This window comes from Podarcis muralis, chromosome 9 (assembly GCF_964188315.1).
Source record: "Podarcis muralis chromosome 9, rPodMur119.hap1.1, whole genome shotgun sequence".
Lineage (NCBI taxonomy): Eukaryota > Metazoa > Chordata > Lepidosauria > Squamata > Lacertidae > Podarcis > Podarcis muralis.
Genome location: NC_135663.1, coordinates 8,242,910 through 8,314,998, shown reverse-complemented (window position 1 = coordinate 8,314,998; position 72,089 = coordinate 8,242,910). Strand labels below are relative to the sequence as shown.

General features: G+C 43.8%; 1 long non-coding RNA gene and 1 other non-coding gene across 2 annotated transcripts; one reads left to right on the top strand and one right to left on the bottom strand.

Moving 5' to 3' along the window:
* Positions 1-19,474: 19,474 nt before the first annotated feature.
* On the bottom strand, positions 19,475-21,955 carry LOC114603883 (uncharacterized). The gene is made up of 3 exons (XR_003708181.2): positions 21,856-21,955; positions 21,724-21,761; positions 19,475-19,802 (listed from the first exon to the last, which is right to left on the bottom strand). It is a non-coding gene; the product is annotated as an uncharacterized LOC114603883 (long non-coding RNA).
* A 30,849-nt stretch (positions 21,956-52,804) lies between these two features.
* TRNAA-UGC (transfer RNA alanine (anticodon UGC)) lies at positions 52,805-52,876 on the top strand. The gene has a single exon. It is a non-coding gene; the product is annotated as a tRNA-Ala (tRNA).
* The last annotated feature ends 19,213 nt before the right edge of the window (positions 52,877-72,089 follow it).

The following is a 72,089-nucleotide window of genomic DNA, read 5'->3' as shown; positions in this document are numbered from 1 at the left end:
TCTCAATCTTCATCTTGTTCTGCAAAGTGCAAACTGAATTCAAACACCTCTCCAAGCCTAGCTGAGCTTCCTTCCTTTTTGGGGGGTGGGGTGGGGTAATACTATTTTATGTCTTTAATTTTAAAAAATAATTCTTAACATATTAAGCATTTTGGCCACGGCATTTTGATGTGTGTTTATATATTTTTAAAGGAAATTTCAGGACTGGACATCAATAAAACCAATACATTGGATATTAACTTTTTTTAAAAAGAACAATATAACCAAATGACATAATCTTGTGTTTCATTTATAGTGTTCCCTCCAGCATTCGTCTTAGGCACCCCCAAGGCATTTGAGAAATGTCTACAGTTGTACTGAGAACCATTTATATTTATATTTTTGTCATCATGCAAATTATGGTGGAGCTTCAGGGTGTCACAAAATTCCTATGTTAATGGGGACAATCAAAGTTAAGTACTTAAAAACCTCTTTGTCCCTTTGTGGCTGAGAGTTCAGAGGGGAAAGTGGGATGAAAATTGGCCCATGCAACTTGTGACCCATCAAATTGAATGCAGTCCATCAGCCCTGTATGGTGGCTTAGTGAAAAACAAAGCTGGGAGTTGAGAAGGTCCAAACCTCCCACAAACAATTATATGCCAGGAAGAAAAGGCAATACTAATAACTGTAATAAAACGGGAGCATTCACACTGAATTGGCACAGGGCAATTGGAAAGATGAATGTGAAGGATAATAACCTGTAATACAATGGCCAAATTATCAGAGGCAAAGGTGAAACATTAAAATTACAACTGCCAGCTGCATATGTGGCACATGGTTACAAATATTAAAATCTACACATCAAGTGCAGTGGAGAGTTGCTCAAAAGGCCATCAGTGCCGATGAGTTAGAACTGATTTTGCGTGGGTGGGGGGCTTGTGGAATACTGCCCTGCCAACCTCAACTGCTCTGCCTTCTGGCTTTCATTCAGTACCGGGGGTGGACATGATAGAAGTGTATAAAATGATTCAACGTATGTAGGGGTATGTGGGGTGCCTCTCCCCTGTGCCCCCTATTCATGTCTACATTCCCTATTCAGGCAAAACACCCAATGAAATTGATGGGGACCACACTCAGGTCAAACAAAAGGGATTCTGAAATTCTCTGCCAAGCAACGTGGTGATGGAGACTGGCTGAGATTACTTTAAAAAGGGATTGGGCATTTATTCATTGTGTGCCTCTGAATACCAATTGACAACTTTTGCACCTTTTTGGTGAACCTGGGCTTATCCAAACCCACTTTTTGCTCTATTCTTACCACGCTCTGTGTGCCCCCTGCCCCAGAGCTTTCCCTGTGAAAAGCTGCTCTTTAGCACTCAATTGGAACAAATGTCAATTCAGGCTTCCCATGGATTGCCATTTGCTCTGATTGAGCATTAAAGAGGAGGTTTTCATGGGGAAAGCTTGTGGGGGCAAGGAGATAAAAGATAAAAGGATGTGCTCAGACATGGAGCTTTAAAGCACAGACCATGCCTGGAAAGAGTAGAGGAAAGGTAACTCTGAATGAACCCTCTTACCATGGTTAAGAAAAAGAATGCCAGAGTAGATGGATCTTTGGTCTGACCTGATCAATGGCTGCTATCCATGATGCCTATGCCCTGCCTCTCCAGCCAGAGGAAGCAATGCTTATGAATGCCAGTTGATGAAAGCTACAGGAGAACTCATGTTCAGCTTGCTGGTTTCTTGTGAGCATCTGTATCAGGAGTGCATGCAAGAGCCAGGCCTTGTGATCAGTAGGGCTTTGCAGGACTGGGGCTTTCCTAAGTTTGTTCTGGAGAGGCAAGATGTGGCCATACAGGTGAGGCCACTTGGTAACTCACTGCACCTGGTGGCAAGATCTGGGAAAGGATATAAGGTCAGCATTTCCCTTTGGCTCTTTGCCACAGCAACACGTTTTCTGCCTTGCTGCATTTGGCTTCTTGCTTCTCGACCCTTGGACTTCTTGACTCCTTGCTTCTCGACCCTCGGACCCTTGACTTCATGACTCCCTGCTTCCTGACCCTCAGATCCCTGGCTTCTGGACTCTCATTCCTGCTCCCACCCTGCCATCTAGCCCCCGGTCCCAACGTCCTCAGCTGGGACTTTAATCATCCGTAGACCGGACTGTGACAATCTGGTTGGCCACTATGAGAACAGGATGCTGGATTAGATGGGCCATTGGCCTGGTTGGTCTTACGTTATAAAATTGGAGTGTCATTTTATGGAAAGGCAGCATACAAGGCTGTCAATGAAATTATGCATGCATGTATTTATTTTGCGCCTCACTCCCCCAAAGCAATTTTGCAATATAAACGTCAACAATAAAAACATATGTACAAAACAATTGCAAGCCTAATACAGATACAGACTGGGATTTTTATTTTTATTTTTTAAAACCTCCTCTTAAAAGACATCCTGAAAAAGGGAAGCCTTCAATAGGTACCAAAAAGAGAAAAGAGATGGCACCTGTCTGATGCAACAGTGCAGATAGGCACTGCCATGCTAATGACCCAATTTCTACATCACAAAGATCATACATCTTGATGGGAATGCATCTGCAAGACCCTCTCTCTTGAACACCGTGATCAGTTGGGTATACAAGAGGTGAGATAATCTTTTAAGCATACTAGTCCCAAAATATATAAGGGTCTGTACTCCATGAACTTAGCCAAAGAGCTTGGCTCAATAGGCAGTTCTTCTGGCCTCATCTTGAAATGGCATCTCCAGGAGGCCATCTCCTGCAGAATGCAGTGAATTTTGTTGTTGTTTAGTCGTTTAGTCGTGTCCAACTCTTCGTGACCCCATGGACCAGAGCACGCCAGGCACCTCTGTCCTCCACTACCTCTCGCAGTTTGGTCAAACTCATGCTGGTAACCTCGAAAACACTATCCAACCATCTCGTCCTCTGTCGCCCCCTTCTCCTTGTGCCCTCCATCTTTCCCAGCATCAGTGTCTTCTCCAGGGAGTCTTCTCTTCTCATGAGGTGGCCAAAGTACTGGAGCCTCAGCTTCACAATCTGTCCTTCCAGTGAGCACTCAGGGCTGATTTCCTTAAGAATGGATGCGTTTGATCTTCTTGGAGTCCATGGGACTCTCAAGAGTCTTCCCCAGCACCATAATTCAAAAGCATCAATTCTTCGGCGATCAGCCTTCTTTATGGTCCAGCTCTCACTTCCATACATCACTACTGGGAAAACCATGGCTTTAACTATACGGACCTTGCAGTGAATACTTGCAGTGAATACTTGGGTATATAAGGGGCAAGATGGTATTTTAGGTATCCTAGTCACATTTTGGCCACCTTATGAGAAGAGAAGACTCCCTGGAAAAGACCCTGATGTTGGGAAAGATTGAGGGCACAAGGAGAAGGGGACGACGGAGGATGAGATGGTTGGACAGTGTTCTCGAAGCTACCATCATGAGTTTGACCAAACTGTGGGAGGCAGTGAAAGACAGGAGTGCCTGGCATGCTCTGGTCCATGGAGTCACGAAGAGTCGGACACGACTAAATGATTAACAACAAAAGTCACATTTTGGCCAGGAGCCTGGTATACCACGTGTGTGTGTGTGTGTGTGTGTGTGTGTGTGTGTGTGTGTGGTTGGTTGGGTCTGCCCCTGACCTGCCAGGTTCTGTGCGTAATGAAACCTCAACCAGGATTTGAAAGTATATTTAAAAGCAGAAGCTGGGAAACCTGATTGTGATGGAGGGCACATTTGAAAAAGCTGAGAGGAATAAACACATAAAAAGCAAATCCTATTCTTCATTGGCTGCATTTGCTTTATAGCCGATTCCCCAAAGATGGGCTAACACTTTAAACGTGATTGCTAGTTTTATTTCTCCATTTTATGTGGATTTAGGATCACAAGCTACGACTTAATTCTTCCGAGGCGATAGTCCTTAATTTCAGACGAGCCTTTGAGGAAGATATTCAACCTTCCAGCTTTCTAATCTTTTCTAAAGTTTAGCTTTAATTCCTTCTGCTAAAGACAAGCCAGTTCTGTTCTGATTTCTGAGTCAAGTTAATCCAGTGAGGAAGGAATAAATATCTCCAAACACACATTTTGCAGCCTAAGGAAAGTTGGTGAAAAATGAGCACAGGGTGGGGGGTTGGGGGGAGGAAAACCATCTAGCTCATTGTTCAAAGCTGTATTATTTACAAAGACAAAGGAAGAAAGCAGGTGTGTTTACTCTCTGAAAGGCTCTGCAATTCAGTGAACAAAATATGGTGGGTTTGAACACGAGAGCATAGTCAGAATATTATTATTATTATTATTATTATTATTATTATTATTATTATTATTATTATTATTATTACAACTGTGACTTCAAAGAAGAATGGGAACTTTTTACAAATTATCTAAAAAGACAACAAAAAGAACTGGACTCCTTGGCAGGTTTTGAATAAACATACACAAATTTATTGAGGGTTAATATAGGAGATAGATAATAAAAGGATGTATACAATTTTACAGTATGCAGAGAACAACATGAGTTGAGAAATCAGAGAGAGGAGCTGAGGGAAATCTTGGGGGAGGGAGGGGGTTCTTTGGGGAGGGGGAAAGGGGGGAAATAATGAAGATGACTTGTTTTGATAATTTGTTATGTTGAAATTGTTAATTGAAAATTTATAAAATAATAATTGTTATGTACTGAAGTTCTCACCCTGGGCCAGCAGGGGGATATTGTAGATAGTTTTCACTCAGGTCCACATATGCAAATATGGAATTGAAAGTGACGTTCAGTGATTGGATAGTTACAGAAAGTTGCTACTGTTGCTTTGTAGTGGAGCTATATATAAGCAGGTCGGCTGAACCCTTCAGTTCTGTTCTGTTCTGTTCTGGCCTGTGAATAAACAAGAGCTGTTTGAAGAATCGCTGTGTCGTCTGATATGTTCACCCACAATTAGCAATAATAATAACTATTATAATTTTGATTTCTTACCTACCCTTCACCACGATGTACTCCTAAAGGGAGGGATGGAAAGCAAGAATCATATGGGCCCAATGGGAGAGGGTCTGGAAGTTTTTCCCCAACTCAGCCTTCTTCTCTCTTGCAGTACCCTTCCTCTCCTATCTATTTATCACCCACCCCTTCACCCCAGGGTGGGCTACAACATTAAAACACAATATTAAAAACAATTTGAAACAACTGGCAATCACACAGTTGGGAGAGCATGAGACTCTTAATCTCAAGGTTGTGTGTTCGAGTCCCACATTGGGCAAAAGTTTTCTGCATTTCAGGGGGTTAGACCACATGGTCCCTTCCAACTCTAAACTCTATGATTCTATGAAAAGCAAATATATGCGCCTCACGTGTTGAAAGCCAGGGTAAAGAGGTGTATCTTCAGCATTCACAGGAAGCTATATAAGGAAGGTGTGAGGTGCATCTCTGTGAGGATGGAGTGTGGGCTGTGCAGACTGGGCTGTGCTAATCGCCATTTTAAGTGGGATTCATTAAGTGGGTCTGAGTGGGATTTGGTCAGGGTTCAGTCTGACTCATTTTCTCCTTGTATAAGAACAAGCACGAAGGAGGTTCCCAGCCCACTCACAGGTGCTTATAATATCAGTGGAAACAGTTGGTAACCGCCTTCAATTTTAACCTGAAGATTGCCACTTGTGCAGTTTTAATTTTAATTTGTTTGAATTAATTCTGGGATGTATCTTAATTTATTGATCGCTTGTTTTTATGCATTGTCTTATTTGTATGATGTTACCCGCTCTGAGCCCAGCTTTGGCCAGGGAGGGAGGGATAGAAATAATAATAATAATAATAATAATAATAATAATAATAATAATAATAACAACAACAACAATAATTTCTTTTGGAAGGGAATCCTCGACATGCCCTCTTTCTCCACCTGTTTCACACTGCTGGGAATTCTAACTGGTGCAAAAAGAGGTGCTCAGTGGGGTGTGTATATGCTTAAGGTGTTAGGAACACAATGCCTATGAGCACCTGCTCAGCTTATGGGGCTGTGATCAGTACCAGAACCAAAGTCACAAGTTCTTCCATACAAAAATCCACTCCCCAAACATTCTTTTTCAGCAACCTAACTGGAATGGGGGGAGAGAGGGAGCATGTTAGTAGTTGTTCTTGTTAAACTGTTGAGCATCAGACAGAAACCCACTCACCCTTAGGCTTTGGCAGCCTTAGGCTTTGCCAGGGTGTGTATAGCTGGCTGTTTTTTCTCATTCCACTGGGTGTGTAGTGCAGACAGGTAAATGGATTAAGCAAGGGCAGTGTGTCCCATGTCATTGCTTGAGGCAAAACAGTAAGTGCTGCTTTGCCCTGCTGCTGCTACCACTGCCGCCACCATTGCCGCCACCTGCGCCACTCCTCCACCCACCCTGCCACCTCTGCCACCGACAGAGAAGTGGTTCTGGCATCTTGTGTGCTCGCAAGATCTCACACGATTTGGGATGTGTGGGGTTTTTTTGCCAAAATTGGCACTGATACAGCTGCCACTTCTGCACCAGCAGCACAGATGTGGGGAAGGCAGGGCACCCATGGGGCTGCCTCCTTGGCAGTTTCTGCCACCTGAAGCTGCCACCTTGGTTTGCCTAATGGCAGAGCCAGCCCTGGGTTTAAGATGAATGGCAATGGCCAGGGTGAAGGGAAGCTCGACCACATTCCACTGCTGACCAGTTTGGGAGACCCCTCAGTTTGGGTTTTGGGAGGCGTGGTGTGTTCTCCCTGCTGAATGCTGCTTCTCATTTTCCGAGTCTCAATTTGCATTCTCTAGATTTCCACAGCAGTCTGATAATTTTCAACCAAGAGGTCCTTGTGAAAATTCATCAGCATTTTAGTGCAAATGTCCTTGTGAAAATTCATCAGCATTTTAGTGCAAATTTCTCCTAACATATATACATTTTTGAATACAATGTTGTCTAATATACATATTTTTCCAATTAATTTTTGCATGTTATTTTCAACAATTTGGCAGACTATGCCAGTTAAGTTCATTTTTGAACACATTACCTGGCTGCAGAATTGCATTTCAAAATTTGGCGTAGTGGGAATTAGAAATGTTTTTTTCAGGAAAGGTGAGTTTGTTGGGTTTGCCTTTAAATGCAAACTGAATTGGATTTCTTCCAATTCGCACACACTTATGGCTATGGAGCTTTGCTGGGGTGGTTTTGCTCTGGATCATAAAGGTAAAGGTAAAGGTACCCCTGCCCATACGGGCCAGTCTTGACAGACTCTGGGGTTGTGCGCCCATCTCATTCAAGAGGCCGGGGGCCAGCGCTGTCCAGAGACACTTCCGGGTCACGTGGCCAGCGTGACAAAGCTGCATCTGGCGAGCCAGCGCAGCACACGGAACGCCGTTTACCTTCCCACTGGTTGTTGTTGTTGTTGTTGTTTAGTCGTTTAGTCGTGTCCGACTCTTCGTGACCCCATGGACCAGAGCACGCCAGGCACCTCTGTCCTCCACTACCTCCCGCAGTTTGGTCAAACTCATGCTGGTAACCTCAAAAACGCTATCCAACCATCTCGTCCTCTGTCGCCCCCTTCTCCTTGTGCCCTCCATTTCCCACTGGTAAGCGGTCCCTATTTATCTACTTGCACCCGGGGGTGCTTTCAAACTGCTAGGTTGGCAGGCGCTGGGACCGAGCAGCGGGAGCGCACCCCGCCGGGGGATTCGAACCGCCGACCTTTCGATCGGCAAGCCCTAGGCGCTGAGGCTTTTACCCACAGCGCCACCCGCGTCCGCTGCTCTGGATCATAGGTAGGATGTATTTCCTTCACAGCCTACACAGCTTCCACCTGGCTGCGTTAGAAGAATTTGGTGTGTAGTTTGCTGCAGTTCCTCAACTTGCATTTAATACAAAAATCACTATAAACCTTAAGTCATATATCTTGAGTCTGGTATGGGGAAAATTTCATGGGCATTGCAGAAGGTTGTACGATTCTACAGTTCAGCTGCAAACCCTACTCCCTTATCAGCAAATATTCTTAAGGAAGGGCTCGCTGTGCTTTCTCTGCCCTGCCTTTAGATGGTTGGTTTCACTGTACTGACCCTCAATTCTTTTGAGCATGATCATTTCCCCCCTCTTGTATGGTTTTTTACTGCAATATCTCAGGGCTACTGGGTTTAAAATGAAAAGGGGAGTAGAAACCCAACCCCTGAGAAATGGCCAAATATGTCTGGAAATGGAGTGAAAAAGACTGAAAAATCAATGCCCATTTTGAAATGAGCTCTCACAGCATAGCCTTCCTAATCATGCAGTTTGTCTCTGACAAAACAGAAGAGGAGAGAGTTTTTTTGCTCGCGAATTCTTAACCCACAGGCCAGTCTGACTCGGTAAATAATGTATGAGCAGGGCCAGTTCCTGAGTTGTTATGCCATTATTCTATTGAATTGTTGTGTTGCTTATGTGCTCAATAAATAATGAAATTGTTCATTGAGTGTCACCATTCAATGTGTGCTTTTTTTAAAAAAAAATGCAGCCATCAATAGCCCTCTCCGCCACAAATTTGTCAAATTCTCTTCTTTTAAAGCCATCCAAGTTGGTAGCCATCACTTCCTTACACGGAAACAAGTTCCATAGTTTAACAATGCACTTCATGAAGAAGTATTTCCTGGTAAGAGGTATTTACAAGCATCCCAAACCAGATCAAGAGCTTCAAAAGTCTCATGTTGCTCTGTCATTCTTTCTTTCTGTGGTTTTCTGAACTTATACCCATACATATTTTCCCTATATTTCTGTGTCTGTCTAGTCCAAGGCTTCCCATGAGAACTTACTATCAGTGGGTTAACCAAAAAGGTGGCAACAATATTTCTGTTTGAAATCACCCATCACTTTATCCCAATGTGGATTACTTTTGTGTTTCTCTCATTTCAGCAGATTAAATTTGGCCTCCCTTTTTCCTAATACATGGAGAACTGAATGTCACACGGGGCTGTTCTAGGCTAAATAATGTTCCAGAGATTAATAAGACATCTGTTCCATGATTTTAGTTTCTATTTCTCTCTCTCTCTCTCATACATGTTTTGTTTCGTTTCCCATGAAAACTACTTGAATTTACCCATCGGTTTTAAAAAAATAAAAATAAAAGCTGTGCAAAAGTCATTCTAAACTTGTAAGATTATTTGGGCAGTTCTGGGGAGCAAAGCCAAGATTAGGTTGGAGATATGAAATTAGACAAAGCATGTGATGTTGGGTGTAATCTGGAGATCATCATGCATAGGGTCAAGCACATATTGTGATAAAATAATTCTCAGTAGCTGAAAAGTATTAGTTTGCAATGTATGTCAGTCCTGAGCCACAGTCAGTGGTCAGTCCTGAGCCTGGAAACTAGAGCCAGGAGTTATGTCAGGGGAAAGAGAGGCAATGGACAAAGCTAGTAACCAGAAATGGAATAGGGTTGGAGGCAAAGGCACAACCCTGGAAGCTGGATCAAGTCGGAAGTCAGTACCCTAACAGAGATTTAACGTCACAAAATATGCAGTAAAGCAAAGCATGGAAATATAAGCTGCTAGACTTTTAAAATATGTCCCTGTGAGTTCCAAAACTTCCCACAGCATAGAAAAAGACCACACATTTGGTAAGTTAAAAATAGTTTACTTACAAACTTTCCAAAGGTCAGAGTCATGTGCTTTTTGATACAGTATTCAGAAAAAGTTTCCTGAACACGCAGTAAAACTTGGTTTAGTTACAGTGGTGAAAGTTCCTAAATTCTGGTATAGGAAGACAAGAATGGCTTGTAAGAGCCTTGTGTTTTGAGCTGCAGCAACTAACTCAAAACTTCTTCATATGCTGAGCTTCTCCAGTGGACAGGAGGGAAGCAAAGTTTTGATTATCTAGTCCACTCCAAGGTGAGCTAAACCTGACAGGACAGTTTACTCTATGGTTTTAACCCCTTCGTGCATTAATTGGACTTAAGCATGTTGGTTATATGAGGCAGAACATCTCAGGTTCAATCCCTGGCATATCCAGGCAGGGCTAGGGGTGTCCCCTGCCCCACACCCTGGAGACCCACTGCCAGTAAGTGTAGATAATACTGAACTAGATGGACCACTATAAGCCTGCTTCCAATGTTCCTATATTCCATGTTCATAAATGTGTATTTTTGTTTTTAGAAGGGCTTCTCCAGGCAGCTGCAGTGTATATATTATTTATACAAGACAATGAATAAGGATAAATAGCTTTGCAGAAATATGATTCATAGTGCTAAGTTATTCTGTCTGCTACAGCATTCTGAAATTTGAAATTATTGTGTTGTATAACAAGGAAAGAATATTGATCATTTGACATTAGCAGCCCCTTTTCAACCTAGTGTTTGTCCATTAAAAGAAAGCAATGCTACTCCATAATCAGAAAAACATGCAAACTTTTATTTGCTCTGAATTTTGCTTTGGGCAAAAACAAACCAAAACCAAAACCGCGACCACTGTTCTTAGTTATAAAACATGAATATGAATATTGTAAAATGTTCATGTGCAAAAACCTCATTGGAAAATGCTGCTAGCCTTTTTTTTTTTTAATTAAAAAAAAATCCTAAATAATAGTAAGGCACAATTTTTATATTTCCCTTTAGAATGTTCAAAGCATTTCATGTACATGAAATATATGCAAGAACAACGAAAGGAATTCCCTAAGCACTTAACTCAAAATTTCAGATGTTGAAAAGGAACAATTGAATGTTCCAATTAAGATTGATGCATCAAGTTTCAAAGCTTGTTGGAATGTTCATCCTCAATTCCTATTTCATCAAAAATCCCCCAGCCTCTATTGCAGCATCTATGTGTGTGTTAGTTTGCTACTGCACCGTCATACTACATTTAACAAGATAATGTGCAAGATTTTCACACTCTAACTATGGGAACTTTAATTAGTGAGGAATGCTGCAATTAGTGACCCTACACATTCCAAGCATTTCTTGCACAACATTAGCCCAACACTTAAGTTCCTTGAGCAACTGTGATTTAAATGTAGAGTGAATTCAACATCATATTTTTCCAGATTAATATTGCAACCCCACTTGATATTTCTGTCTTCTTAACAAGGACACACTAAAAAAAAATCATGGGAGGGCTGCCATCCCTGGGTGAATCTACCTGTACCACTTAAGGTTGTCATAGGATTCAGCTGCATCTTCAACCTTCCTCAACCTCTCTGGTTGACCCTCAACTCTGAAACATAAATAACTTATTGAGGTCTGTGGGGATGGACATATTCACAAAAGATCTGTGCTGAATCAGACCAGATCACTAGTTCAGCATTTCACAGTGGCCAAGCAAATGCCTAACAAAGGCCAAAAAAAAAAGAATGAGTGAATTATCCCACTCATGATCAATTGGTGATCAGACATAACCACCTCTGGTGCTGATGTAGCCATCATGACAGGTAGCTATTGAGACCCTTATCTTCTTTGAATTTGTCTAATCCACCTTTAAAGGTATCACAAATTGATGGCCATCACTACAACCCCTTGGTAGCAAATTCAATAGTTTAACTATGGGTTGTGAGAAGCACTTTATTTTATTTGACCTGAACACAGCTACCGTATTTTTCGCTCTATAACACGCACCTGACCATAACATCGTTTTAGAGGAGGTTCTAGTATAATGAGAAAGTATAATGAGATAGTATAATGAGAAAGAGGGTAAAACTTATCTCTATTCATTTCTGGATTGATGGGACGTTTTGCTTCTGCACATGACTTTGGCAAACCACTCTAAGCTGAAACATCACCTCACCCATCCTAGAATGTTCAGTTCACATTGAGTTCATGAAACATCATATCCTGACCTGTTCCTAATGCATGGTTGACCACATCTATGGAATACAATAGTTATGCTTTGTTAAGTTTTGCTATATCAATCATTAGTAATAGTTTAAGCTTTGCTATATCAATCATTAGTTATAGTTTAATAAAGAGGTTTTCATGCCTGTCCAATTCTGTGTTCCCTGTGTTCCCTTTCCCAGCCTTTTTTCTATTGATGATTAATGTCCATATGCAACCCTTGCATTGTATTTGTGTTAACCAATCAGCAACAAGCACATACGTGGCAATGCTGTAATATTCAATAAAAGGGACTCCCCGAGACATGCTCGGTAGATGCCTCCCTTATGACACTTGCCATTCGTCTGTCGTTTATTTCAACCCAACACTGGATAGATGGTTTGTGTGCACGTAACAAGAACACAGCTACCGTATTTTTCGCTCTATAACACGCACCTGACCATAACACGCACATCGTTTTTAGAGGAGGAAAACAGGGGGGGGGGGATTCTGAATGAAACAGTGGATGTATCATTTTTGTGCCTCATGCTGTGGCCACAGACATGTGATCTGATGGTGAGTTTGGGGTGACCCAATGCAAAGATCCTGAGGATCCATGTGGATCCATGCTTTGTAACCACGTTTTTGCACCATTGCAGCCCCAGGCAACAGTGGGTGCGTGTTTTTTTGATGCAGGCTGTAGCCATGGACATGTAATGTGATCTGATGGTGAATTTGGGGTGACCCAATGCAAAGATCCTGAGGATCCATGTGGATCCGTGCTTTGTAACCATGTTTTAAGTGGGGAGGGAAGGAAAAACACAGAAGGGACAAGGAGCACAAGAGGGGTGTGCAGAAAAGCAGCTGGCTAAGAATGCAGGAGAGGGGTTTAACGGGAGGGAGGAAAGGAAGGCAAAAGTTTCCCCCCACACACACCCAAGCCAGCCCCCCCCCTCTCATCTGCATGTTTTCCGGCTGCCTGCGAGTCCCTAAAATGCTTCCCTGGATGCAGCAGCACCGGAGCACGGAGCGGAATTAGAAGGAAGGACGTGATCCTTTCCTTTCCCCTCTGCTTGCCTGGAGGGGAGGGGATTTGCCTGCTCTTTGTTCCGTTTGAGCAAACAGGAACTGAAACAGAAGAGGGTGGGCAGTAAGACCCTGAGGCAGAATGCAGGAAAGCAACAGCTTCCTCTCTCACGGAGCTCCCTCCTCCCTGATGCGCGTGATTGGATTTTTGCCCCTGCGCTCGGGCCAGTCGGCTCCAGGGACCACACATTCGCTCAATAACACACACCAACATTTCCCCTTACTTTTTAGGAGAAAAAATCTCCGTGTTATAGAGAGAAAAGTATGGTAGATCAGAACAAGATATCATAGGGATACAACAAGAGGAGGGCTGGATCACACCATGGTCCTATCTACCCGAGTAGACCATTCCAGATACAAGATGCCAGATGGCATTGAGAAGTCAGCTGTGATGACCAGATCCTGCCCCAATTGTTTGCCCTCCAGAAGCTGTTATTCAGAAATACAGTACCTCTAAGAAAGGAAGTTTGCATTGTAAGTATTGGGTTGTGCATTGTAATATGCATGCACTTGGCTGAATGGCAGGCTCCATTGTAGAGATTTTGTCCACCATTGTAGGGATGTGAGAGAAATTTGTTTAGTCTCCATTTTAATACAGACTTCCAAATTTACACTTCTGTAACCAATATGCAAAATGAAATTCAGCTCTTCTAAATGTGCACTTTTCCGAATTTTGCAATGCAGTTTACCATCCAAGAATGTAGACACAAATGTGTTTATTAGTGAAAAGTGCATTCGAAAATGCATACACTGGTGAAAAAGCAGGCAATAATACATTCAACTGGGGGAAACTGCATATACTATTGTGTACAAAAATGTATCTCTTAGAACAGTTCCCCCATGGTCCACTTCAAAATTGCCAAGGGTCTTAGCAGACTACTTAATGATTTTTCTGCCTATTGTAGTAGATGCTAGATGTGGCATGATTTTCAGTGGTATTTTTACAGATATCCTGCAGACTACTTGAAAGAGACTCACAGACCACTGGTAGTCCATGTACCACAGTTTTGGGAGAAATGCAAAAATATGTAATAATAATAATAATAATAATAATAATAATAATAATAATAATAATAATAATAATTTTTATCCCGCCCTCCCCAGCCGAGGCCGGGCTCAGGGCGGCTAATCAAATTGATGGCAACCGCTAAGCAAAATTCTGTGCAGATTGCCAGAGGAGGGAGTCAGGCTGCGCCCTGACCAAAGGCCTGGTGGAACAGCTCTGTCTTGCAGGCCCTGCGGAAAGATGTCAGGTCCCGCAGGGCCCTAGTCTCTTGTGACAGAGTGTTCCACCAGATTGGAGCCACAGCCAAGAAAGCCCTGGCTCTAGTTGAGGCCAGGTACAAATCTTTGTGCACTCCTTTTTTTAAAAGGTAAACATTAGCAAAAATAGGGAGAACCAAATTCAGGATTGGACAATTGAGAAATACGAAAACTGAAATTGACAGTTGCATCCATCTCTATGCCAGAGAGAGTAAATTTGTGGCCCTCCATATGTTGCTGGACTACAGCTCCCATCATCCCTGTGCAAGATGGGGAGCAAATGCAGATGGAGGGCCACAGGTTCCCCATCCTTCCTCATTGCAAAACCTCTCTCATGCCTGCAGCTACGTCCACTGATGGACAGATTGTGACCTCTGAGCCCAATTTAAAAGAAACAATGTCTATATACCACCCATGTTTTGATGGTCAAAGACAGATTACCCCCCCCCCCCGGTGGAAATAGACAACTGGATACAAATAGATGATAGATGATAGATGATAGATAGATGATAGATAGATGATAGATAGCTAGATAGCTAGATAGCTAGATAGCTAGATAGCTAGATAGCTAGATAGATGATAGATAGATAGATGATAGATAGATAGATAGATATTCTCCAGCTTCAGTTTGAATTTGCACACCCACAGTTATTTACAGCTATTATTAGTTCAGTGCTGAGAAGGTCTTCCAATTTAATTTCCGTCTTTTGTTGGTGCTTTTAGCTTTGCCAAAAATACAAATCAAGAAAGCATGTGTGGATTCCAGGCCGCAAAACAAACTTACTAATAACTCTATTGCATAAAATCCCACACACATCCTATTAACACTGGGTAGCATCTTACCATGTTTATGTGAACAATTTACAAGGTCAGGTGTGCTTTCTATATAAATGCATTAAAACGTGTTGTTATATCCGCCTGACATGCTGTTTGCATACTCATTCCGTACAATTATAGAAGCATATTGAATGGAACTTCTATTTTGATATGTCTAATAGGTAGGGAAGAAATTTTGCAGCCAGGCGACCCTGTATTGTCAAGGAAAGCAAAGTGAGACGTTTGTCTGGTTTCCCCACACCCCAGAAGAATTTAATGGACTTCCATTCAATCATAAACAAGGACAGAGAATATATGATCATCCAGTGAAGATTAAAAAACAGATTAGGGGAGGAGTGCAGATGAAGAGAAGAGACTTTTGCTCACTGCTAGAGCTTCTGCTTTGCATGCATTTAGTGACACCAGTCCCATGCTATGAAGAAGTCTTCCAGCAGAGATTCATGGAATCATAGAACTGTAGAGTTGGAAGGGATCCCAATGGATCATCTAGTCCAATCCCTTGCAATGCAGGAATCTCAACATGTGGCTCCCCATCCAGTTTGAAACCATACCAGACTCTGCTTAGCTTTGCAAATATGTTAGCAGTTTTATTGCTGCACCACTATGTCTGAGGTGCAATCCCCCAACATCTCCATGTAAAGCTGGGGGAGATTCCTGCATGGAAACCTGGAGAACTATGGGCAATCGTTGTAGATACTACAGTGGTACCTCGGGTTAAGAACTTAATTCGTTCTGGATGTCCACTCTTAACCTGAAACTCTTCTTAACCTGAGGTACCGCTTTAGCTAATGGGGCCTCCCACTGCCGCTGCATGATTTCTGTTCTCATTCTGAAGCAAAGTTCTTAACCCGAGGTACTGCATTTTTATGTTTTAATGTTGTATTTTAATCTTGTTTTTAAGTTGTATTCATTCAACTTGTTTCTATTGGTTGTTAGTCGCCCTGAGCCTGGCCTTGGCTGGGGAGGGCAGGGTATAAATTTATTTATTTATTTATCTATCTATCTATCTATCTATCTATTTATATATTATTATTATTATTATTATTATTATTATTATTATTATTATTATTATTATTATTTCTGGGTTAGCAGAGTCTGTAACCTGAAGCGTCTGTAACCTGAGGTACCACTGTATTGAGTTAGATGGTCTGACTCAGTTTAAGGCAGTTTTCTGTGTTTAGGGAAGGGTTATAGCTCAGTGGTAGCATATCTGCTTTGCATGCAGAACATCCCAGATTGAAACTCCAGCACCTCTGGGTAAGGCTGAAAGGCTGAGAATCTCTCCTTTCTTGAAGTACTGGAGAGCTACCTAGGGCTACCTAGGGCGGGTTTCCTCAACAACTTTTGGGGTGTTCGGATTTTTACTTTTTGAAATATGGCAACCCTAGAGTTACCACCAGTGAGTGTAGACAATGCTGAGCGAGATGGAACAATTGTCCGACTCAGTATCAGGTAGCCTCCTATGTCCAGAACTCCTCTGATGCACACACTGTCAGGAGTTCATCCTACACTCAAGTAGGACCCTGGCAGAGACACATGCCTGACTGGCATGTTCTCTCCCTCCTGGTCTTTCGTTCGGGAGCCTCAAAAGCTTTATTCAGCCCGTACATTCCAGCGACCGATGCCAACCAACACGGGCACACTTAGGGATCCGCAGAGTTTGCAAAACCTGCGCGACAGACCTCAGCAACTCAGCATTTTGGCTAATCTACTTTTATATAAATATAAACACACACGGAGCACTGCAACATGGCTCCCTCTCTCTCTAGCATCAGACAGCAAAGAGAAAAAGAACAAAGGACAATGGTCCCACTTCACGGAACACAGTAACACAAACATCCTGTCTCTGTCACTTCCCACTCTGTGGAGTCGAAACATGTACCATCATGTGATAGACAAAAATCCCATGACTACAATCATGGAGCAGGAATTCTAACACACACAGCTCCATCCCACGCAGACTGGCCTGTTCAATTCCATGCAGAAGGAGCTCTGTGCACACATAAAGCTGCTCTTTCCATGGAAGTGAACCTACAGAGCTGCCATTGAAATTTCAAAGCACAACATGTATATACAGTAGGCGGCTCCTTCTCAGATGGAGCATTAGGAGAAGTTCATAGTGCTGGGCCAAATTCTGTACAAATGCTTCCTGGGCTTGGGGAAGGAGTTGCGATGCTCTGACGGAGTCCGAGATCCTTCCTGCCTCTTTCCCCCCCAAAAGGTGGCAGTACTGTGTACTGCTGCATATTGCCAGAAAAAAGCACTGTCTGTGCACATCTACTCAGAAGTAAGTCCCACTGCATTCAATGGGATTTACTCATAAACAATCAAACATGGGAATGCACCCATCATGAATACACTAGTTATGCATTGTTACATAGTTGCACATAATTATGCATATTTACATAATTGCACATAATTAAGGTATTGGATTTGTAATCACAAGGTGTTCACCCCATCCTAGGCGTCTTGTAGAAAAGGATTTAGGCAAGTCCTTGGAGAATTGTTATGTTGGGGAAATAGCTATAACTCTGACCCATAACAGCTAAATGGAGCCCCCATAACGAGTGGTAGTGTACTTCTAAATACTAGATGCTGGACACATGTCTTGTCATGAGCCTCTGAGAGGCATTTGGCTGATCCCTGTTGAAATCTGGGTGCTAGGCAAGCTGCACCATTGGTGCAATCTACTGGATGTTTTTACAGCAGCAATCGCGGCAAAAAGCAAAAGCAAAAAAACTATCCAGGAATTTACGTGGGTCCTTGCTTATATTTATATGTTCCACATGGAGAATTATTGAATCTCGGTCTAGGAGAGCTATTTGTTCCTACTGAACAAATAACATGTAGAGGCACTGAAGCATGGGCTGATGGAAAATATTTTCTGAATGAATTTATAAATCAAATGTATCTACTTGGAAGCTTAAAGATAAAAGAAACTCGTGTCTTGAAATATGACTTCTGGGCCTCGGAGACAGAGGAAAGAGAGGGGGGAGAACCCACTCACCATCCTTTGGTGATTGCAGATGATATGAAAAGACAGATCCACTCTCTATATTGTTCATTAGAGCTTTGTGGAGCTGTACTTCTTAACTATCCTGTAGGGAGAGGCTTGCAATCCTTTCAATGAAATGCTCTCGTGCCTTTTGTACACACATTGATTTGGAAAGGAGGGGTTTGCACATAACACGCCGGCATGAAATTCAGGACACCCCTACCATGACTGTTTTAAATCTATGTTCGTGAAATGCCTTCTGCGTTCACTGCTGAGATGTGTATGGGGATAAGATTTTATACTGCAGGCAAAGACAGCTCCACCTTCCTCCCCACTGCCGTGCAAGGAGGGGGTGCTTTTTGGTGCATAAAATTATACATGGTTTGGAGACAATGGAATAGGCTCCCCCCCCCTCTTCCTCCCTCTCTCAAAATACTAAAACTCAGGGCCAGAATTGAATGTTGAGAGATTCAGGACAAGCAAAAGGATATGCTTCTTCACCAATGCAGTCCAGCATTTCATCTTTCTCTTATCTGTTTCCCTCCCTGCCCCACCGTTGCTAAACCCCCCTCTTTTTTTGCATAAAACCATTGGCCACTTCTATGCCTTATTGGAGCAATTATTTTTCCTTGACCTTCACCTCTGTCTCTCATCCCTTTGATTTGTCCATATATCTGAAGGCGAACTTTGAAACCCTCCAGCAGAGGTCACAAAGCAAACAATGGTTTTGGAAATTGGCAGGCTGCCCTCTGAATCGGAGACCGGGTCAACATTGGCTTTTTCCTCTTCACTTCTTAATCCCTTTACATAATTAACAGACACGCCACTCAATTACACTCAATTTTCACATCCCATTTAAAGGTCACTAGGTTCTACAGTCATCCTTAATATGGAACACTTTTTTTAAAAAAGGGAAAGTGTAGCTCTGCCCTAGTGCCTGCATTTCAAGCGGGGTGCATGCGTGCACGCGCACACACACACACACACACACTCTCTCTTAGAATCAAGTTAACTCTTTAGAGAAGGCAGGTGTACCTGTGCTGGATTTATGTATAAGCTAAACAAGCTATAGCTTAGGGCCCCACTCTCTTGCCCCCGCTCCCCAAAAAAATTAAAGGGAAAAAAACCTGGATGATAAAAAAACAAATAAAATAAAACCTACATACAGCAACAGTGTTTTGTGTTGTGTAGGCTCCTATGATGTAAGTAATGGGCCCTGCCTTCTAGTCTGCTCCCTAAAATATCACTGGTTTGCTCATTTCTATATACAGTGGTACCTTGGTTCTCATACTTAATCCATTCCGGAAGTCTGTTCCAAAACCAAAGCGTTCCAAAACCAAAGTGGGCTTTCCCATAGAAAGTAATGCAAAATGGATTAATCCGTTCCACACTTTTAAAAACAACCCCTAAAACAGCAATTTAATATGAATTTTACTACCTAACGAGACCATTGATCCATAAAATGAAAGCAATAATCAATGTACTGTACTATAAAATAAATAAAACAGTACTGTAGATGATAAAAATTAAAATTAAAAATTTTTCTTACCTGCACTGATGATAGTCATTGTTTGGATGGGAGGCTTTTAGGTCCATAAATTACCATATAGCATATAATCAACATAAAAAACAGCGGCAATTTGTTGTTGACAAAGGACAGCTGGACATATAAAGGGCCCCATTACCTTTAGTAGCTTAGGGCCTCATCAAACATAAATCCAGCCCTGCAGATATGTATCTTTGATAGGAATGTCAGAAAACTCCAACAAAAAGAGAAACAGGGGCAGCAATTGCTGGTGTTCACTTATCCATTCCCTGTCCAGAATGGAAGTCAATCCAGCAAATGTGAATGGTATTTGCTGTGGTTGTTTTCCATCTGTGAAAGATATAAAATTGATTACATTTTCCCCCCATTTGCATCGTGTTTCAAAGGAATGCAATAGAATAACATAATGAGATTGTAATTGATGAAGTGTTTGAATTTTTATGCTGTTAACTGCCCTCTGATTTTTTGATGAAGGGCGGCATACAAATTTAACAAAATAATAATAATAATAATAATAATAATAATAATAATAATAATAATATACATACTTAATTATCTCAAATAACCTAACCTTTTGTGGAAGATGAACTGCAGCAGAATGGAAGCAGTGTCGTTTGAGGTGAATGCAGAACCACAACTCTCTCTTTTTTTAAAAAAAATAATAATTTTTATTAACAGACCAATCAAATCAAATCAAATCACATAAATTCCAAATTACAAAGCCGAATTTTAATTTTTTTGTTGGGGGTACCCATATTTCAAGTTCCGAAAGGGATCCAATCTTCTTGTTGCTGCTGCTTGTCCACAAATCTGTCCAAATAGTGTTCACCCTTCTATCCAATCCTTTCTTGTTATTTTCCACATCTCTTCTTGTTATTTTCATATATTTTTCCTTTCTCTTTGTGACCTCTGATAGTCTCCACAAGCGGGTTAAAACAAATTGTTATCCTGTGTGGGTTTTTGCTCATTAATCTTCACAGATCCGTCACTCCCTTTCTCAGTCCTTTGAGGTTCTGCCAGTCCATAACTTCCTCCTCCCGATCATCACCATAAATCTTTCGACAGAACCTGCCAAGATGGCAACTCCCTTTTTATTACTGTGTCATTCCAAGAGCCCTTGTTCTTTTCTCGATCTCCATAAACCAAACTTTTGGTTAGTAATTCATTTCCACACAGTTTTTAATCATCCTGCTTAGGTCAGTTATGCAACGGTTCTTTCTTGGGGAGGGGTTATTGCTTATTCACGTAGAAGAAAAGAAAAAAGTCCCCCCCCCATCCAGTCCTGCTCCGACATACCGAACCTCTGATGTATCTTTGATGTATCTTCTTCAGATATATTCCTGTTAAATCCAACCCGTCACTCTACTTTCACAGACGTCACTTCAATTAGCAGTCTTCACTCCCGTTCTTCACTTGAAATATGTGCATTTGCTTCTCTCTCTAATTGCTTATTTCGAATTGCTGCAACTAGTGCGCGATCAGAGACAGCATCCGGAAGAGCCAGGACCCACACAAGGGCTTTGTGCCTAGTGCCCTCACCCCCTTCTTTCGAATCCGGGGGTGATTTATGGCCACAGCAGGCAAGGCAGTGTTCCCCATATCCTTGAGGAACAAGGGAGGCTGCATACTCCCATATCAGCCTCTTAATTACCTCATGCGAGCAGGAGAGATGTTATTGTTGGCCATCTTCCAATGCGCCCCTAGTGCCCCCCCCCAAACCACAATTCTCAGAGTGGTTTAATAATCATTTCTTCTTCCCATGAGACTCTGAGAATTAAAGCTGTGCAAGTGGAATAGGGATCACCTAGCCAAATTTTAAATGCCTGCAAAGAAACTTCCTAATTTCACCAGTTTAAGCCATTCTCAAGGTGGCTTATGGCATTTAAAAAATGCATAACTCCAAGATTATAATAAATGAAACATTTAAAACTATGCAACCAAACTGAACAATTTCCAAATGTATCACAAGATTTTAAATAAAGAGACAGAAAAACCACCAACAAACACAACCCCCAAAAAACCCCAAACAACACTTCAGCCAAAGTGCCTGTTCCACAAAAGCCCATCTTAACAACCACAATTCCCACATGGGACAATCTCAGCATGTAACTATTTCTGAGAATCTAATACTTTGTTAAAGAGAACAAAATCAACCATTTAAACACCCAGTATCACATTATTTCTAGACTGTTGCATACTACATAAACCTTCTCGAAATAACTATGATCTTCCACAATACTGCAATACATACCCAAGACATTTTACCAGAGAGTCTGGAGAAGCTGTTCCCTAAGGCAAGGAGGAAGTGAAAGAACTTTGTAAGTTGCAAATCCATAGGTACTAGAGTAATCCCCCTGCCTAATGCAAATTTGGATGTTCTTACCACTCAGATACAATTTCTAAGGACATGAGCCAAGATATTGTTATTGCCATAAGCTCAAACTTAGAGCTCATCAAACCTTGAGCATGATGTTCCTAAGGAGCTCAGCCTCACTGTCATTTTAAGAATGCCCTTAAGCACACTGACTCCAGAAATCTCCATATTCCTTGTAATAAGTAACATTTCAAGCAGAGACTTGAGAAGCCAAGGACAAAAGCTGTACTTTGAAGCTGCTGACCTCGATGTAGATTGATTAATGAGTGACTCTCACTAGCTAGGTGTTGCATACCAGTGTGAGACCTCTGAGACATGCAAATTCCTTTCTCTACATGATCAGTAACCTAGTCAAGTCATCCCAGACACATCCTGATTTGACCTAATAAAAGTCCTCCACACCTGAGGAACTGCACTCTCCAGGAGTCATTTTAAAGCTCATTGACATGACAAATATAAGAAACATTCAACTTAAATTTGCACACAGTAACCTATTTGCACACCATATTGCTTTGCACTCTTCAGCTTCGGTGGAATGTTGATGCTGTAATGGGTATTATTCAAGACCCTAGATAATCTGCCTGCTTTGTTGTCATACGGGGTGAGAAACTTGTGGCACTCCAGGTTTGACCACATGTACATTGTACCCGTTGGACTACAATTCGCATCCAAACTCCCATTGCCCATGCTGGGTGGAGCTGATGGGAGTTGGAGTCCATTCTGGAAGGCTGCAAGCTCTCTCTTGGAACAGGCAACAGCCTTTAAACATTTCCCACAGTTTTAAGAAGAAGGAAGCCACTATGGGGTTGATGGACCTGGGAGCAGGGACCAGGTGGCTTTCCTGAGTTGTGAATTCAGTTTCACACACCCCACCCCCTTTTTGCTGGCTTCAGTTTTGTTACGGTAAAATCTGGGTGCGGGGCTGCTCTGCCACCCAGCTCGTTGGACTAAGTCCGCGGGTCCCCGCAGAGGAAAAATGAGCTCAGCCGGAGGCAGGAGCAAACTGCAGAAGATCCAAGTTTATTGCGCAACAGGTTCAAGACGAGATTGAACAGCGAGAAAGGGGTGACATGAACTTTTGAAACTTCCCTCCATGTCCCAGAATACAGTGCAAAATACATCCCAGTTACATCATGAATACATTAAGGAGAGGTTGGGTTGCACAGGTTACATCATGAATACATTAAGGAGAGGTTGGGTTACACAGATTACATCATGAATACATTAAGGAGAGGTTGGGTTACACCGGATTAACATATGGAGGAGGGAGGGGGGAATATGCAGAGCTGGAGATATGCGCAGATAAGCACTTCCTGAGTACCGGTGATGAGAAGTCAATGGTCCATGTATGCATATTCTGTCACCTGGCATTGCCCAGAGGAAAGGCTTGGCAGAGTGATTTGACAGGATTAGGGTCTTGACACCTTACTTGAGGGATTATGGAGGACAGGGGAGGTGTCATGGAGTCCTAGAGAAATTGAGCAAATTGGCATGTTGATTTTCTATGAATTTTATAGATTTTAGTCCCTTTTGACATTGGAAATAAATGGATATATTGTAGCGAAGAAGAAGGTGAAGAAGACATGCCCCCCCTTCCATATCAGTTTGTAACATGTAACAGCTGATCGTAAGTAAAGGAACCTGCTTAAGCCTTGCAGCTCTGCCTGTTTCCTTGAAATAAGTCAAATAAATCACTCAGCAGCACTCTCCACCTCTGATCTAGACAAACTATTCGCCTGAACCTCAATGTTCAGTTTCCAGCTGTGGTAGAGTGCTGAAAAAAATGGGTTTTCATTTATAGGCCTTTGAAGTAGCCTCCTTCATGGCAGTCATAGCATCAGGATATCTTAACTTGAGCCCTTATATCTTGGCCCAGTTACTGAGCAATTTGGGGGAGTCTCTACTGATGGTCCCCTATGGCTTAGATGCACAATTCATAACTGATAGAGGCCAGGCATTCCGTAGAATGGGCAGAAGTCTATGGAGTTCCCTCCCAGATGATTTTAGACCAAACTTCAAGTGCATGAAAAAGATTTGATTCCAGCAATGATTTTAAGGTGCCATTCCATTTTATGATTACTTTTAATTGTTTTATTGGGTATGTTTACTGGGTATGTTTGGGGACGCGGGTGGTGGTGTGGTCTAAGCCACAGAGCCTAGGGCTTGCCGATCAGAAGGTCAGAGGTTCGAATCCCCATGACGGGGTGAGCTCATGTTGTTTGGTCCCAGCTCCTGCCCACCTAGCAGTTCAAAAGCATGTCAAAGTGCAAGTAGATAAATAGGTACCACTCCGGTGGGAAGGTAAACAACATTTCCGTGTGCTGCTCTGGTTTCACCAGAAGCGGCTTAGTCATGCTGGCCACATGACCCGGAAGCTGTCTGCTGACAAATGCCGGCTCCCTCGGCCTATAGAGTGAGATGAGTGCCGCAACCCCAGAGTCGTCTGCGACTGGACCTAACGGTCAGGGGTACCTTTACCTTTACCTTTTACTGGGTATGTTTAGCCTGGAAAAGAGGAGACTGAGAGGAGATATGATAAGCATCTTCAAAGGACTGTCACATGAAAGAGAGAACAAGCTTGTTTTCCCTTACTCTGGAAGGTAGGACTCGAACCAATGGCTTTAAGTTACAAGAAAGGAAATTCTGACTAAACATATGGGGGGGGGGATTCTGACGGTAAGAGCTGTTCAACAGTAGAACTGTTTCCCTCAGGAGGTTGTGGACTCTCCTTCCTTGGCAGATGTTGGGAAGCCATCTGCCATGGATGCTTTCACAGGGACTAGATGACCTTTGGAGTTCCTTCCAACTGTACGATTCTATGATTCTATGGCCCCATTTTCTGTGGATTTCTTATTAATTTAGAAATGCAAATAATTAAGCAGCATATAAGTGTCTTAAATAAAATGAGTATGAAATGAGATAATCTACAGCAAGGAAGCCAGCCAGAACACAGGTCTGAAATACAGCTGGTTTCCAGGATCACTGATCCAAATGATCAATCTGTTCATTATGGGTTAATAATAATAATAATAATAATAATAATAATAATAATAATAATAATAATTTATTATTTGTACCCCACCAATCTGGCTGGGTTTCCCCAGCCACTCTGGGCAGCTTCTAACAAAGATTAAAAATACATCAAAATGTCACACATTAAAAACTTCCCTGAACTTCCCTTAAGGTTTTTGCACTCCCTGAATCTTATCCCAATTCTCTGATACTTTGTGAATGTCCATTGTTGAGGGATGTTGCTGCAGCAAAGTTTATTTTGCCCTCCCAATCTGCTTTTCTATGAGTCAGAAAGACAGCATCATTTATTCCCTGTTGATTTCCAAAACCCACAATTTCCAGATTTCACACAGGAATAAGTGAGGGGCCCACGTGTTTTACAACCAAGCCAGGTCCTTCAAAAAGCAGCCCAGGCTTTCAAAGCATCAATTGGAAGATTCATTTAGAGCTAAGAAAGCTTTAAACCTGCCTTGCTAATGGGCGCTATATTTCAAATTGCTTGTCTTCTCCCACAGTGTGGGAGGTGATTCTGTTCTGGCAGCATAACTTTTGTCTCCCCAGAGGAGATCACTCTCCCTACAGAATTCACTCTGATTTCACTACAGGGATTTGCATTGAAGCTGTGGTTGCAGAAATATGTTTCCAAAGAGTGGCATTTTAACAAATGGACCCATCAGTTTATAATGCAGATATAACTGTAGGTAAAGATGTAACATTGTTAGCATCTGGCAATTTCCCCCTGTCACCTTAGCAGTTGTCAGTGATCACAGACACTAAAACACTATTCCAAACAAAAGTATTTCAACTTGGAAACCATATAACAGTAATCTTTAAAAAATATATGTGATGGGCAACTTCCCTTAGTACATTTATGAAGCAGCTCAGTATTAATTATGGATAGGGAAATCTATCCATTGAGGACCAGTTTTATTTACTCATTTATTTACTCATTACTGAGCTATTCTTCAATTTACCTGCATTTAAAAAAATAAAAAATAAAAAAATCCTCTAAAATACATATTTATATGTTCATTTCCTTTCCATGTTTAAATATCTATTTTTGATATATTCAAACTGCTGAGAACGGCATCACAATATCTGAAGTAGCCTGAAATCTGTTGGCTGTTGTTGCTGTTGTTAACATTTTGATCTCTCCCAAAGGAGCCCTGATTGACAAACAACAAAGCAGTGAAACAGCACAGTTGTAAACAAAATATGTAAAGATGTTTAAATACATTATGGACATCTAAAAACAATCACATGACCTCACAGTGTAGTTGTTGTTTTTTTTTAAGTAATTAATTTGGTGGGTTGTGGGTTTTTTAGGAAAAAGTGGAACACCAGAAGATGGTATTAAAAATAAAAATATTCCATCAATCTTGACTTAAACATTTAAATTAATGTAGGCAATCCATATGTCCAACCGGATATCCAAAGAAAATTGATGATTGTAAGCGGTATGTTCAAAGGTAGAAAGGACACCGAGATGTGCAGAACGCAGTAGATGGTGGATGTTTATCCTTCCATCCTTGCAGTATAAGACTCTTTGCAACATAGCTAGCAATTTTAAGCTTACCATGAACAACATCTTTCAGGCCTCAAATGCCTGGATGAACAGGAATGTTTTTCAGTTCTTCCTAAATGCTAACGATGAGGGAGGGAGGGAGGGAGGGAGGCATACCTCACCAGGGAGCCCATTACACAAATGTGGAACCACTGCTGGGAAAGGTTGAGGGACTTAAACAACTGGGATCTCCAAGTACCCATCCAAATATCAGATGGAGAGGTGCATGTCAGAACATTTCATATAGGAATTGGCAACAATTCCATTCTTCAGTTATCCTTAATATTAACAGGTTTCCAATCCCCAGAGAACTCTCAGAAAACAAGTATCCTTTTTGTGTGAATTCTTCTCTGATGTGTAATGTTACTTGTATGCTGATGGGGCCACAGGAACCATTTTCTCTTGACACGCACCTAAAAGAATTGAAATATTCAACCACTACCCAAACCAGTAATACCTAGGAACAAGGAAGGGGTTTAGAATTATCAGGAGACCCCTATTCCCCTCAGAGAGCTTCAGTTCTCAGAATCAATCCCTCTTTCCAGAGAATTCTGGGAATTGTAGGTCGTGGGGTATAGCTCTCCTAACTACCCTTTGCACTGCTAATTAACAAAATGCAGTTCCCATAAGCCCTTTGAGGGAGCCATGACTGTTGAAAGTGGTATAGTGCTGCTTTAAAGCATAGTGCAGATGAGGTTTATGTCACATTGAACTGAAGGAGCTTGCTTCTGAGAAGACTTCCATAGGCTTATCTGCTTAGTTCAATGATGCAAAAGTCTTTTATTTTGTGTCTTTATGATAACTCCCCCTATGGAGCTCTCAGACCGATCATGGTGAAAACAGATCATGGTTAGACATTTCTTCATCAGAATCTTCTGCCTAGGGTTGCCACATTTCATACAATTACAGAATCTTAGAATTCTAGAGTTGCAAAGAAGCTCCAAGGCTCATGTAGTCCAGACCCAATGATCATCTTGTCCATTTATTTATTTATTTGTTTATTATTTATTTATTTATTTATTTCTAGCATGTTCTGTAAGCACGGAATCAATCATTTAAAAATCAGGAGGAAGCCATTTTTATCAAGAAGCAACTTATAGCTTGGCCTTTAGAGGAATAATAATTATAATTAGAAAAAGTAAGGTGAGATTGTGAGCTCACTTTCTGTAAATAAGCTATTAAGAGGCTGGTGCTTTTCAGAGGCGCCAGCAAATGAGGTAAAATTAAGGTATTATAATAAACAAACGTTTTATTATGAACCAGACAGGCACCTTGCTATGCCAAGGGAGAGTAAATGAATGGAATGAAAGGAAATATCAATAAAATGCACGGGAAGACAAATGAGAAGAGTTTGTTTTTAGCCTGGGAATTTGTCAATTACTGAGCTAACCAAGCTTAACAAAGTAACACCCACTGTATGCAGTAGAGGGCCAACAGTGATGTTCTGAGACCACCAACTTATCCTGCACCACCTGATTGATTTCAACCCCTCATTTATATTCAGAGTGGTCCCTTCCCAGCTCCATCCATCACCCTCCATGCATCTTTTCTCTCACAAGCAAAGTCAATGCAGAACTGAGATTAGGCATAGCGATGATTTATTTATTTTTTTTACTTTGATCAGCATGATCCTTCTTAGACTCAAAGACTGGGAATCAATTCAAGCATCCATATTGCCCCGTGATAGATCCAGATCGTGTGAAGTTGGCTATGCCCACCAGCACCATCTATGGTGCCTGTGAAAGCTCTCAGAAAATATCCCCTAAAACATCCACAATACCTGAGAGACAATCTGCACTTCGTGATCAGTTTCTGTTGCCATAGGATACCCACCACCCGTCTGCTCAGAACAGGGGAGTGGTGCCAAGAGCTTCTCTCTGTGAGTGAGTGCAGCCGTGGCAAATGTAGGTGCTTGAAAGAGGTGCATATCTGCACCTTTGTGTGGCTTGTCGATTTTTCTACACTTTTAGTGGTGGCTTCCATGGTGTGTAACAGTGTTATGTCACAGACCATGGCAGCTGCTTTGATTTATAGCCATGCCCGTACAGCAGGGGTCAGCAAGGCTTACCGGCCATGGGCTGGATCACTCCCACAGAGATCGTCCGTGGGCCGGGCCGGCACAGCGCAACACCAGAAATCACTTCTGCACATGCCCAGACACCAAAAATCACGCCTGCGGCATCTGGGCATGTGCAAAAAACAATTTCCAGTATCTGCACATGCACAGGCGCAATTTGCAGCTCCACTCGGTGAGTCCCCAACACTGGAAATCGTGTCTGCCCATGTCCACAGCGCCGGAAATCGCTTCTGCGCATGCCCAGACACCAAAAAAGTGTGCTGTGCAGGTGTGATTTTCGGCATCTGGGCATGCGCAGATGCAATATGCGGCTTGGCTTAGCGAGTCTCCGCACTGTGCTGTGCCTGTTTAGTGGGCAGCTTGTGGGCCAGTAAAACGGTCTTCATGGGCCACATCCGGCCCATGGGCCACACATTGCTGACCCCTGGCGTACAGCATCACTGATGCCCAGAGCACTTTATCAAAATTCCAAATGCACCCACTGGCTTGAAGAAGTTGGAGACATCTAGTGTCGAGGCAGCATAAGGAATAGTTAGTGCAACCTAAGTCTGAGCCACAGTGTAAGATAGCAAGCAGGTCTCTGCTATAAGCCTTTATATAGTCCACAGAATATGTTCAGGATGGAGAGTAGAAAGGCTGACCATAACAGTCCAGTAAGCCACCTTGGTACCAATTGACCAGATTGAATCAGATTATGTTTCCAATGTTGGAGGGGGATTTCCAGCCGGTGGCAGAGGACAGAGTGACTCCAGGAGACATAGGTGTAAAAACCCAAACTAAAACGAAGACTTTATTACTAAGCAAATAAACACAAACTCTGGTGGGTGTTATTCCTGCAGGCAAGCAACAAAACTCAGCTTTTTTCCTTTATAGCAACGGTCACCTGCAGCCAATTAATCCCAGAAACTTCTTAAAGGTATACACACATGTTTCTGTGCCGAATGTCCTCTAACATCCAAGTCAAGCTCTCTCACCAGTGTGAACAACTAGGAGATCTGCTCCTACTGAGTAATCTGTCCCCCCCCCCCACCATGGTATTGGACTCCAACTCCCATCTGACCCAGCCAGAATGGCCACTGTTTTGGGTTGATGGGAATTGTCTTCCTCTTCTTCTTTGGTGATCACTCGTAGTCGAGTAAGATTGTCTTCCATAAACACGGTTTTAACAATGAGTCGGTAAGTGACTGTGGAGGCCAATTCTGGAACCGCACATCCTTCCACAGTGGGGACATTGGTTTCTGTATGGGAGCTGATCAGGGTGTGGATTTGCCAAGCGTGCCTTCCTCCTAGCACGTTTCTCCCTTGCATCCTGAGTTTGAGTGTCTTCAAAGCCCATGACACCATTGGTAAAGGCTGTTCGCTAACTGGAGCGCTCGCAGGCCACAAGTTCACCATCACTCTCTTACTGGGTACAAACCACCTGCAGCCTCAACTGAACAGAAGCTGGATATGACAGCAATAGGTAAAACCTGGCTGACATATCCAAAGTACCACATAGCACATAATTAGAACTCTTGAAGCAGCAACGTTTCAATGCAGCAACATGGTTTGAGAAACAGAGTTTTTGAAATTGATATGACAAGGCAGAGGATACATTATCTGCTCTTCAGAAGAAGTAAGGTAATTAGATTAGAAGTGGATGAGCCGCATTAAGAGGATTCAAGTTGAGATGCTGCAAATGTCCATGATTCCCTACTTCTTATGCGTAAGCTGAATATTTGATGTTACAAATAGGGCTGAGATTGAATGCCTCCATCTTCTGTATGCTGTGAAATTTGGGACATGATGGGATGATTTTGGGAATAGTAGGGCAAAAGGGAGAAGAGGTATCCCATGAACTTCAAGGAGTTCTGTCCATTTTCACACATCTTCTTTCCTTCCTTCCCTCCTTTTCTTTCAGCAGATTCTAAGGCAAAAGTAAGATACTTTTTGGGGACTTCAAAGTGCCATACCGCATGATGTTATGGTGATTAACAGATGGGGATCAAATTTGACTTCTGAGGCCAGTCCTGATCAGGATCTAGCCCATGGTGCTGAAAGGAACCCCATGCCTGTTTTAATGGATAGCATTCATTTTTTTGCTGCTGCATCACCCTGTTGACTCATGTTCAGCTTGTGGACTACACAGATCTTGAGACTCTTTTCACATGTATTACTGGAAAACCAGATGTCCCCCATCTTATATTGGTGCAGCCTGTTTTTCCTGCCTAAGTGTAGAACATGCCATTTGTCTCTATTGAAAGTTCATTTTGTTAACTTGCACCCAGTTCTCCAATCTGTTAAGGTCATCTTGAATCCCAATTCTGTCTTCTGCAGCAATAGCCACCCCTCCCACTTTGGTGACATCTACAAATTTGATGAGCAACTCCTCAATTCCTTCATCCAAATCATTTCTAAAGACATTGAACAACATTTCACCCAGGACAAAACCCTGCAGACCATACTTGTCCTTTGTCCAGGATGATGATTAACCATTTGTGAGCACTCTTTGTGTTTGGCTAATCAACCAGCTGCAAATCTATCTAACAGTTACCTCGTCCAGCCCACATTTACAGTAGCAGTTTCTCTGGAAGATTATCATGGGGAACTTTGTCAAAAGCCTTACTGAAATCAAGATACACTATATCCACAACATTCCCCTGATTCACCAAACTTGTACTGCTATCCCCGCCCCCCCCCCAAAAAAAAGAAATGAGATTTGTCTGGTATGACTTGTTTTTCAGAAACTCACAGACAAACTCCTCAATTATCTGTTCTAGGACCTTTCCTGGTGTCCATATCACATTGACAGGTCAGAAGTTACCTGGGTCTTCTTCTTCTTCCTTTTTGAAGATGGGGGCATCATTCGCCTGCATCCAGTCTACAGGGACCATGCCTGTTCTCCAAAAATTCTCAAAGATTATAGACAGAAACTCTGAGATTACACCCACAGGCAACTTTAGTACCCTTAAGTGCAGTTCATCATCATCTAGTTAGTGCCAAAGATCAGGAGGTGGGGGGTGGAGGTAGAGGGATGGAGGCAGATTGAGCTAGATGGAGCAGAGGTTCCTTTGAAAACTTAACAGTTATGAAATTGTCTGAGGGATGCCTTTAAAAAACCCCATTTTCTTGAGATTAGCCATTCTAGGTGTCGACTGTGACTACCAAATATGTATCCAAAACCTTGTTGCAAATGCCCCTGGGGAGAACAGTCCTCAGGACATTATACAGGAGAAAGGATGGTTGCACTCCTGAAAACTTTCCCCTAAATATTATTTCCTGGAGAATTGCACACATCATCATGGAATGTATGTCACTTTGGGGAACGCAGCATCACACAAGCAACACAGTTCAGTCTCTCCAATATCTAGTACATGATTGAGAAGTAAAAATAAGGTTGAGGGTAATTTATTTATAGGAATGGTTAAGCATCAGAGACACAGCAGAGACCCAGTGGGACCAAAGAGGACTGCCTGGCAGTGTTCAAACAAGGCCTGTGGACAAATGGGGAGGTGACCTGGAATATTTCTTCACTCTCACTCTGCTTTCTGCTTGAAAGCTTGAAGGTCACAGGGAGAGGAGATCAAGACCGTAACTCAATTGACAAATGTATAAAGTGCTCACCACTCTTTTTATTTTTAATACGTTCCCTGGCTAGCTGAAGTCACAGTCAGATATTCCCCTCACAGCTCACCAGGGCAATATTCCATTCATTAATTTTTATTTCAGATTAAGGGGAATGAGAAAAGGGATTCAGAGGAGAGCTGAGAGGGGATAAAAAGGTCTGCAAAGAGAGTTACAGGAGAGAAAGCTGAAAGAGTCAGGTATATATTTAGCCTGAAGAGGAGATTATTAGGCCATGGGCAATTTGACAGTTTTCAAATATGCAATAGATGGCACATGTGGGATGAAAAGAAACATCTCTAATCTCAAGTTTTGAAGTTACTTATCTCATTATTAGATGCTAACCCTGGGGGCACACGGCTCATACTTGAAAGTATCTCCATAAGGTTTGATGTCACCATCTCCCTTCTCTTGGTACGTTAGCAAGCACCACAAGAGGTCATTACAGGAATCAGAAGATCAGTGAGAACCACCCCCCTCTCTCTCTCACACACACACATTCACCTACCCTCCCAACAGTAGTATCACTGTCACTTACTGCAATGGGGCAGGGGTGAGGCAGGGTTGTGGTGAGTTCAGGGCTTCATGGGTGCACCTGCAGAGACAATCAGGCATTCCACTCACACAAACCCAGTCCTCACTGCTGCCCTTCCCAATCCCCACAGAATCCTTTGGCCACTTTTCAACATTGAGGTAAGCTCAAAACCTGCACCCACTAAAATTCTGAAGACATTCCAATGCAACCTGAGAACAAGGCAGAAGAATGGAAGCCTCTTTTGCAGGGGAAGAGTTTTTTAAAAAAGGAATTGGGGGACAGCACAGCAGTCCTCCTTTAATCATTATTTAATATCATTCATTTTAGTCTCTGAATATTGATGGCAATTGCTGGGCTTTGGTTTTGTCAGGGTGGGGGTTTGAGCCTATTTGTTCTGGTAATTGAATTGGTTGCCAGTGGCTAGCTTGTGTTTGTTTTATGCCAAATTTAATATTTGGGTGTGTTTTTTGCTGAGCCCCCCCCCCCCGCCCGCCCCAAATTGCTGCTAGGTTGAATTTACTGTTGAGATGTTGTATCTATGCTGTGTGGAATTTTGATAATAGACTCTTCTTGTATGTTGCCAGGAGAAAAGTTGATATTAGAAAACTCATAAATGGAAATAATAAATTAAATAAGGCCTTGTTCGGCTAGGCAGGGAAAGAAAGTGCTGGACAGAAAGCCAGTAAAGAGGCATGGATTCCCTCTCTTGATTTCTTAGAAATTTGCTCCTCTCTTCAGAACAGCAGGAGACTCTTACCTAGCACTGAATTGGCTCCTAACAGATTTTATCTTGCTCCACCACTTCCAATGGGGGGAGAAGGGTTTGTTGGAAGTGGTGCCTGTCCTGCAATCACCTTCCCACCAACTCCCCATCCAGTCCTGATTATGTTACTGTCTTTACAAGAATCCTCTCTTTCTCACAAACTTAAGTTTAGAATGAGCCTTCTTGTTTCCATCAGAAAGTAAGCTGAACCATTTCAGGCTGAAGGGGAGGGCTCGAAAGTACACATGCTCTCCTCACATAAAACTCTCCCTATTTATAATGATTCCACTCAGGGAAAAGACTTAATGGTGTGCCCTTAAAATGCTACTTTGGTGTGGACAAGGAGCAATAGTTCATTTGATGGTGAGAAGAGCACTAATACTCTAAATTCCCTACCTGCAAACCGAAATTGCAGAGCCCAGCAACACATGACTCAGGTAAGGCCAGTGTTGCTAGATATCCAGATCTCCTTGTAACGTGTGTCAGAATTTAAGGTCATCATATGAGCAATAGAAGAAGTGTTTCCAAGATGTGGTGATTCATATGTACACGCTCAAAAATAAAGTCACTTGCCTTCTTGAGCACTTTTGTAAGAACTTAAGAGCCCCACTGGATCAGACCAATGGCCAATCTAGGCCAGCAATCTGTTCTCACTATGACCAGGCAGATACCTATGGGAAGCCCACAAGAAGTTTCTGGGTTCAACAGTACTGTCTCCACAATGGCCCCTTTGTATGATAGTTTCACCTTCTCTTTACTTCTCACTGCACCCCATGCCCAGGCTATGTCATTTACCCTGATTTTTGTCCCCTCACTCTTTCCTTTCATAATTCTCAGTGCATATCCCTGGGGGTTCATCATTGGAATAGGTTTGAGATTCTCAGTCAGGGCAGAGAGAGAGAGGTGGGTACAAAACATTGCCTAAAGGGGGAGTTTGTGGCTGCTCATTTGACAGAGGTCAAAAGTAGTCCAGCTCCCTAAATAAGAAAGTGAGCAGCAAGAGTAGAAGGAGTGGGTTCTTTCAGGATTCACTCCAACTTCCCAAAAGGTACAAAGAAATAGATTTGTCAGAAAGGTGCCTTTAAGTCTCTGCATTGCTCCGATTTTCGAAAGGATACCAAAGTTGCCCCTGAACTCCAAACCACTTGGGGGGAAAAAAGACCAAAGTATTATCTTGGAATGGCATGAAAAGACTTCCTCTGCCACTTTGATTTGTGTAATGTATGCTGTAGGATTAGACATCGTAGTTAATTAAGCTCATTAAAGTGGATGAATATGAGATGAAAAGGAAAAATATAAGAATGCAAATGGAGAACAAGTTGCACACAAGAGGATTATTTTCATTCCAGATTATCAATTTTAAGGTAGTTTGGGCTTTTATTACCCTGAACAAAGGAAGCCTTTGGATTGCAAAGCCTTTCAGAAATGGCTTTGAGGTTGTGATGAACATTATAAGCTCACATCATATGAACCTTGGGGTTTCTTTCAATTCTACGAGTCTATGATTCACCAGTGACTCACAGGAAGTTTCACTGTCTCTGAGCACTTTAGGGCACATAGCTATCTTGTGCTTGGGGAGTGAGTGGGCTACTTAGGACTCCCTGCCCTCGGATCTCAAACCCTACTCCAGGAACTGAAGGACATAGGTATGTGCAATGTGGATTGGCTGGGCACCTGGAATTTCCTGACTGGTATCTGGCCAGGCAGGGTGCTCATCAATGGTTCCTCTTCATCCTGGAGAAGAGTGACTAGTGGGGTGCCACAGGGTTCTGTCTTGGGCCCAGTCTTATTCAACATCTTTATCAACGACTTGGATGATGGACTCAAGGGCATCCTGATCAAATTTGCAGATGACACCAAACTGGGAGGGGTGGCTAACACCCCAGAGGACAGGATCACACTTCAAAACGACCTTGACAGATTAGAGAACTGGGCCAAAACAAACAAGATGAACTTTAACAGGGAGAAATGTAAAGTATTACACTTGGGCAAAAAAAATGAGAGGCACAAATACAAGATGGGGGACACTTGGCTTGAGAGCAGTACATGTGAAAAGGATCTAGGAGTCTTGGTTGATCACAAACTTGACATGAGCCAACAGTGTGACGCGGCAGCTAAAAAAGCCAATGCAATTCTGGGCTGCATCAATAGGAGTATAGCATCTAGATCAAGGGAAGTAATAGTGCCACTGTATTCTGCTCTGGTCAGACCTCACCTGGAGTACTGTGTCCAGTTCTGGGCACCACAGTTCAAGAAGGACACTGACAAACTGGAACGTGTCCAGAAGAGGGCAACCAAAATGGTCAAAGGCCTGGAAACGATGCCTTATGAGGAACGGCTAAGGGAGCTGGGCATGTTTAGCCTGGAGAAGAGGAGGTTAAGGGGTGATATGATAGCCATGTTCAAATATATAAAAGGATGTCACATAGAGGAGGGAGAAAGGTTGTCTTCTGCTGCTCCAGAGAAGCGGACACGGAGCAATGGATCCAAACTACAAGAAAGAAGATTCCACCTAAACATCAGGAAGAACTTCCTGACAGTAAGAGCTGTTCGACAGTGGAATTTGCTGCCAAAGAGTGTGGTGGAGTCTCCGTCTTTGGAGGTCTTTAAGCAGAGGCTTGACAACCATATGTCAGGAGTGCTCTGATGGTGTTTCCTGCTTGGCAGGGGGTTGGACTCAATGGCCCTTGTGGTCTCTTCCAACTCTATGATTCTATGATTCTATTCTATGATCCTTTTTTCTGGGGTTTGGTGGAAGTAATAGCAATATGCATGGGAAGGCAGATCAGAATGCTGGACAGCTCCCAGTGTCATGAGTTTGTTCACCAGATAAGGGTCCCTGAGGTCAATTTCTGGAGATGAAATTGGAAATTTGGGGAGGACCATCAGCTCAGCTACAGTTCATCTTGGACTCACAGCTATCCATGGAGGCACAGGTCAATTCTGTGTCCAGGGCAGCTGTCTACCAGCTCCATCTGGTACTCAGGCTGAGACCCTAATTGCCCGCAGACTGTCTTACCAGAGTGGGGCATACTCTGGTTATCTCCCACTTGGACTACAGCAATGCACTCTACATGGGGCTACCTTTGAAGGTGACTTGGAAGATACAACTAATCCAGAATGCAGCAGCTAGACTAGGAGTGGCCACTGGGACTATATAACAAAAGGATCTTCCCTGGCTCCCAGTACGTTTCCAAGCACAATTCAAAGTTTTGGTGCTGACCTTTAAAGCCCTCAACAGCCTCGGCCTGGTATACCTGAAGGAGCATCTCCACCCCCATTTTTCAGCCCAGACACTGAGGTCCTCCTCCGAGGTTCTTCTGGCGGTTCCCTCATTGCGAGAAGCCAAGTTACAGGGAACCAGGCAGAGGACCTGTCCTGTGGAACACCCTCCCTTCAGATGTCAAGGAGATAAAGAACTACATAATTTTTAGAAGACATCTGAAGGCAGTGCTGTATCAGGAAGTTTTAAATGATTGATATTTTACTATGTTTTATATATGCTGTAAGGTGCCCAGAGTGGCTGAGGAAACCCAGCCAGATGGGCAGGGTATAAATAAAATAATAATCACCACCATCATCATCTTTCCACCTCCAAATTTGTGCCTAAACCCTCAGCTCATTCAATTGGTTTCAGGGATCCTAAACCCCTCAAAAAGCATCTTTTATCCTGCCTACCTAGGTTCTGTTAGCCATGGCTCCAGTCTGGGCTTGGCACAGTGTAAATAGCACCTTTATTTCTTCCCTAGTATCTGCAATCTTGCAAACAACACATAGAATTAGTCACATTCCCCAGAGAGACAGGTGTGACCCACTAAGTTTCCCATGTGTCATATTCACATATAAATCTAAGCTGTAGAGGACACAGATACAAATCACACATCAAAACAATTCTCTTCTTTCATTACATGCAGCGGAAACACTTTTTCTTCTGGACAACAGGGATGTAATTAAAGCCACAAAGAAAAAGTTGCCAGCATTTCTGACACTTTTGAGAGGTGTGCAGTCCTTATGAAAGACAGATTTGTGGGGTGTTAAAAGCTGCAACTGCTACAAAACCTCCTCTTGCTTGAAATCAAAACTTTGTCATGGAGCAATAAGGCAGGTCTCACTCCATTAAGAGCAAGGGGGTCCATTTTATTTCCTTAATTTAATGAATGAAACGAAAGCGCCCACCATTCATTTTAATTTGTTGCACTGTCTTCCATCAAGTCAGCCCATCCTGTGACCTTCTAAGTCAAACATAGCCCAAGGAACATAAACCAAACAGAGCTTTTTGTGGGATGACTGCACAAAGAGGGAGGTATAAAAGAAGAACACTTTTAAATCAGTTTGGTATGTGTTTATTAAATTTATTAGCAAAGCAGAGCATGGATGATCTCCGTTTGATGCTTGACAAAATGAGCTGGTTTTTGCTCTCTGCTCTGGAATGAAAAGGACAAATGAACTTCAGTTTTCTCTCTCTCATAGCCCTCAATGTGGACAAATTTTGACTTCCCGTTTGATATGAAACTTACATTTTCTTTCAATAATCTAAATCATGGCTGAACAGGGATTTGAACTCTGGTTTTCCAGGCTCTAGCCCAACACTCAAACCACTACAGTGGTACCTCGGTTGTCGAACGTAATCCATCCCGGAAGACCATTCGACTTCCGAAACTTTCGACAACTGATGGGCAATGGGCGGTCAGCAAATTCCATTGAGAAAATGGAGAAATGTGCCTTGGAAGCCGCTCATCTTCTGAGGTGCGTTTGAAAATGGAAGCATTCACTTCCAGGTTTTCAGCGTTCAGGTTCTGAATCATTCAGCTTCTGAGACGCTTGAAAACTGAGATTCCACTGTACCACATACTGGCTGTCAAAAGGCATGCTTCTGTCCTGTTACTGTTCAGACTCTCTCCTGACCTTGTGGGTTCCTCCCCTAAAAACAGTCCTATAGTGTCATAATAATATCACTCCATTAATCACACACCAGTCTTCCTGTGATGGTACCTTCCAATTCTTTTGGACTGTAACTGCCTTCATCCTCAACCATTTGTATGCTGCCTGGGGGTGATGTCTGACATCATCTAGAGGACAGTTAGTTTGAGATGGTTATACTACTTAGTCCCTAGTTGGCTGGGACCACAGCACAGAAGGGAGATGATTCTAGCAAGAGGAAATCTTCACAATTACAGTGAGCTTCCTTCCATGAAAGCATAATATACTGTGGTATGCCCTTTGGATCAGTGCCTTAGTATTCTGCTGTTGGATTAAGCAAGCCAGGAGTAGAAGTGAGTCTCCAGTTAAGTCTACAGCTGCACTGGTATTTCTCAAATAATAATTTTGTTCTTTGGACTCCTCAAAAACTTTTGGATAATTTCAACACCATCACTGCTCCAAACCCATGAACGGGGTTGGTAATTTGTGGATCCAGCTCCACATATTTGAATATTACTGAAGAAAGCAACTGACTTGTCTCCTTCCAGTGTGCAACCGCTGCCATGTAGGCCTGGTTAGTTCCAGCAAGGGTCCTGATTTTGCCTGCATGTCTATTTCAAACCACACCCACCTGCCCCACAGCTGACATCATGAGACATCAGGAATAGGACAGGTAAAGATTCAGAGGGACAATGCAGATATCAAAGTGTACTATTGACTTTTCCTTAGCAAGCAGAGCTCATTGACTATGCCAGTCAACTGACTGGCATTTACACCAAGTGCCTTTGAAGTGTTCACCTGATGTCACAATGACACTAGGTGATTGGCCAGTGCACAGTTCCTCCCACCAATCAAAAATTACCCTCAGTTCTGTCGGGAATCAAGCCCTTCTCATGAGAAGCTGGCAGCAGTCCCAGGCACCCGGCTTGAGTTCCCTGTTGACCTCCCTGGCTACATTCCCCAGCAGATGCAGGCAAGGTCTCGATCGGCGATTCTTCTCAAACATGAGAAGAACACACCCCTCTTTCCTGCCTCCCCAGGCAGGGGAAAGAGATAGACAGAAACGTATTTACATGCTTTTATTTCTGTCTTTGCAGCGTTACAGAAAACATGACTGCACTCTTCAAATTCCAGCAGTCGACTCACACAAACTCCTCCTGTACTTCCTGTACAGCTCATATTACACTCTGAGGTAATTCTGGTGCTGTGCACTGTGAAATGACTGCCCCTCTGTTCCCACAGCAGTCCTAACATTCCCATCAAGTTTACACTTCAGGCTAGGACTTTGCAGCTGCATTGCTTCATTATCGTAACAAGTTCTTCATCTGACTCTTTAGGTGAGAAGGTTCCCTCATCAATCATAGAATCATAGAATCATAGAATCATAGAGTTGGAAGAGACCACAAGGGCCATCGAGTCCAACCCCCTGCCAAGCAGGAAACACCATCAGAGCACTCCTGACATATGGTTGTCAAGCCTCTGCTTAAAGACCTCCAAAGAAGGAGACTCCACCACACTCCTTGGCAGCAAATTCCACTGTCGAACAGCTCTTACTGTCAGGAAGTTCTTCCTAATGTTTAGGTGGAATCTTCTTTCTTGTAGTTTGGATCCATTGCTCCGTGTCCGCTTCTCTGGAGCAGCAGAAAACAACCTTTCTCCCTCCTCTATGTGACATCCTTTTATATATAATATATATAATATATAATGCCTTAGTCCATTCCATATTTCATCTGCCGTTATGAACTAACCATACTCTTTCATTCACCATTAAGTGAACATGAAATTTATCAGAAGAGAAGATTCTGGAATAAAAAAGTTCTGACTCATAAATATTTTAGTCTCCTATATATCTCTGCTGCCTCTCCAGAAGATATTCAGCAAAATACCTCCCTTGTACCATAAGCTAACAGAGCTGGAGAATTTGGGGATGCCATCTTCGCTCATCGCTAGTATCTGATTAATGTAACATTTTTAGGCAATAGTCTCAGAAGCATGAGGGACACATTTGTGATTTGCTTGCCACCAGCTGTGCCTTCTGCAACACTCCAACTCCATTTCAGATTGATGTGTCGAAAACTTCAAACTTGACTGAATTTCACTTATTTTAAATAAGTCTGTTAGAACAAAAGTTCTTGGCTTTTCGTAATTGGAATGTAATTTTTTAATGGAAAATAATATTATTACAGAAGCCGCTGTTTCTTCTAATTGCATTTCAGATGCATTGCTGTCACCTCCATTTTGTCAAGGAGCGAATCGTCTGAAATTGGCAAGGTCTTTTTTAATCAGTTCAAGTTGGGAATTGATGTCATGATGCACCCGGTACATCTGTCCATTATTGAGCAAATTGCATGATTATTAATTTCACCTCCATTTGGTTTTATTCACAAAGCATCTGAAATTGCAGGGCTACTTTTTTTTTTTTTTAAGAGTGTTAAGGAGGAAGCGCCAGTTGTCCAAGATATCACCCTCCCCCCATTTTTCCAATGAAAGTTTGTCAGGACTGTTTCAGTTCTAAAAGAGGGAAGGTAGAATGGACACATTTCTAACACTTAGGTAAAGTGTCAAAGGTTATTAGAAGGACAAAAAAGCTGCTAGACCAGGGCAGAAAGAGGATGTGTGGACAACCTATGCCAGATGTTTGTGCTCCATCCAGTGTAGTGTTACATTAAAGTCCAGGTAGGAGAAGTGATCAACACTTTCCAACATTACACCATTCAGTTGGACTTATAAACACCATCTCCAACTCCTTAAAAGATTCCATCAACAGTGTCTGAAAATTTTTACACATCACTTGGGAAGACAGGCAAACTAATGCCAGAAGAAGCGAAGATCACCAGTGTCAAAGCAATGATTCTTCAACATCAACTTCATTGGACTGGTCATGTTGTTTGGATGCCTGATTATAGTCTTCCAAAGCAACTACTCTATTCCAAACTTAAAAATGAAAAGCGTAATGCTGGTGGTCAACAAAAGAGGTTTAAAGACTGTCTCAAGGCAAATCTAAACACTTCATGGAAGACAATCTTACTTGGCTACGAGTGGTCGCCAAAGAAGAAGAAAGACATTAAAGTCACTTAGCAGCATATTTGTTGTGCTGGTGGAACATGGTTGCATAAGGGGAAACCCAAGTACGTTACTGAATATTGTGGTGTAACCTGTTGTTGTATGACAAGAACCAGCTGTTGCAAGACAAGCTTGCACTCGCACAACTCATGCATTGGGATTGTTTGTCAAGCAACCTTTAAACTCTGCCATCTGCTAGCACAAGGGATCTTGTGCTAGTGGGCAGAGAACATTGGATACTCTCCATCCTCTTTATTCATGCAGCTACTGAATGAGCTGGTCATGAAGAAGAGTAGCCTCTCTCAAGAGCAGGTGCTATTCCTCCCTTCTAACATACTCGCTGGCCTAGTGGTGCTGCAGATAAACAATCTCCATTGGCTAGCTGTGTGGAATAAATCTATAGTTTGTGAAGGGCTGAATTGGGATTTTTGGATCAGTTCCCATATGTGGCCACAAGTGGCACCAGTTTCAGAAAGTACAGGAATACTGTTGTCCAAATAGCATTTGGGGGTAGATGCCCCCAAGTCCTTATTTTCTGTACATATCTTAGATATTGTTGAAATACATAGATGCACTTGGCAGTACCTTGTGTCTCTAGGCTGGGCAAAATCCAAGGTAGAAGACATTCTCTTATATCTGTGGATGTATGAATTGCGGTGGCCCAAAGCATATTTCAAAGAGAGCACTTGCATTTCTTGTTTTTTATAGTCTTACAATGCCATCATGCATTTATGAGCATTTCACAAGCAGGATAATTCTGACTGAAGAACATTATTGCTTACCTCGAACCAGGGAGTCCACCAGGCATAGAGATATATGATATGAGAAATCTTAAAGGTTATTTGGAGTTCAAAGAATATGTGATCTTTCCTCCTTCCTTTAGTCTTCCAAACTTTTAAGCCAATAAGGAATGGGGAACTCATAACTTTAGTTGTGATTCCTGCCTTGGAAGGAATTGGATGAGACCACCCTTTGGGTCCCTTCCAGTTATACAATTCTAAGATTCCATAACTAAGCTCAGCATTGTCAAGAAATTTTTTATTGTGCTGCCTTCACATTTCTCTGTCATTGCATACCTACCAGTATGCTATTTCTTCATCAAGCTGTGAACAGTAAAATCAGTTATATGTGGTTTCTTGTTACAGCTAACTTGAGAAAAAAGCACTAAGAGGATTGAGAGGATGTTAACTCAACTCTCAGTGGAAATGAGTAAGATCTAGCCAGCATTCAAATTATTTCTGGTCTAAAATCATTATGTTAACTTGCACTTCAGGGAGGATGTATAAAAGGAATTATTTTCTTAATCTACTAATAATACTGGGCATAATAACCCCAAATCAATATAGCGCTTCTTAGATTAGTCTTCATTTGTGTTCATTCTGCTTTCTAGAATACTGGAATCATGGCTGCACATAGGGAAGGATGAATTTATCAGTTCTCGTATCTCTCGGTTCCTCGCTTATCAAATATTAATTTCAGTTCAACATATTTGCACGGCAATTTGTGATTTATTGTAGAATCATAGAATCATAGAGTTGGAATAGACCACAAGGGCCATCGAGTCCAACCCCCTGCCAAACAGGAAACACCATCAGAGCACTCCTGACATATGGTTGTCAAGCCTCTGCTTAAAGACCTCCAAAGAAGGAGACTCCACCACACCCCTTGGCAGCAAATTCCACTGTCAAACAGCTCTTATTGTCAGGAAGTTCTTCCTAATGTTTAGGTGGAATCTTCTTTCTTGTAGTTTGGATCCATTGCTCTGTGTCCGCTTCTCTGGAGCAGCAGAAAACAACCTTTCTCCCTCCTCTATATGACATCCTTTTATATATTTGAACATGGCTATCATATCACCCCTTAACCTCCTGATTTATTGTAATGTTTTTTTTTAAAAAAAATCCTCATGAAAATTCATTAGCATTTTAGTGCAAATTTCTCCCAGCGAACCCATTTTTCTACACAGTTTTGACTCACATAAACATTTATTGACCTCACTTCCAAAGGTGCACGCCTCCATTGTCTCCCGAGGCAGATGGATGCCAGCCAACCTGGAACTTGATTGGGGAAATGAAAAACTGAAATGAACAGATTTCTCCTTCACTAGCAGAGTTATGGGTTCAATGGAAGAGTGTGTGCTTTGCATGCAAAAGGTGCATATAGAATCCCTGGCGTCTCCAGGTAGGGCTGGGGAAAGGCTTCTGGCTGAAATCCTGCAGACTCGCTGTCTCTTCCTCTTGCTCATCTGCTTTCGGGCCTCCCACCATGGGGAAAACCTCTCTTTAGTGCTCAATCAGAGCTAATGGTAATTTGGGTGTTTTCTGGATTGATGTTTAGTTGGATTTAGCACTAAAGAGAGGGTTTTCCCTGGGAAAGGAGTGGGGCAAGGGGAAAACTGCTTGGACCCATGCATTCTAGATGTGGGACAAGCAAAAATGTGGATGAACCCATAAATCATCATGTTGAGAGAGCCATAGGTCTATGAGGCCTCTCCTAACAACCCTCAACACACTTAGCAAACTGCAGTTCCCATGATTATTGTGGGGCATGACTGTTTAAAGTGATGTAAGTGTGGTTTGAATGTACGCTGTGGATATGAGGATTTTTGTTGTTGTTTAGTCGTTTAGTCGTGTCAGACTCTTCGTGACCCCATGGACCAGAGCACGCCAGGCACCTCTGTCCTCCACTACCTCCCGCAGTTTGGTCAAACTCATGCTGGTAACCTCGAAAACACTACTATCCAACCATCTCGTCCTCTGTCGCCCCCTTCTCCTTGTGCCCTCCATCTTTCCCAGCATCAGTGTCTTCTCCAGGGAGTCTTCTCTTCTCATGAGGTGGCCAAAGTACTGGAGCCTCAGCTTCACGATCTGTCCTTCCAGTGAGCACTCAGGGCTGATTTCCTTAAGAATGGATGCGTTTGATCTTCTTGCAGTCCATGGGACTCTCAAGAGTCTGCTCCAGCACCATAATTCAAAAGCATCAATTCTTCGGCGATCAGCCTTCTTTATGGTCCAGCTCTCACTTCCATACATCACTACTGGGAAAACCATGGCTTTAACTATACGGACCTTTGTTGGCAAGGTGACGTCTCTACTTCTCAAGATGCTGTCTAGCCCTGTCATTGCCCTTCTCCCAAGAAGCAGGCGTCTTTTAATTTCGTGACTGCTGTCACCATCTGCAGTGATCATGGAGCCCAAGAAAGTAAAATCTCTCACTGGATATGAGGATAGTTGAGTTTAAAAATAAATAAGTCTTGGAAGGAAGATGGGCATCATCCATCAACACTGAACACCTGCAAAGCAGACTGAGAAGGCAAAGAGGTCACCTGGTCACAGACTCTACAGAATTCAGTGACCAGCTTGCTCATTTAGGCAAATTTTGAGCATATCACACTGTTCTTGGCCTAACTGCCCAATTCAAAGTGCTGGCTTTGACCTAGAAAGCCTTAAATGGCTCAGGACTGCAATACCTCAAGGACCACCTCTCCCCATAGGAATTGACCCAGACTGTGATCACCATCAGAGGCCCTTCTTGTTGTGCCTTCTCCATGAGAGGTTCAGAGAGTGGCAACATGAGAATGGGCCTTTTCTGCAGTGGCTCCCCATTTGTGGTATGCTCTCCCCAGGGTGGTTCGCCAGGCACCTTCATTATATCACATCACACATGATATTACATCACACCTTTAAGTGTGATGTGAAAATGTTCATTTTCAGCCAGGCCTTTGCCTGGTTAACAACTCCTTTTAAATGTGGTGGTGGGGCTATTGATTTGTTTTGTTCTTGTTCTTATTTTTTCTATGTATTTTGTGTTTTTATTTTTCATTTTTATGCTCTGACCCACCCTAAGATCTTTGGATGAAGGGCAATCAATCGATCGATCGATCGATCAATCGATCAATCAATCAATCAATCAAACTTTCTCTTTAAATTGTAGCATTTATTTCTAAATGAGCACCTATGCATATGAATCAGTATATACATATTTTATGTTAGCCGGTGTCCTTTTCGTCCCCTCTCTCTTTTGGCAGTGTGCTTTCCCAGAGTACACCGTGAGCTAGGCAGGTCAATTGCCTGCCACATAAGGAAAAGCCATTGCCAGCATAAGGCAGCTCTTGTGCATTAGTTGGTCTTGGCTCAGGTTTAGGGGCCAGAAACCAAGGGATCTGGAATCTGGGTCATGCAATTACTGTACAAGGGAGTGGGTGGCTGAATAGAAACCTTGTCCCATGCCCAGGAAATCATGTTGGCAGCCGTGTGCCTAGGTGCTATTATTCACTCCTAAGAAGAAAGAAAGAAAGAAAAAAGCCAGCTTATTTTCTTCCCTATTTATATGCCTTGTTGTTGTTCTTTCATTTGGACACATTCACAACCGTTCCATTTCCAGCATGGTGCCAGAATCAATGGAGGTGGGGATCGATATGTTGTAGCTGGCCAAAGGAACTGAATTACAGAGGTTTTAACAGCAGCAGATTTGACACGTCTCAAACGACATTTCTCAGAACAAAAAGAAAAAGAAAAAGGCCCAAAAGATTATCAGCTATTCAGCCTAACCAAAAAAAAAAAAAAAAACTAAAACAAAACCCTAATATGCTAACTCAAGTGTGCAGGGTATGCTGTAGCATTTAAACATTTGAACAATTAGGTAGATGTGTAAAAGGAGATTTTAACCTCCATGGCCTTAAGAGTTCTTAAGAGCAGAAAGCTGTAATTCTTCACATTATCAGAAGGGAAGCTGTCACTGGTCAATGACCTATTCAATTAAAAAAGGAAATTTACTTTGGAAGTGTGACATCTTTGCACTTCACATTTATTTGAACAGCATTTCTTTTCAGCCACATCTAAGTTGCATTTCCCACAAAGTATTGCAGGGGGTATGTGCATAGAGTTGGAGGGGACCCAAAGGCCATTTAGTCCAACCCCCTGCAATGCAAAAATCTCAACTAAAGCTTCCATGGCAAATGGCCACCCAGCCTCTACTCTACCTCCAAGGAAAGAGTGTCCACCACCTGCTGTGGGAGTCTGCTCCACTGTCGAACAGCTCTTACTGTCAGAAAGTTCTTCCTGGTGTTTAGCTGGAATCTCCTTCATCAAATTGTTCCCTTTCTTATAATTGCGCATTATCCTCCTTTTGAGTTCATTGGATCAAAAGCCCACCCATCAACAGTTTGATTCAACCCATGTAATTTCTGCAGTGCCTGGGGCAATTCCACTTTCTGAATTCCATTGTTAACACTCATTGCCCTGGAATCTGGTGCCTCTTCTTCCAGGGATAAGGCCAAGGACACTGGATCAGAAGGAGAATTGCTGGTGCCCCTCTGTGCTGAGCATATTGCTTTGCCTTCTTCTGCAGAAGGCAGAAGCACCACTGCAGAAGCCCCAAAAAGGCAATTGGGATGCAGCTGTTCTTTCTATATAGGACTCAGCCTAAGTTTGACTGTTGCTGTTGCAACATCAGAGCTCTGTTAACAGTCAGTATTTGGCCTGAGCCCTGAACATGGCTGCCTTGCAGCAGAGCAGCACATTAAGATGGAGGATAAGGCTCTCTATGTCTGCTAGTCAAGACAGAGAGATAGATAGATATAGATAGATAGATAGATGATAGATAGATAGATAGATAGATAGATAGATAGATAGATAGATAGATAGATAGATGATAGATAGATAGATGATAGATAGATAGATGATAGATAGATAGATAAATTTATATTTATACACCACCCTTCCCAGCCAAGACCAAGCTCAGGGTGGCTAACACCAAATATAAAATGCAGTGTTTTTGTGTCATTGTTTTTTAAAAAACCAATTGATACAGCTTAAAATGCAGCCTCATTTTACTGGCGGCCCATAAATCAAGACCATAAGGGGAGGAAACATCAAATATTCACCAGGGCCAGCTATCCATGCTGGTCCTACACGGGCCAGCAAAAGGGCCGAGGGAAAATTTATATGCAGTATCCCATATAAGGGGTTCCATCAAAAAAAGAAGAAAGGGGGGGGGGTCAGACTGAGTCCAGACCAAAGGCCTGGTGGAACAGCTCCATCTTGCAGGCCCTGCAGAAAGATGTCAAATCCCGCAGGGCCCTGGTCTCCTGTGTCAGAGCATTCCACCAGGTCGGGGCCAGTGCTGAAAAGACCTTGGCCCTGGTTAAGGCCAATCTAACCTCCTTGCGGCCCAGGACCTCCAAAGTGTTGTTATTTATGGACTGTAAGGTCCTCTGCAGGATATACCAGGAGAGGCGGTTCCAAATGTATAAGGGTCCTAGGCTGCATAGGGCTTTAAAGGTCAAAACCAGCACCTTAAACCTGACCTTGTACTACACTTGGAGCCACTGCAGCTGGTAAAGAACTGGAAGAATGTGATCCTTTGGCAAGGACCCCGTAAGGAGCCTCACCATGGCATTCTGCACTCGCTGGAGTTTCTGGGTCAGCTTCAAGGGCAGCCCCGCATAGAGCGAGTTGTTGGAGGTGACCATCGCATGGATCACTGTGGCCAGAACAGGGCAAAAAAGGTAAGGGACCAACTGCTTAATACGGTGGAGATGGAAAAATGCCGCCTTTGCTATAGCTGGAACCTGCACCTCCCTAGAGAGGGAAGTGTTGAAGGTTACACCCAAACTCTTGACAGAAGGCACTGGCAGTAGTTGAGCCCCTGCAAGAGATGGGAGTTGGCCCCCCAACCCCATGTTATCCCGACCCAGCCAGAGGACCTGTCTTCGAAGGATTTAACTTCAACCAGCTCCCACGCAGCCACCCAGCCACAGCTTTCAAGCATCTGGTCAGTGTGTCCGGGCCCGGGTCAGGATGGCTGTCCATCAACAGATAAATCTGGGTGTCATCAGCATATTGGTGACAACCCAGCCCAAAGTTCTGGACAATCTGGGCAAGGGGGTGTTTAAAAATATTAAAAAGCACCAGAGAAAGGATTGCACCCTGTGGCACTCCACACACCAAGGAGTGCCACGACTACAACTCTCTAGCACCACCCTCTGTCCCCAACCTGAGATAAAGGAGGTCAGCCATTGTCGGACTGTGCCCTGAATCCCCACGTCAGCAAGACGGTGGTGCAAAAGTTCGTGGTCGACCATGTTGAAGGCTGCTGACAAATCTAAAAGAATCAGCAGTCCCAACCCACCTTGATCCAGCTGTCTATGGAGATAGTCTGTAAGGGTGACCAGAGCCGTTTCAGTCCCATAACCAGGGTGAAAGCTGGACTGAAATGGATCCATGGCCAATGTTTCATCCAGAAACCTACCAAGCTGTTCCGCAACCACTCTCTCAATTACCTTGCCCAGGTACAGAAGATCCGAAACTGGGCAGTAATTGGATAGATCTAAAGGATCTAATGATGTTTTCTTTAAGAGTGGATGCACCACTGTCTCCTTCAACTCCCCTGGGAATGTCCCCGTGTTGAGGGACAAATTGATGATCTCACCCGGGGGGGGGGGGGCGCACCTCGTCTGGACACGCTCTAAGTAGCTTTCCTAGTGGAGAAAGTGTGATGTGTCCTACAGCATTCTCCTTGAAGCCAAAGCAAATGCCAAGGGAGCCCAGCTTGTCACCCCCTGATCCTAATCGGCATACCTGTCTCATCAAAAAGGCAACCTTGCTTTTCTTCCCTCCAGGCGGTGCAGGCCCACTTGACAGAGCTCTTTGCCGGCCTTTCATCCAGCCTTTCATGGATCTCTGCATATGCAAATTTCAAGGGAAAGCAGACTATCATTGCAAAGAAAGCATACTGCAAATGAGATGAACGAGAATGCTACTATTTTTAGTGTTCACGAATACACTTGCTGCCTGACTTGGCATTTTATTTTATTTTATTTTTAAACTTTCGCAGTTCATAATTAAACTCCAGAACTCCTTCCCACAGGACACACAGATGGCCACCAACTTGGAGAGCTTTAAAAGAAGATTGGACAAATTCATAGAGCATAAGGCTACCAACAGTTACTGCTCATGATGGTTGTGATCTTTATCCACACTCAGAGAAAGTATGCTTCTGGATAGGAGTTGCTGGAAGCTGTAGGAGGGGAGAGGGCAGATGTGCTCAGGTCCTGACTGAAGACTTCCTATAAAACAGGATGCTGGGTTAAATGTGCCACTGCACTGACCCAGCAGGCTCTTCTTATGTTCCCAATCTAAGGGGAGATATAGTAGAGGAATTTGCATTACTCACACTTTCTGAACGTACCCTTGGAACAGGCCTGCCTAGAGGAAATGAGCATCCTTTTGGACCACTTGCAATGCGCTTATGTGGGGCTACCTTTGAAGGTGACTCGAAAACTGCAATTAATCCAGATTGCGGCAGCTAGACTGGTGACTGGGAGTGGCCACCATGACCATATAACACCGGTCCTGAAAGACCTACATTAGCTCCCAGTATGTTTCCGAGCACAATTCAAAGTGTTGGTGCTGACCTTGAAAGCTCTAAATGGCCTCGGTCCTGTATACTTGAAGGAGCATCTCCACCCACATCGTTCAGCCCGGACACTGGGATCCAGTTCTGAGGGCCTTCTGGTGGTTCCCTCACTGCGAGAGGCCAAGTTACAGGGAACTAGGCAGAGGGCCTTCTCGGTAGTGGCACCCACCCTGTGGAACACCCTCCCATCAGATGTCAAGGAAGTAAGCAACTATCTTACTTTTAGAAGACATCTGAAGGCAGCCCTGTTTAGGGAAGTTTTTAATGTTTAATGCTGTATTGTGTTTTTAATATTTGGTTGGGAGCCGCCCAGAGTGGCTGGGGAAGCCCAGCCAGATAGGTGGGTTATAATAATAAATTGTTGTTGTTGTTGTTGTTGTTGTTGTACTTAACAGCTGCCCCACCCTAGAGAGAAATTGAAAGGAAAGTATTGCATTTTCCCAAGCCTGCTTAGTTGAAACTGCCAGGCACCAACATTTGGGCCTGGTGTATGGTACAATAATAGCAGGAACCAATTTGTTCTCTCAGTGTATGGATGAAAGGACGTTCTGGGTAGCAACTACAGAGAACTGAACCCATGAGAGGCTGGCAAGGAGGTGTGGCAACATGGAGCTAAGCTTCCCAATAGCAAAGTTGCTGCCATGTACTGGGATGGTGAGCAGTCAGAGCAGAGCGGCAATGAGGCTGGGGTAGTTGCCTCTACCATGGTGCCAGAGCTGCCCCCAACTTCCCTTCCCGCTCACAGGTATGCCACACTGACTCCTGCTGGCTGCTCCTGCGGAAACCTAGTACAACAGTTATCTTGAGTTCGGCTGTCATAAGAGTGGCACAGTATTAAGTAAAGTTTATTTGTTCCATGTTTGCGTCTCCAGTGACAACATTCTACAGGTTTGAAGCAGGGAATATTACCTGTGGCATCCTGGAAGCCAAACAAAGAACGAGAAACCTCTCTGCTCCAGTCACCTTCAAATAATTGCTTTTCAGCCAGGAGAATGATGGAAACAATCCTCTCCAGCCAAGCAGCCCTGAGAATAAGCTGCCTTATTAGGGCTCCTTTCCAGCCAAGGTGGGAAGGGGAAATACTTGAAATAGGTGGTGGTGGTGGAATTGGTGGTGAGACATTTAACATTCAGAGGGCTTCTTAATAAACTTACAATGTTGTAAAGTGGTCCATGAGCTTTTTAACCATTTTCTTCTTTTGGAAAGGGGGGAAAAAGTCTTCCTTAAAAGGAAGGAATCTTTGGCCCTCCAGATGTTGCTGAACTACTGAAAAGAATAATAACCAGGGTTGATGGGAGTTGCAGTTCAGTAACACTGGCAGGGTCCACATCTGCAAGAAGAAGAAGGAGGAGGAGGAGTTTGGATTTGATATCCTGCTTTATCACTACCCAAAGGAGTCTCAAAGCAGCTAACATTCTCCTTTCTTTTCCTCCCCCACAACAAACACTCTGTGAGGTGAGTGGGGCTGAGAGACTTCAGAGAAGTGTGACTAGCCCAAGGTCACCCAGCAGCTGCATGTGGAGGAGCGGGGAAGCGAACCCAGTTCACCAGATTACGAGTCTACCGCTCTTAACCACTACACCACAAAGGCAATAGTCCCTCTGAAGGGGAAGAGGAAGCCACTGTTGAACCGTGAAAGTCTGCACAAACTTCCCTGGGCATTGCCTACTCCCCATAACCTTTGGAAGGGGTTCCTTGCCCCATGGAACCCCCCCAAAGTTCCACTACTGGGGCATTTGGAACAGCTCTGCCTGTGGAGCTTTCAGATCTACATTATCAACCTGACCCCAGGGAGTTGCCTATGACTCTGGCTTACTCTGGTTCCTGAGAGGTGTATGAGACAACACTATGAAAGAGGCAAGAACTGTACATATCATGAGTAAGTCCCCTCCTAATAGGAGAAATGTGTCAAGGGAGAAGAACAACACTGAGCATTATGAGAAGACATAGAAGGATGAGCTTGTGGGTGTTCAAGAAAAAGTAAAGAGTGCTTTAGACCACTGGTAGAGACCTGTAGGCTCAGTGGCTCAATGCAGCCCCCAGGAACTCTGCTCAGGCCATATCCCTTCTCTGGCCCTTGTTTGGACGCTAGGTGTTTTTACCAGGCTGGAATGTGTCCTTCTACTCTCTTGTCTGGGTGGAGAGGTGTGTGTGAGAGAGAGTCCTGTGGGAAGTAACCAACTGTACAAAGGTGACAGTTGCATTTGTTTCTCCTTCCAGTCTTGTCTCTGGCCTCACCCATCATGTGGCATGTTGCCCTCGGAAGGTTGCCCAGAATGGAGTGCACCTTGTGGGTAGGAAAAGGCTCTCTATCTTTCAGAGGCTTCACATTATATTCTTTTAATTGAGTTTTTCTCCTGTGGCTGTTTTGATGGTCTAGAAGGGACATTGTGACTCCTGCAGGTGTGGCATGAGTGCAGGGGAGTGGAGCTCTTCCAGAGGTCACAGCCAAGATGGTTATATGTCAATAGCAAGGACCCCATAGAAGATTTACCAACCATGGCCGTATCAAACAGAACCTAGTATTTGGAGATTGTACCCTGATCATTTCAGATCTGGGCCGACTCTCCTTGTATTTTTGATTGAAGTTATTATGTTTCCTTTCCCTGCTCTTTCCAAGCAGTGTTAAAAACTAGACTGTAATAAATACAGGTGTGGGGGGTGGGGGGAATCAAATTGCAGGAAAACAAATTCAAGCACTTACCAGGGACAAATGCGGTTTCCAATACATCTTCCAATCCAATGACTTTTTTTGCAATTGTATTAGCAAGCCCGATACAGGCACCTGATTACATCACCTTGACTTCCCAAAGCAGTATTGACAAGGCAGGAAAGGCAGCAGTGTTTGTAAAGTTTTGCTGAGTTTTCTGATTGCCAAGTTTTGCTTTCCCTCAATCTTGAAGAAGCATAAATGCTGCTGGCCTTAATTTCTAACACAGCAAGGCTGGAAATGCATCATCTGATAGTTCACAGCTGTGCTATGTGGAACTTTCCTCCCAAAATGGAAGGGTTGTGGTTCAGTGGTAGAACATCTGCCTTGCATGCAGAAGGTCCCAGGTTCAATCCCCAGCAACTCCAGGTAGTGCTGCAAGACGGTCTCCTGCCTGAAGCCTTGGAGAACTTCTGCCAGTCAGTGTAGACATTACTGGCAAATGTACCAATGTTCTGACTCAGTCTAAGGCACTTTCCTAGGTTCCTATTTAATCCAGCCCTTTATGCAGAACTATAAGCACTAGGTCTGCAGAGCAGGTGGGCGTGGCTGAGCCAAAATGACCTCATGGGCCTGATGGGCTCAACTGGGCTTGTGGGTTATTAGTTCCCAACCACTGAACTAATTCTTGAAGCACGAAAATCACATTTCCTGCACCTTAACTGAATCTCTTACTAACTTAAGTTCTTTCTTTCTTTCTTGAAAATGACCCCCATGCAAATGAACATTTAAATTCCTTTCTTATGAATCATTCTTTAAGGCCTTAAATTGATGCAGTCAGCTTTTCCTCACGCATTGTCAAGTGATGTCCTTAATAAAAAGAAGACACAATGATAACACAAGGATCAGAAATTAACCCTAATGACTGAAGTCTCTTACCTCTGCCAAGTCATATAATCCACTAATACCTTTTGTAAAGCACTTACATTTCACTTTAGAACAGCTTCTGTACCCCAATTGCTGCAGAATCTTGGATTTAATGAATGCCAGCTCACCTCCAAAGTTTCGCATTTTAGAATTTTGGCTCTTTGATACACCTTACTTTTTAATATTGTCCTGATGATGAAAGGTGGGGTTGGCTTAAGACATTTTGCTGCCTGTGGTGAAGGAGAAGACCATGTCTTCCATTACAAAAAGCTGACTTGGTTGGATGTTCAATCTTGCTTTCACACAGGTGATGGAACAGTGTCTTCCAACACACTTGGGTGCAGCAGGCAAATGAAAGGATCTAGGACTTTCTGCATGGCACATATCTTTGTGTGGCAAGGTCCCAGACCCTCCTACTGAGTTTTTGACAATAGCTAAAAATGTTAAAAATGGCAAACCTAGACAGCATCTTAAAAATCAAAGATATCACCTTGCCAACAAAGGTCTGTATAGTAAACACTATGGTTTTCCCAGTAGTGATGTGTGGAAGTGAAATCTGGACCATAAAGAAGGCTGATTGCCGAAGAATTGATGCTTTTGAATTATGGTGCTGGAGGAGACTCTTGAGAGTTCCATGGACTGCAAGAAGATCAAACCTCTCCATTCTGAAGGAAATCAGCCCTGAGTGCTCACTGGAAGGACAGATCCTGAAGCTGAGGCTCCAAGACTTTGGCCACCTCATGAGAAGAGAAGACTCCCTGGAAAAGACCCTGATGTTGGGAAAGATGGAGGGCACAAGGAGAAGGGGACGGCAGAGGACGAGATGGTTGGACAGTGTTCTCGAAGCTACCAGCATGAGTTTGACCAAAATGCGGGAGGCGGCGGAAGACAGAAGTGCCTGCCGTGCTCTGGTCCATGGGGTCACAAAGAGTCGGACATGACTAAACAACAACAACAAAAATGTTCTGCTGCATTCAGGCTTTGGGAGAAAGAAAGCTCTCGGAGCCAGACTTTGTCAGTCTATCAGTATCCCTTACTGTGCAATGAAATATTCTGAGAGTCATGTTGTGTGGTTTTCAGTGTTTTAAAGGTATTTTATGTGGTGCTGGCCTTATTAATGCAGACCCACATTTTCTGGTGCCTCGTCCTGGGATCAGTAAACTGGAGGGCAGGTTTATAAAGAGGAGGAAGGAAATATATAAAGTGATCACTATGATTTCTCTTTAAAATAATGTCACCATGTGCTGATGTCATACTTGCAGTTGGGATGGCTTTATTTCTCTCTGAATTTGTTCCCCTCTGCAGTTCCCCATGCAGCAGCTGTGCTCCTACCCCTGGTGACTTCATTAGAAATGAAAGTCCTTCAGTAAGGAATGAAGAAGAACATCATGGGGTCTCCAAGGAGATTGTATCTACGTTTCCAGAATCCAAACAAGCTGCCTCCAACCAGCGCTGAAGAAAGAACGCACTAAATTGCCATGTAGCAGGCTGGGGGTGGGGGAGTAAACAAATGCAGCCACCACATCTTCGCAGAAAAGAGAGAAGGACAGCTCGTGCTTACGCTCAGAAGCTGTTTTTTATGCTCAAAAAAAGACATTTGCGTTAAAAGAGGAGCAAAATGACATCAGCCGTATTTCTGTTTTTGTGCGTGAGTACACTCCCTGGCCATTGGCTGAATTTCTGTGATGTCATTGAAAGTTTTGCAAACACTTCATGTGGTAGCAGTGCTGCCCCTTCTGCAGCCTCAGATGAATTGCCACGAAGGGGTACAGGTGCACTGACCAGGGGTCTCCTGGCTTGGTGCCAGATTATTATTATTATTATTATTATTATTATTAATACCCCGCCCAATCTGGCTGAGTTTCCCCAGCCACTCTGGGCGGCTCCCAATTGAGTGTTAAAAACAACACAGCATTAAATATTAAAAACTTCCCTAAACAGGGCTGCCTTCAGATGTCTTGTAAAGATAGGATAGCTGCTTATTTCCTTCACTTCTGAAGGGAGGGTGTTCCACAGGGCGGGCGCCACTACCAAGAAGGCCCTCTGTCGGGTTCCCTGTAACCTCACTTCTCACAATGAGGGAACTGACAGAAGGCCCTCTGCACTGGATCTCAGTGTCCGGGCTGAACGATGTTATATGGTCCCGGTGGCAACTCCCAGTCACCAGTCTAGCTGCTGCATTCTGGATTAATAGCAGTTTCCGGGTCACCTTCAAAGGTAGCCCTACGTAGAGCACATTGCAGTAGTCCAAGCGGGAGATAACTAGAGCATGGACCACTCTGGCGAGACAGTCTGTGGGCAGGTAGGGTCTCAGCCTGCGTAACAGATGAAGCTGGTAAATAGCTGCCCTGGACACAGAATTGACCTGCACCTCCATGAACAGCTGTGAGTCCAGAATGACTCCCAGGCTGTGCACCTGGTCCTTCAGGGGCACAGTTACCCAATTCAGGACCAGGGAGTCCTCCATACCCGCCCGTCTCCTGTCCCACCAAAACAGTACTTCTGTCTTGTCAGGATTCAACTTCAATTTGAAAGAGCAGGAAGAAAAGAGAAATAGTGAGGAGAGCACATGAAATTGCAGGAAGCAGAGGGAGAGAAGGGGCATGGATAGGTGGAGGATCCACCTTGCACACAGGAGGCCCCAGGTTTAATCCTCAGGTAGGACTGAGAATTCCCCCTATCTGAAACTCTGGAGAGCCACTGCCAGTCAGAGTAGGCAATATTGAACCTTCGCTACCTCCCTCTCCATGGAGGCGCAGATTACAGCTATAACAAAGGCTGCATTTTTTCATCTCCGCCAAGCTAAGTAGTTGGCTCCTTACCTCCCTCGCCCTGACCTAGCCACTGTGATCCACACGATGGTCACCTCCAGACTGGATTATTGTAACTCACTCTACGTGGGGCTGCCCTTGAGACTGACCCAGAAACTCCAGCGGGTGCAGAATGCCACAGCGAGACTCCTTACGGGGTCTTCGCTGCGAGATCACATTCACATGGTGCTATAATACCAGCTGCACTGGCTCCCAGTGGAGTACAGGATCAGGTTTAAGGTTCTGGTTTTAAGCTTTAAAGCCCTATACGGCTTAGGACCCTCGTACCTATGGGACCACCTCTCCTGGTATGTCCCACAGAGGAACTTACGGTCTTCAAATAAAAACCTCCTGAAGGTCCCAGGCCACACAGAGGTCAGGCTGGCCTCAACTAGAGCCAGGGCTTTTTCGACTGCGGCTCCAATCTGCTGGAACGCTCTGTCACAAGAGACTAGGGCCCTGCAGGACCTGACATCTTTCCACAGAGCCTGCAAGACAGAGCTGTTCCACCAGGCCTTTGGTCAGGGTGCAGCCTGACTCCCTCCTTTGGCAACCTTCACAGAACTTTAGCTTAATGGTTGCCATCAATTTGATTTTAATTAATTTTTATAATGAAATGTTTTTAGAATGTTGCACTATTTTATTGTTGTTAGCCGCCCTGAGCCCGGCTTCGGCTGGGGAGGGCGGGATATAAACAAATTATTATTATTATTATTACTATTATTATCTGTCTCAGTATAAGGCAGCTTCCTATGTCCATATGTGTTGTGGAAGTTAAAGCAGGCAATGCAATTGGAGGAGGACAGAGGCAAAAAATGAGGGAGGGAGGTTTACATAGCTGTTAGCAGCCTAGTCATGTCATTAAAAGGAAATGTTTTTGCTGCCTGCCTGCCTCCGGATCAGTAAGTTCCAGCCCAGGAAGTTCCAACGAGGCAGAGCTAACAGACTAAGTCTGCATTCCTCAGGTTGGTATGTATTTTTCCCCTCCTTTTTTCATCATCTTTACATTAATCCTGCCGAAGCCACGGCTAAAGCAATTGAACATGAACAAATAGAAAAGCTAATGATGTAAAGTGCATTGTGCTCCGTTGCAACGCACAAAGGCAATTTCCTGGCAGGGATCAAATAAAGTGGGATTTGATGAAGAGGAGGAAGGCATCGGTAGAGGAAAACCGTGGGCCAAATTCACCGATGAGTCACACGGGACTGCCAGTTTCATGATAAGTGGGTTCTTAGTAAGAGATAATGGTAAACTGTCTCACCGGTACCTTGTGGAGGGCCTGGGATCCTACAAAGGCTTTGAATTCACAGTGACTTGCCAAAAAAGGGGATTTGATTTATTCTTAAATTGTCATCAGGATCCCTGCCCAAGAGGATTATCATGAGGGTGCAGAAGGTTTTGTGGGTGCAGAAGGTGGGGTGGGCAGGCTGGAAGTGGAGCAGTGATGCAAAGACAGATCCCTCAGTGTGTTCCCAGAAGCTCCTAGGAGTCTTTGTGGCTAGGAGTGTCTTCTTTGAGCTCCGGCTGGTTCACCAGATGCAAACTCCTTTTGGACAGAGATATCTTAGCCACTGCACTCTATCCAGACTGGATTATTGCAATGCACTCTATGTGGAGCTGCCCTTGAAGACGACTCAGAAACTTCAGTTGGTCCAAAATGCAGCAACCAGATTGCTGTCTGGGATTCCATTTCAAACTCATATTCAGTGGTACCTCGGGTTACATATGCTTCAGGTTACATACGCTTCAGGTTACAGACTCTGCTAACCCAGAAATATTACCTCGGGTTAAGAATTTTGCTTCAGGATGAGAACAGAAATGCAGCAGCGGCAGCAGGAGGCCCCATTAGCTAAAGTGGTGCTTCAGGTTAAGAACAGTTTCAGGTTAAGAACAGACCTCCGGAACGAATTACCTTAACCTGAGGTACAACTGTAAAACCCTGCTTTAAAACAGCTGCACTGGTTGATAGTTAATTTCTGGGACCAATCAAAAGTACTTGTGTTAGGGTTTTAAAGCCCTAAACAATTCAGCCCCCAAATATCTGAAAGACCATCTCCTTCCCCACTGACCCTCTTGGGTGCTGGTATTGGCAAAGGGGGCCTCTTGGTAGTTCCTTCACCTTCAGAAGCTCGGGGAAGAAGAACATTCTCTGGGTTGCCCGTATATTGTGGAGCTCCCTCCTCACAGAAGTGCATTGGCAATCTCATTATACAACTTCTGGAGGATGTTGAAGACTCAACTCTTTGCCCTGACCTCTGACACTTGAGGTATATATTTTTAGGACTCACCTTAGGGACCTTAGGGTGAAGGTCAGGTAATGAAGAACAACAATAGTGGAGTTGTGGGTGCAGTTGTAGGTGGAGTGAGTGGGAACTTGGATGTGCCAAGGGAAGCAGAGAAAAGGCACACGAAGCAGGCTAAGAGAAGGAAACGGAGAAGATAAAAAAATGTTCATACCTCAAAGGAGGTGAAGACTGCAGATATGGGAAAAGGCTAGAGAAGGATCTGGGACTCTTAACCCCATTGGTGAGCCAGGAGAGGTAGGAGAAAAGGCAGCTCGATTCAGTGGGGGCAACTGTACTATAGAAAATAAAGAGAGGATTCTGTGACTAAAGGAGTACTCAATATCTCGGACCCAAGGACCCACCAGATGGTATCTGAAGTAAAGAGACACCCTGGGACACTCATAGGGACCTTGGGAATTTTTTTTACACAAGGATTTATTATATCTCCAGGATACACACCTCCTCATAAGACCATGTGGTGCTGCGGAAGCATGTTGCCATTGCCAAGGCAACTGGGCCACGTTCGCTGCCTAATTGCTTAGTGACCACATGTCTCTCACAACTTCGCTGCTCTTCATTCCATTGCCAAGGCAGCCAAGAGAGGGCTTCCTTATTTGCCAACTCCAACTCCCTGTGAAGGAGCACACTTTGACAAGGAGTCCAAGACTAATACAGTAGGAGAGAAACCAGCAGGGGCAATCAAAGACAAATGGAGGTAGAAGAATGCAACAGACAATATGGCGTCAAGGAAGTTCTGACTTGCCACTCCGGTGACGTGACTCTGTTAGGAAGGCTGCTTGATAAATTTGATCATTGCATTTTCTAGCATGAACTGACCCAATATGCACCACTTAGATGACTGTGAGGATCAGAACTGAGGTTGTAGTTCAGGGCTCAAAATGACATATCAAAAATGCATTTAAAATGTGTATTTTGAGAGGTATTCAACTAGGCTTTACTCATAGGAGTCCCACTGAAATCAATAAACATGACTCAGTTCATTAATTTCAAACAGTCTACTCTGAGTAAAATATAGTTGAACACATTTGTATGAGTGGGACTCACTGAACCAATCCCATCAGTGGAAGCCGTATGCTAAGACTTCTGCTTCTGCAGTAGGGCTCCCCCCCCTCCTTCCATGCAGCCCCAAAAATGATTTTGGGGGATCAGGAGAACTGCCAGAACAGCAAACAGAGGGAGGAGAGGGTGGATGATTCCATCTGGCAAACAAATAACAATGGTTGTGCAGATGGAACAATTAGAAGAGCACAGTGTGGAATTCCACCCAATATGTTTAGAAATATGTAATTTTGAGAGAAAACTATTTTGAAAAATGTATGTGTAAATAGATGCATGTGGATCTGAGTGTATATTTTTTGAAAAGCATCAAGAACAGAGAGTTTAATACAGAAACTAGATGGAACAGGCTCATGAATGAACATGTGCAAAAATAATGTGGAACAGAAAAACGTAGGTGGATGCTACCATCCCAAATGGGATGTACAAATGGACGTCTCATTGATAGTATTAATGGATCAGGGTCATGTAACAATGTTCAGCAAGTTTTCTTAAGTGTTGTTCTTTTTTAAAATGGTGATTTGCTAATTTATTGAACCTGCACAGTAGTTATGATTTTCTATCATTCTGCCAGTGTTGTCCTTCATTGTATGTAAATCGCTTTGGGATTCATTTGAACAGGAAGGGGCACAGAAATTTAATCAATAATATTAACTGGGCATTGTATCCTGTGCCCAAAATAAATGTAGACACAGCTTAGTGCTAGCAAGGGAGGGGGGAAAAGGAGACACCAAAATGTGGGGGTGGAAGAGGGAATAGCTCACACTCTGTATCAACTCAAGGCATCCACTACTTTTATACTGCTTTGTATTCCACCCCACCCATTCTTTAATTCACTATCCTGTGATTCACGAAACTGTACTCAACGGTGACTTTGCCTCAGACGACCACATCATAATTTCCCAGGATGGTTTCTCCCACACACACCCTCCTCTGCAATCTGGGCTTACACTTCTGAGTTTCCCTCTTCAAAGTCTGCTGCAAGGCCCATCAGACTTATCTTGTGAAATCACAGCTCAAGGTATCATGCCTGGGGGCGACAGAGCACAGCAACACTGTGAAGAGTGATACTAACAAGCAACACACCTTAATCTCGTCTTTCGTGCTGGTGCCATGACATGTGCTGATTAAAGCTTGACTTGGGTTAGAGATCCTTGGGCAAGTAAATAAAAAATAAGCCCACAAGTTTCAGAGGAATATATACATAAATAATGGCTAACCTTTCACACTGGCAAAAGAAACAGAGAAAGAGAAAGGTTTCTATTTGGTTTCATCACTATTAGGCTATCTGTGTAGGGTGATTTTGTTTAGTCTTTACAAAATTTGGCCGGGGAAAATTGACTTTATGGGGGGGGGTATTATGGCTTCAACACTTCTGAATCTTAATTTAATGTTATGGTGGCCATTTGGAAATGCTATGGTTTTTTATGGAATCTGCTTCTGGTGTGCTTTGATTCTATGGACAAGTATAATGTAATAATAATAATAATTAATAATAATAATTTTATTTATACCCCACCCATCTGGCTGGGTTTCCCCAGCCACTCGTGGCAGCTCCCAACAGAACACTAAAAGCAGAATAAAACTTCAAACATTTAAAACTTCCCTAAACACGGCTGCCTTCAGATGTCTTCTAAAAGTCAGATAAGTTGTTTATTTCCTTGACATCTGATGGGAAGGCATTCCACAGGGTGAGAGCAACTACTGAAAAGGCCCTCTGCCTTGGTTTCTCACTTCTCTCAGTGAGGGAACAACCAGAAGGCCCTCAGCGCTGGACCCTAGTGTCCGGTCTGAACGATGGGGGTGGAGATGCTCCTTCAGGTATACTGTGATTTCATGATACTGGTCATCTTACAATGTGTTCATATCAGACCATCAACATTCACCCACATTTGTGCCATATTTCAACCCTTTCACATAAGATAATTGTCTTGTGATAGTTTCAGCATTTGTTTCATGAACTGCCAGGACACTGACAAAGAAGATCTTGGCAAAGGGTGTAGCCACAACTGGTATACACTATGACAAGCTGAAGAAGGAGAAAGGGAGGCTGGGGACTTAGGAGGTGTTCAATGGACATCAGAGGACATCAAAGGGGCAGCCAATAGTTCACAGGAGCAAGGGGAAAGGGACACATCATCAAAACCAGAGGTGCCTCCTTCTCCATGAACAGGATGGGCTCAGACGCATTGGGAACAGTGAGAAGTACACTTTAGGAGACTGAGGCAGGTGAGAGAACATAGCCCAACTTATTAGTTGATCAGGTGAAGATCATGGGACTTGTTAGGTCTGGGAGGAGGTTTGTGGTCACTCAGCTTGATTAAGCTCAGGGCAGGTGACTATCGCATGCTTCATTAAGTGGAGAGACACAGTTAATCATCTGGCACAGACTCAGGTGCTTCAAATTCCACCGTTGATGGAACTGTTTTGGGGACTCCACTAGACTGTGATTTTGGGACTGACCCAAGGATTCCAACCCTGGCTATTCTTCAGAGATGAGAAACTGGCCTCACAGTTTGACTTTGAGCCTTTCTCATTGCATTGGGTCAGAACTTGTATTTGATCATTGGACTGTCTGACTCCTCTCCAGCCTTGTCCTTGGGACTTTGGTCAACAGAACTTTCTGTTTAGACTATGCTGCTCACTGCATGTACTATTGGGACTTACCACATAGTACACTGGGGTTCAGGATATTAAGGTGTGCAGTGTGACCACTGGTGAAAGACACAGAGCAGCGAGAATGACTTATTTACCTGGCTTTTAAAAACAAAGAAAATATGGTGCACTATTGCTGTGAGCAAAACCTGCAGATGCAAGCACTGCTGGGGCCTGGGTGGAGCAATCCATACTCTCATGGAGTTTTGCAGCTTTTTTGCAGGAGGTGCAGAGAGCCAGTGTGGTGTAGTGGTTAAGAGGAGTAGACTCGTAATCTGGTGAACCGGGTTTGCTTCCCTGTTCCTCCACATGCAGCTGCTGGATGACCTTGGGCCACTCACACTTCTCTGAAGTCTCTCAGCCCCACTCACCTCACAGAGTGTTTGTTGTGGGGGAAGAAGGGAAAGGAGAATGTTAGCTGCTTTGAGACTCCTTCGGATAGTGATAAAGCAGGATATCAAATCCAAACTCTTTTTTTCTTCTTCTATAGTGTGAAGAAAGCACCATAAAAAATAGAAAAGATATACCAAGCAAGGTTCCTGAGCAATGTGATTTACTATTCTAAAGATATTAAGCGCTCTCTCTCTCTCTCTCTCTCTCTGTGTGTGTGTGTGAGAGAGAGAGAGAGAGAGAGAGAGAGAGAGATGACACAGACACACATTTGTGAACATAATAATGTAAGAGGAGCCTCTTGATCAGGACAATGGTCCATTTAGAACCTCCATTGAAGCATTGGAATAGGATCCTGAACAGCTACTGTTCCTTAATTATCCTAAGGATTGCAACCCTAACTGACTTGACTGTCCACCAGCTTGCACATCCAGTTGCTACGGAAGAGCACCAGAAGAGCCTAGTTGCTGGATCAGGCCAAAGACCCGTCTAGTCCAGCATCCTGTTCTCACAGTGACTAAACAGATGCCCACAAGCAGGACCAGAGGGCAAGAACATTCTTCCCTCCTGTGGTTCCCATCAAGCGGTATTCAGAGGCATATTGTCTCAAACTGGCCTGTGAGTGCTCCAGTTGGAGAATAGCCTTTACCAAAGGTGTCATGGGCATTGAAGACACTTGAACTCAGGACACAAGGGAGACATGTGCTAAGAGGAAGGCACGCTTGCCAAATCCAGACCGTGATCAACTCCAGAGACCAATGTCCCCACTGTGGAAGACCAATGTCCCAGAGACCAATGTCCCCACTGTGGAAGGACGTGTGAATCCAGAATTGGCCTTCATAGTCACTTACAGACTCATTGTTAAAACTGTGTTTATGGAAAACAAACTTACTCGGCTACGAGTGATCGCCAAAGAAGAAGAAGAAGAAGTCTCCTACCTTGTTTGCTTTGCCTAATTCTCATGTCCTGCTAAGTTACCCTCCTGCCTTTAGCTCTTTGGAAGCAGCAGGGTGGAAATGGAAGAGAATAAATAAAGTAAAATAAAGACAAATCCAGGGAAACTCAAACTCCTATTGCTTGTAGATGTTCTTCCTTACTCCCCAAGCAAGTAAATGAATGACTGCAAGCAGTCCCTGCCTATGCCACAGAATAGTATAGTTACTTTAGGGAAAATCATGGTAATAAGGGAAAAAATATTACCAATATTATTCATTTCTCAGGTGGAAGAGAAAATAAACCAATTGCACAGATGATTCCAAAAGAGTATTACATTAAGTGTAGTGGAAGAAAATCAAGCTGAGGCAGCTTTTTTTTCATTATGAATTGTCAATTTTTTCCACTTCCACCAAAATTAAATTGCTTATCTTGCCTAGAGACAGGTTGCCATCCTAGCACAGGTCTGATTAGGGGACTTGAGGCAACATTGTTAGAATGCAATAAGCAAGGTTTCAGTTAAAGAAGAATAGGAAATCTCATGGGTTGCATTTTTTAAAAAAACATGACTCCTACCTACTAAGCAAAAGTAATTGACATTCAGAGGTTCTCATCAGTCATTATTTTCTTTTCTGTGGCGAAAGCAGCAAGGAAGTCCTTATGACATTCCACAGGTGAGCTGTATTGTTATTTATTCAATGGGGAAAACACTATTAAATGCAGTGAAAGTCGATGAGTAATGGGAAGTTTAAAATCCCCCAGAGGAAAAGTCAAGAAGCTGAGCAATTCCTACAGCTGGAGATCAGCACATTAAGCCATAACTCTGCACTGCAACACAAACTAATAATGTCACATTCAGGTCTGATGCTGGAACCCACAGGGCAAGGCAGGTCAGACGTTTCAGCACCACGGATAGCTCTAAGTACCCAACTTGCTCCAACAAGGATTGAGAGTAGATCATTGAGACCTTAGCAGTCTTAGACTGAAGCCACATTCACACCTTGCATTTAAAGCACTATGTTAACACTCTGAACAGTCGTGATGCCCCCCCAAAGAATTCTTGGTGCCGTGGTTTGTTGATGATGCTGAGATTTGTTAGGAAGTTCCTATTCCTTTCACAGAGTGGCAGTTCCAACAGTGGTTTAACAACCATTCCCTTTTCACAGTGAGCTCTGGGAATTACAGCTCTTGGCAGGGAATAGGGGCCTCCCAACAAACCTCAGAGCCCTTACCAGAGTACAGCTCCCAGAATTCTTTGGTTGGGAGCCAAGACTATTTAAAGTGGTACCATAGTGATTTAAGTGTATAATGTGAATGTGACCAGAAGAAGAAGAAGAAGAGTTTGGATTTGATATCCCGCTTTATCACTACCCGAAGGAGTCTCAAAGCGGCTAACATTCTCCTTTCCCTTCCTCCCCCACAACAAACACTCTGTGAGGTGCGTGGGGCTGAGAGACTTCAGAGAAGGTGACTGGCCCAGGGTCACCCAGCAGCTGCATGTGGAGGAGTGGAGATGCGAACCCGGTTCCCCAGATTTCGAATCTACCGCTCCTAACCACTACACCACACTGGCTCTCAGAGTCAGACCATTGGTCCATCTTTCTCAGTATTGTCTAGGCTGACTGGAGATTTGAACTTGGGGTGCTCTTAATGAAAGGCAGGTGCTCTACCACTGAGCTGTAGCTTTTAAGACTCTGTCCATAGACCACCTCTCTCTAGAGCAGCCTTTCTCAACCTGTGGGTCCCCAGATGTTGTTGAACTACAACTCCCATCACCCCTAGCTAGCAAGGCCAGGTGATGGGAGTTGTAGTCCAACAACATCTGGGACCCACCAGTTGAGAATTGCTAATTTAGAGGAAAGGATCCTTAGTTAAAAACTCTAGAGGATAGTTTCAGTCCCACTATAGTGGGGAGGGTCAGAGGCAGGGAGGAAAGTAAGTGGGATGGTTTTGTTTTAAATTGGCTTGATTCCATTTAGCCTTCATATCCATCCACTGTCCACTGTCCTTATAACTGCATACAATACATTGTAACAAGCTTGAATTAATACATCCACAATTTGGAACCATGACAGTCCATTATAAATCACTGCCACGAGAAGAATAGAGTGATGACAAATGAAGCCAAACCCATTAATGAATGTGGCCTAATATTAGTTCTGACATACATTTCAAACAACATTCCCAGGTATTCTTGTTGTGTGCATTTGAGAATTGCAGGGGAAGATGTGCAGTCGGCATGACAATTCCCCATTCCTGACCCTTGTTTGATATCATGAAGATTTTTAGGGCTTGTTTTCATCTTCTACCCTTGCCCAGGCTAGAGCTGTTTGTGGAGCTGGAAGAGGCGGTAGCTTTATTTGGCTTGGAAGCAACCAGTAGGCAGTGCAACGAAGTCAAGAATGAGGTCTCTGTGGTGGAACTTGCTCTCTGGAACACAACCTCATCCGGGGTCAGTTACAAATGACTTGTTTTTTGAGCATCGTAGTTTGTTTGCTCCAAGTTGAGGGAGGTCAAGGGATGTAGGCTATTTAATGAACATTCCTTTTGATTTGCTTCTAGGAAGGTTATACGGTGTTGAGATTGTTATCCCACACTTTCCAATGCAGTTTCCTATTACTTTCATCAAAATACGGTAATAAATTGTGCAAGAGCACCAGATCCACTTTAGTTGTGCGACCTTAATTTGTGATTGAATCCCACCCAAAATAGAAACAGTCTGGAAGTACCCTGGGAATCTTCTGATTCTTTAATTGACGTTTTCAGTTCCAAATGGGAACCTATTCTAATAATACCTCCAGCTGGCTAAGTGGATGTCTTTTAATTATTGCTCTTTTAACTTGGTTATGTGTGTTGGGGTTGTTTTTTTTTTGGGGGGGGGGTATTGGAAGATATTCTAGCAGCTCAGCCTGTGTTTTATTCAATTTGTTTGTATGCATAATGGCTTTTCTTTCATCTCCTTCCTACCCACCCAATACCTGTAGGGTAACTGAGCAGTAGGGTTCCCATGTGTCCTACTTTCCAGAGGAGAGCGTGTACTTAGAAGGGTATTTACTCCAGGTCTGATCTCCCTCAATGCAAGAAGTGAGGTTACAGGGAACCAGACAGAGGGCCTTCTCGGTAGTGGCACCCACCCTGTGGAACACCCTCCCTTCAGATATGAAGGAAATAAATAGCTATCTTATCTTTAAAAGACATCTGAAGGCAGCCCTATTTAGGGAAGTTTTTAATATTTAATGCTGTATTGTTTTTAACACTTGATTGGGAGCTGCCCAGAGTGGCTGGGGAAACTCAGCCTGATGGACAGGGTATAAATAATAAATTATTATTATTATTAAAAATAAAGAACCTTAAGAAGGGAGATCAAAACAGCCTTAAAGTTTCCCATCAGATGTTCAATCTTGAAGAGCAAAACAATCCCACAGATCACCTGCCCACAATTTCCTACAATACTTATTAATTTATCACTCACTTTTTTTTGCCAAGGTAACTCATAGTGATTTACAACATGCACATACTTTGAAACTGGCATTTAAAAAAGCACAATCTAAAAGACAACCCCCCTATTTTTGAAAGGCAGGATTAAAACATTCCACCCACTTGAAGTCTCAGATTATGAAGAAAAGATGGGTTGGCCAAAGAGGAATTTTTTTGAGTGGCGCCTGAAGCTAAGTAATGATCGTGCCAGGCAAGTCGCCCCAGAGAGAGGCTCCACAGACAAGGGAGCCACCACTACACCAAAGGTCCATACTTGTTTTACCACCCTTTGGACCTCCCGAAGAGGCATGGCCCTATGGAGGGCCTCAGTTGATGATCCCCCCTCCCTTGAACAGATAGTCATCATCCCATGAGCTTTTGTTGGATGGAGAGTTCCCTTACATTTACATTTTCAAAAAAATAATAATCTGGTTGCTGCACTTGTAGAAGCAAGAACACTGTTAGTTACCGTATTTTTCGCCCTATAATGAAGGGGAAATGTGTGTGCGTCCTATGGGGCGAATGCAGGCTTTCGCTGAAGCCTGGAGAGCGAGAGGGGTCGGTGCGCACCGACCCCTCTAACTCTCCAGGCTTCAGGAAGCTATCCGCAAGCCGTGGGAGAGCTGCGCGACTTCGCGCAGCTCTCCCACGGCTAGCGGAGAGCTTGCCTGCACCCAGAAGCTTGGGGCGTGCTGAGCTCAGCACGCTCCAGGCTTCCAGCTTCGCGCAGCTCTCCACTAGCCGTGGGAGAGCTGCGCGAAGTCGCACAGTTCTCCCATGGCTTGCGGATAGCAGCCCATTCTGGGGGCTGGGGTCGGGGGAAGCTCGGGCTTCCCCCGCCCCAGCCCCGCACCTGGGGGGGAAATAATTTTTTTTTCTTTATTTCCCCCCCCCCCAAAAAAAACCTAGGTGCGCCCTATGGGCCGGTGCGCCCTATGGGTTGAAAATACGGTATATGGGCAAGGCAGGACCCCTGAAATGTTGTGGATCCTGATCTGGTTAGGGCATACATTTTCAAAAAAATCTACTGTCAATTTTGGAGATATATTTTGTTGTATTTTGCATTATTTGTTCTTTTTATATACAGTAAATTGTTTTCATTTGTTTTTCAAATGGAACATAAAATAGTGACTCCCCTTATCAAACACTTTCCCTTGTATTATCCATTCCTTGGTCAGTTCCCCCCCCCCCCTGAAAGTGCTATGGTCCAAATTCTTATTTGTGTTGTGACATTTGCAAATGTTCTAAAGATTTCCAGCTTGGGGCAACAGGTTGTCAAACTGCTACCAAAAGAAAAGTAACCAGTTATTTGTATCTCAAATTGGTGTTTGCATTTTTAAAGATTGTTAACTGTGATGGCCTGGGAATTCGATTCAGAGGGTGAACCGGAGGAATCCCAACCTGCACAGGAGTCCCCGCCTCCAGGGCCGGCTGAACTGGGGCAGGGCCTTGATTCTGAGGCGCCTGCACCTGTGCCGGATCCTCAGGAGCAGGCACCAGGTGAATCCATTCTGGCTCCAGAGGTGGTTGAGGACTCAGTGCCTACAGGTGAGTCTCCCCCTGGGCCCAGTAACCCTTTAGCCTCTCCTGAACTGCAGAGGCTCAGGGCAGAGAGGCGAAGGGAACTGGTTTCTCCCAGGAGGAGTGCTCGCCTTAAGGCCAGGAGAGGCAGGTCTCCTGGGGGCTGGGACCGCCCCTGGCCTCAGAGAAGATAAAGGCCAGTCAGCCCGGTCTCAGGTTGCAGGAGCAACGTCGTCGTTGAGTACCTGCTCCTGTCCGGACCCAGACCTAACCCTCCAGTGTTCCTGTCCCCGCTCGGCTTCCTGCTTCGGACCTTGCCCCACTCCTTGCGAACTGTTTCCAGGCTAGTGACCCAGGACCGGACTTCGACTACGTCAACGGTAACCTTCCCCCCGGGACCAGCACAGTTAACATTACTAACATTTGTGTGCAAATTGCATTTTGTTTCTTGATCAAGCTTCTTTCATCAACATCATTCTTCCAAAATGGTTGGAAGAATGGTTTGTTCTTAATCTATAAGTTACTTGGAAGAGTGGAAGTCTGAGTGGAAAAGCAGCCTAGAGATACAGATAACATCTATCAATGTGTATAGCACATTCCATACTCAGAACTGGGGGCGTCTCTTGATACAGACTTGCAGGCATCAGGGACCAGACTGTCTGTTCCTTCTCCCACTTCTGATTCTTTCTGCTTGCACGTCTCTCCCCCTTCCCTGGCTCCTTGTGTTTTGATACTCTGATTTATGCAAAGTGCTCACAGCAAGGAGTCATCTGATATTCAGACTTCACACGGATTAATATACAAATGAAGAGTGGAAGGGGGGGGGCACCAGATGCATAAACACCTTCAGGCATGTGCTCTGATGAAACTCACAGAAGAAAAGGCTGTGCACAAAATTAATAAACAAATTAATAACCAGTATACAATCTGTAATGTAGCTGTATCTATCCCTCGTATTCTGTATTCTTTGAGGAAAGGACGGAGGTCAGGGACAGAGTGCTTTCTTTGCATGTAGAAGGTCCCAGGTTTCATCCCTGACATCTCCTTGTAGACTTGGGAGCATCCCCCATCTGAAACCCTGAAGAGCCACTGTCAGACAGTGTAGACAATTAAACTAGATGTGCTAATGGTCTAATTTAGGATTAAGGCATCTTTCTATATTTCCTGTTCTACATACAGTGGTACCTCGTGTTGCATAACCTCCAGATTATGGAATCTTCGAGTTATGGCCGCGGCAAACCCGGAAGTGTATACACTTCCGGGTTTCACCACTCACGCATGCGCAGAAGCACTCTGCACACTGCGTGTGCGCACAGAAGCTCTCTATCATGCTGTGTATGTGTGTGCAGAAGCAGCGCCTCTAGTTGCAGATTTTTGGGGATGCGCACGGCCCCTTGAAATGAATTAAATCCATAACCAGAGGTACCACTTTGAATTCTGATTCTGTATTCTGCAGCATTAACTACCCCTCCAATCTGCAGATTGGATGAGCATTTCCTCAATTCCCTCATCCAAGTCATATATAATGACGTTGAACAACAATGGACCCAAGACAGAACCCTGTGGCCCCCCACAGACAGCCTTCCAGGTCATGTGGCTTCTGACACAACGGGACACCATGACAAAAGCCAAAGCACACAGAAATGCCATTTACCACTTACCACCACAGCGATACATATTTATCTATTTGCATCGGTGTGCTTTCAAACTGCTAGGCTGGCAGAAGCTGGGACAAAGCAATAGGAGCTCATCACTGTTGTGCGGATTCAAACTGCTGACCTTCTGATCGGCAAGCCCAAGCTCAGTGGTGAAGATGAACACATTATGTTCCTGTTTGGAAAGATGAAATGAAGTAACAAATCTGTGTGTACTTCTAAACCAAATAAAAGTGATTGGATAGAAATGTAATTTAATACTTCTAGTGTTATCTTCCATGACAACAGTACTATTAAATCAATCTCTCCAGCTGAAAAGAGATCTCAAGTCAATTTGGAGCTGTTTGTGTGATCTATGGGACAGAAAGTACCTTGCAGCTCCATCTAAAACACTGACGTCAAAAGAGTGATTTGCTGCTAATCACTCCATCTGATTATTTTTGTCATCATCTTGAGGATGCTTTGTGAATAAGAACATAAGAAGATATCTGCTGGAAAAGGCCAAAGGCCCATTTAGTCCAGCATCCTGCTCTCACAATGCCCATCAAGATGCCCACCAGCCAGACCTGAGCGAAACATTGGGACTTTCCCAACTTTTACCCCCTGGCAATTGATATTCAGAGGCATGTCACCTTTGATACAATAGATAGAGCATAGCCATGATGACATGTAAAGGTAAAGGTAAGGGGACCATTAGGTCCAGTCATGGCCGACTCTGAGGTTGCGGCGCTCATCTCGCTTTATTGGCTGAGGGAGCCGGCGTACAGCTTCCAGATCATGTGGCCAGCATGACTAAGCCACTTCTGGCGAACCAGAGCAGTGCACAGAAATGCCGTTTACCTTCCCGCCAGAGCGGTACCTATTTATCTACTTGCACTTTGACGTGCTTTCGAACTGCTAGGTTGGCAGGAGCAGGGACCGAGCAACGGGACCTCACCCTGTCATGGGGATTCGAACCGCTGACCTTCTGATCGGCAAGTCCTAGGCTCTGTGGTTTAACCCACAGTGCCACCCGTGTGCCCCATGATAACTTGTAGCCTTCAGTATTTACTCGCTATTTGAACGGGGTCACTTTTGTTTCCAGTGAATCCTTCTTTCATGGTGGGTGGAACATCATAGCAGATATTTGTAGTACTTATTTTTGTTTCTGATATGTGGGTTTGTGGTTGGTCCTTTCCCAATCAAAGCAGTCTGGCAAGTATATCACCTCACCACCAACCGTAGAAAGACCAATATATGCTTGTGAGCACAGCGACCCTTCCCCTCTGCAGGGAGGTGGGACCGATTCGGATGGTCCGCCCCCGCCACTTAATGGATCCAATTGGCTTCCAGAGAGTGGTAGGGGATGTTTTATCCCAAGTTGATGGCCTTTCAGCTGATTCCCTGGTGGCCCGCTGGAATGCGGAGTTAACCAGGGCTATTGACTGTCTGGCTCCGAAGCGCCCTCTCCGATTGCATGGAGCCCGGACAGCCCCGTGGTTTTCCCCGGAGCTGAGGGTGATGAAACAATCGTTGAGACGGCTAGAGCGCCGGTGGCGGAAAACTCATTCTGAATCAGACCGGACACGGGCTAGAGCTCAACGTCGAGCCTACCAAGTGGCAATGGCGACGGCGAAGAGGGCCTTCTTCACCGCCTCCATTGCATCTGCAGAAAACAGCAGCAGGAGACTTTTTCAGGTCGTTCGCAATCTATCGGAACCACCTGCACCACCGGGGCCTGGTAGGGACCCCAAGATCTCCTGCAATGCTTTTGCAAAGTTTTTTGCAGATAAAGTCACTCAGATTCAGAAGGAGGTAGACTCCACCGTGGGAGCAGGGCCAGGGTGGGAGAGTGCTAGAGTTCTGTCTGGTCCTGTTACATGGGATCAATTCCAATCTGTTACCTCCGAGGATGTGGACAGGCTGCTTGG